This window comes from Arvicanthis niloticus, chromosome 1, assembly GCF_011762505.2.
Source record: "Arvicanthis niloticus isolate mArvNil1 chromosome 1, mArvNil1.pat.X, whole genome shotgun sequence".
Classification (NCBI taxonomy): Eukaryota; Metazoa; Chordata; class Mammalia; order Rodentia; family Muridae; genus Arvicanthis; species Arvicanthis niloticus.
The window spans coordinates 74,934,114-75,006,202 of record NC_047658.1 but is presented as its reverse complement, the minus strand read 5'-3'; the positions used below and the strand labels follow the sequence as shown (position 1 = coordinate 75,006,202).

The 72,089-nt window shown below is 38.5% G+C and overlaps 4 protein-coding genes and 1 pseudogene across 5 annotated transcripts; 1 reads left to right on the top strand and 4 right to left on the bottom strand.

Moving 5' to 3' along the window:
- Positions 1 to 318: 318 nt before the first annotated feature.
- LOC117698891 (olfactory receptor 2AG1-like) lies at positions 319 to 1,112 on the bottom strand (annotated as a pseudogene).
- A 13,506-nt stretch (positions 1,113 to 14,618) lies between these two features.
- On the bottom strand, positions 14,619 to 17,612 carry LOC117698818 (olfactory receptor 2AG1-like). Of its 2 annotated transcripts, none has more exons than XM_034490430.2 (2): positions 17,332 to 17,612; positions 14,619 to 16,151 (listed from the first exon to the last, which is right to left on the bottom strand). In XM_034490430.2, exon 2 carries the CDS (start codon positions 16,129 to 16,131, stop codon positions 15,184 to 15,186), a length of 948 nt encoding a protein of 315 aa, XP_034346321.1. In that variant the 5' UTR covers positions 16,132 to 16,151; positions 17,332 to 17,612; the 3' UTR covers positions 14,619 to 15,183. The 2 variants fall into 2 exon arrangements, with proteins under 2 accessions (XP_034346321.1, XP_076796187.1); XM_076940072.1 differs by lacking the exon at positions 17,332 to 17,612 and adding an exon at positions 17,228 to 17,326.
- Positions 17,613 to 30,331: 12,719 nt separating this feature from the next.
- Positions 30,332 to 33,253, bottom strand: LOC117698768 (olfactory receptor 2AG2-like). The gene is made up of 2 exons (XM_034490392.2): positions 32,833 to 33,253; positions 30,332 to 31,992 (listed from the first exon to the last, which is right to left on the bottom strand). The coding sequence occupies exon 2, from the start codon at positions 31,968 to 31,970 to the stop codon at positions 31,020 to 31,022; it is 951 nt and encodes a 316-aa protein (XP_034346283.1). The 5' UTR covers positions 31,971 to 31,992; positions 32,833 to 33,253; the 3' UTR covers positions 30,332 to 31,019.
- A 20,503-nt stretch (positions 33,254 to 53,756) lies between these two features.
- LOC117698784 (olfactory receptor 2AG2-like) lies at positions 53,757 to 65,019 on the bottom strand. Its single transcript, XM_076940047.1, has 2 exons — positions 64,679 to 65,019; positions 53,757 to 61,716 (listed from the first exon to the last, which is right to left on the bottom strand). Exon 2 carries the CDS (start codon positions 61,692 to 61,694, stop codon positions 60,744 to 60,746), a length of 951 nt encoding a protein of 316 aa, XP_076796162.1. The 5' UTR covers positions 61,695 to 61,716; positions 64,679 to 65,019; the 3' UTR covers positions 53,757 to 60,743.
- On the top strand, positions 55,043 to 56,032 carry LOC117698736 (olfactory receptor 2D3-like). The gene has a single exon (XM_034490348.2). The coding sequence runs from the start codon at positions 55,076 to 55,078 to the stop codon at positions 56,030 to 56,032; it is 957 nt and encodes a 318-aa protein (XP_034346239.1). The 5' UTR covers positions 55,043 to 55,075.
- Positions 65,020 to 72,089: the final 7,070 nt, after the last annotated feature.

Genomic DNA, 72,089 nt, shown 5'->3' with positions numbered 1-72,089 from the left:
CCTGGCATCCTTGATGATCCTGGTTCCTCCTGTTGACTTGTGCTGATTTGGCTGAGAGCTAGCTGTTCCTGCTAGGTCATGCCACCACTGTTGCTATCCCAACACTACTGAACTGGACTGCTGGTGTATCTGTGAAGTGTTTGCGAGTGGATTGAGCTTTACTGCTGACCTGTCAACTGAACTGCTGATTTCCTGACACTGCAGATAGGATTTGCTTCAAAGAATCATTTCTAAAAAGGTCCACTTCTCCCTTATCATAATAACCTTTCTTTTTCACCACCTCTGGTGGGTGGTGGGCTAGAAGGGAGGTTAAAACATTTAAGAAGAGTGGTAGAAACTTGGCAGGATGTACATGACTGTGAGAGGCCATAGTACATCCCAACCACAGTCAGGTGGGAAGAGCAGGTAATAAGGGCTTTCTTTCTGTCCTCATTTGAGGGCATTTTTAACACAGTGAATAGGATTAATAAGTAGGAGGCCAGGATGGCAGCAAGAGGAGGAATAAATAAGGTCACACTCATCAAATAAACCATAAATTTATATCTGGAAGTATCTGCATAGGCCAGCTTCAGCAATGGAAGGATCTCACAGAACAGGTGTCTGATCTTCTGGAATTTACAGAACAGATACTGCATAGTGTAGATGGTAAATACTAGGGCTATCACTGATGCCAGGATCCATGTAGTACCTACTATGAACCAGCAGACATTTGGCCTCATGAAGATCATATAATTTAGAGGATGACAAATGGCCACATACCTGTCATAGGCCATAAAGGCCAGAAGAAGGTCTTCTGCCAGTTCTAGAAACATCTGAAGGGCACACCCTCCAAAGGAGATGCTGTTGTCTTTGAGCAGAAAATCCATGACAGCCTTTGGAGTAATAACTGATGTCAGGAGGAGGTCCATGAGAGACAGCTGTCCAAGTAGGAGATACATGGGCACGTGGAGCCGGGCATCCATAGTGATGACCAGGAGCAGCAACACATTGCTTGTCATAGCCAACATATACAGGACTGTGATTGTAGCACAGAGCAGTTCAGGAGAGCCACTGTCATCCAGAATCCCCACCAAGATGAAGCCACTTTCCAGGGTGGATTTCCAGGACTCCATTTGGTGTGGTCTCTTTAGTTGCCTAGAAACAGTTGACTCAGTTTATTTTCCTACTGTGAACCCAGTTTTGTAAAACTGGAGGCCTCTGAGGGCATGCACTATGACTATCATAAGATGACATTTCCCCCAACTAAATAGCTATGCTTCTTGGATTCAATTTCTAGTTCCTAATTCTATCTTTATAAAAGTCTCATCTAGGCATAGAACCAGTACATAGTAACACCTAAACATCATGTTATCCCTTTCTGAAACAGGGATCAGGACATTAAAGTTGTACAAATGCAAGATAAATTAAATCATCTTTTGTGTTAAGGTTAAAGAAATATTCTGACTTTCATGTCCTTTAGTATTACATTTGGCTAATGGCATTGGTTTTAGACTTAAACTTTTATGATCAATACAAACATGTTTGTTCACCATATTTGTATTTAAAGAATATATGGAAAGATATAGAATTAAAACACATGAGTCCTTTCACAGAAACAAGATTCTGCTTTGTTTTAGAGAAATAGTGAAAATGACTACACAGCAGCTAGTTTTTGTTGTATTTTGGCCCAATAATTATCTACACTCGTAACTCAGTACAGATTGTCTTGGAGTTCATGCCTTGGTCCCATCAATTAATGTTACTTAAAAGGAGCGTATATGTCCAGTTTTTACACAGGGAACACAATACTAAAGTTGTTGCAAAGTCAATATCCATTAAAATTTTTTAAATGTTCCTAAACCAAAAAAATAGGTTTCATCATGTAAAAGCAATCAGATGACAATGAACTATTAATGGCACAGCAGAACGAGGAATGGGCATGTTTTAAAATGATGAGAAAATAAAACTGCATACCCAGACACTTCCTACAAAGTTGAACTGTCACCAGTGAATGAGGACAAATTAAAAGCAAAAAATTTACGTTGTCCTTTGTTACCTTGCCCTGTTTAGAATCTTCAGTCGTTCCACTCTGCAGGTCACCTGGATCCCACTTAATCTGAGGCATCGGGTACATTCTTCTCCATCTCCTTCTACTGTCCCCTGGATCCACCAGCGTTTCTTGTCCCTGAGTAGTCAAATATATCCATTCCTGGCCATACCAAATGGTCATCAAAAGACTATAGAAAGAAAAAATCTGCTGTAATAATTGAAACACAAAACAATACTAAGAACATAACAGTGAAAAAGAGCTAGGAATCAACAGACGCATTTCTATAATAACTTTAAATATTAATGGCCTAGACTCACTAATCAAAAGACATGGGTTACTTTAATGAATTAAGAAATAAAATCTGCCGGGCGGTGGTGGCGCACGTCTTTAATCCCAGCACTTGGGAGGCAGAGGCAGGCAGATTTCTGAGTTCAAGGCCAGCCTGGTCTACAGAGTGAGTTCCAGGACAGCCAGGGCTACACAGAGAAACCCTGTCTCAAAAAACCAAAAAAAAAATTCCACATTTTCGTTGCCTAAAAGAAACTTACCTTACCTTCAAGTATATGCACTATCTTAAAGTGAAAAATGAAAAACATATTTAATAAATAGGGCCTATAATATTATGTCTCAAGGCCTTGGAAAAGCTTGAAAAATAAGAATAAACCAAATCCTAAAATATTAGTTAAGAAGAACTAAAAAAAAATGATGGTAGAAATTAATTACAGAGAAACAAACAAAATACATTTTAAAAAAACAATGAAACAAGGTGTGGTTCTTTGAAAGGTAAATAAGATTGGCAGTTCCTTAGCCAAGCTAACTAAAAGAAAAGGAGAGATTATACAAAGTTTAAAAATTAGAAATGAAAAGGGAAACATTATGACAGATGCCAGTGAAGTTCAGTAAATAGTAAGGACATACTTTTATTGCTGGGGGCACTTCTTTTGTCTTTCTGGTTCTCTCTTGAGGTAAGCTGAGGGGGAAGATGGTTTATTTTAGGCAGCAACAATTCTGGTTCAGAATTTTTGACTGTGGGATGGCCACCCCATCCCTTCACTTGATACCGGTCTTTCTACTGGAGGTGGACTCTATGATTTTTCTCTTCCGACTGTGGGCACTTTATCTAGGGTCCCTCCCTTTGAGTCCTGAGAGTCTGTCACTTCCCAAGTCTCTGGTACTTTCTAGAGTGTTCTCCCACTTACCACCATCCCCGAGGTGGATATTTCTATCCATTCTGCAGGCACTCAGGGATTCTCTCTGGTCTCCTCCCCCCAATACCTGATCCTGTTCCCCTTTTCCACTCCCCTTCTTCTCTCCCATCCAGGTACCTCTGTCCCTTTGCCTCCAGTGATTATTTTCTTATCTTTACTAAGTGGTATTGAGGTATCCTCACTTGGGATCTTCTGCATGTTAATCTTCTTGAGTTCTGTAGATTTTAACCTAAGAATTTTGTACTCTTTTGGGCCAATATGCACTTATTAGTGAGTACATACTATGCATGTCCTTTTGAGTCTGAGTTATTTCACTCAGGATGATATTTTCTAGTTCGATCCATTTGCCTGCAAAATTCACGATCTCATTTTTAACAGCTGAATACTATTCCATTATACAAATGAACCATATTTTCTTCATTTGTGGGACATCTGGGCTGTTTCCAGCTTCTGGCTACCACAAATAAAGCCACTATGAACATAGTGGCACACGTATCCCTGTAGTATGATGGGGAATCTTTTGGGTATATGCCAAAAGCTAGATCTTCAGGTAGATCTATTTCCAATTTTCTGAGGAACCTCCAGAATCATTTCCAGAGGAGTTGTACCTGTTTTCTATCCCACCAGCAATGGAAAAGTGGTCCTCTTTTTTTCCAACATGTGCTGTCACTTGAGTTTTTGATCTTAGCCATTCTGATAGGTATAAGGTAGAATCTCAGGGTCATTTTGATTTGCATTTCCATGATGGCTAAGGACCTTGAACATTTCTTTAAGTTCTTCTCTGCCTCTTGAATCTGCCATCTGTTTTGAATGATCTGTTTAGCTCTATACCCTATTTTTTGATTGTGTAGTTTGGTTTTTGGAGGTTAGTTTATTGAGCTCTTTATATATTTTGGATATTAGCCCTCTCTCTGAGGTGGGGTTAGTGAAGATTTTTCCCAATCTGTAGCTTGCTGACTTGTCCTATTTGACTATGTCTTCTGCCCTACAGAAGCTTTTCAGCTTAGTAAGAGAATAGATCACATGGCTTATCCAATCATCCCTCCTTTTCACAAAAGTTCAATATAAGTTTAAGCATAAATTCAAATAATAAATTGAATAAAATTCAAATAATAAATTGAATAAGAAGTTTAGACAAGAGAATGTTTTTACATGAATACTCATTAAAAGTAACTATCTGGCTAAACATTCATTATCTGTCACTAGCTCAACAAGTTCATTGAGAGTTAAAGAACATAACTAAGTTATCATTGAATTTTTGTATAAACAAAGTCAATATTTTATCTTCTGTCTTTGCACCCATAATAAATCATTAGTTACCTTTTCATGATCTTTGTTTAGTTGTTTTACAAACTCTTGGAATGTGCTCTAAGTTGTAGATGCCTGCTTACTGTCTCAGAAGCAATTAACTCATGACACTTGAAGACTTGCAGATTTCTCATTGCAGTTTTGATATTAGAAAGGACTTAATAGCAGTCCTATTATGAAAGATCTTAATAATAATTAACATAATTTTAAGAAATATTATAGAATCATCATTAAAAATTAAGTAATCATCTATTTGTCTATATAACATCACTATAATACAGTGAATCTTCATTGTTCTGCACAAATCTGCACAAAGGGGTGGGATAATACCTAGTAATATATATTCATATATACATGTATGTGAAAAGCATATTAATAGCAGGAATCTTTCCTCAGATGAAATCTTTTCGGCTTTGCCTAAAGAAGCAAACCCATCAATAACTCTACAGTCCATGGTGGAAAACTCTCAGAAAGATCATCTGCTAGTTTTTAGCTTCTCCTAGATTTCTCCTGACATTTTATAAAGCTTACATAAAAAGAATTAAAATGAAGTTACAGTATAATGTGGCAACAATGAGACAACTAGATACCAGATACTAACTAGTAAAAATCCCACTCCCAGAAATGGGTTAATTATATTGGAGTTGTTGGCCAATAAGGACACACACACTCAAATTACAGGATATAGCCAATCTCTTAGTTACTCTCCAGATCTGAAGTTCAGAACATTACAATCAGACCTGGTTGCTAGAGAAACCCAATGCTTAATTCAGAGAACATGGCAAAATCAAGCTGGTACTGACCTGGAAGCTTCCTCCTCACTACCTACTTTTCATGGTGCTAGAAGGTATTGTGCAAGTTTCTGGAGAAGAAAAATAATAAGCAGTCATTCCCAACTATGAATCCTGTAGGATGCAACAATGACTGGCTTGGCAAGAAATTTTTCCAGGTCAGTACCAGCTTTACTTCCAGGCATTAAGGGATGGTGAAACATGCATGAGTCAATAAGACACAATATAAAGAGACTCAAAGTCTAAAATTATATTTGACATCTGAACAAATGCAGAAAAGGTACTTGACAAAGTCCAACATCACAAATAATAAAAGTCATAGGTTAGGCTAGAGAAGAAAAGCATACAGAAAACAATAAATGCATAGATGATAAGCCTAAATCCAATATTATACCAGATGGAAGAAAATTCAGAGAATTCCCACCAAGATCTGTTAGGAGAGAGGGATGTCTACTCTCTCTAACTCTTATTTAATATAATGCTTGAAATTTTACTTATAGCAATAAGATAAGAAAGTAAAGACATTATCATCTTGTACATAGGAGACCCAAAGACAACTCTCAACTTGTTTAAGAACTGATGAATATTTTCAGCAATTGTGACAGGATAGCACTCAAAATCTGTTTCTTTCCTATATATCAATGATGAAAAACAAATCATGGAAGCAATCTCATCCATACTAACCACAAAATTAATATTTGTAGGAAAAAAACACCTTAACAAAAGAAATTACAGATCTCTACAATAAAAAAATTGCGATATTGAAGAAACCAATAGAGGAAGACAACCAAAAAATTGAAAGCCCTTCTGTGTTCATGGATTGGAAGAATAAGTCTTGTGAAAATTTCATCTATGATATATTCAATGAAATTTTAAAGTCCAAGGCCTTTAATCAAAGAAAATCCTGAAAAATCTCAAAATTTATAATTTAGTATGAAGAACCTTAGGTAGCTAAAAATGATCTTGAGTAAAAGACATGTTCTGGGAGGTATCACTCTCCCTGATTTCAAATTATTCTACAGAGCCATAGATAAGAATTGCATGCTGCTAGTGCAAAAATAGGCACTCAAGTCAGTGGAATAAAATGGACCACTCTCAATGACATCCTTGCAACTACAGCTACTTGACTTTTGATAAATACGCCAAAAATATACTTTGGGGGAATGGACAGAATCTTGAATAAATGGTTTTGCCAAACTTTTCTCAATGGGATGGAAATGAAACTGAATTCTTGTCTCCTATCACATATGAAACTCAAGTCCATGTCAGTGAGTCCACAGAAAACTTGATATGGTTAAACTTGAGAAGAAAAAGATTTGGACATCAACTTAGCACACAGCTATGGACTTCCTGGACAGGACTTCAATCTTTGTGAGAGCAAGACCCAAATGGAACCTTAGGAAATTAAATGGCTACTAAAAATGATAGGAAACTGTAACCAAATGATGATTCAGTCCATTAAATGAGAGAAAATCTTTTCAGCAGAGGACTAGTGTCTATAGTAAAGAACTTACAAATTAAACAAGGAAAACAACAAACCAATTAAAACTATGAACTTCATTTTTTGGAGAAGGGGTTCTATAACCTGAAAACTTTTTCTTTCTGTTTAAAACTATGTCAAATCACTTTATTATTGCATTTATATGTAAACCATATATATATATATATATATATATATATATATATATGGTTTTAAAAAGTAAAAGAGTAAAAATAATCAAATAAAATGAGTATGGAACTGAACAAAAAAAGAAATACACATTGCTAGTAAACATAAATTTTCCCTTCAGTCTCAGTGAGCAACTATGAGCCCTGCTTAGTTGATACTGTGGGCCATCTTCCCCTGGTGTCTTGGCCTCTCTGTCTCCTACAGTCAATCACAGAGCCTGCATGGATCTGTGCTAGGTCTTGTGCATATATGTTTTGGTTGTTTAGCTTGGATTTGTAGGAGTGGGTCTGTCTCTAATTTTTTTGCCTGCTCTTGAGACCCTTTTACTCCTATGGGTTGTCTAGTCCAGCCTTGATATGAGGGTTGTGCCTAGTCTTATTGTGTCTTCTTATGCAATGTTGCACTGATATCCCTGGGAGGCCTACTCTGTTCTGAAGGGAAACAGAGGAGCAGTTGATTTGGGAGTGAAGGAAGGTAAGGAGCTGGGAGAAGTGGAGGGAGAGGAAGCTGTGGTTGGGGTAGGTTGTATTGAAGAATAAATAAAAATATATAAGATCTTCAACATTTTATAATGTTATTTTAATTAATGTTAATATTAATTCTAAAATTATTGAAAACACTATAAAATATTTAAAATTTTTCTTCCTCAGAGTGAGGTTCTGCCTGCTGGAAGCTCCTGTAGTACAGAGACCTCCCCCCACACACCCCGTAAAGCCACCATCACCTTGTCTGAGCAAGAAGCAAAACCTTCAACTGAAGACTTAGGGGATAAGAAGAAAAGAGAATACATGAAACTCAAAGTGACTAGACAGGATAGCAGGGATTTAAATTTCAAAGTGAAAATGACAATATTTTTTTCTTTTTCTTTTTTTAAATTTATTTAATCTTTTTTTTAGCACTCCAGATTTTAATCCCCTCTTGGTCCACCCTCTGACTATTCCACATCCTGTACCTCCTCCTCGCCCCCCCCCCCCGCCATGCCCCCTCTCCCATCTCCATGAGGATGTCCCCACCCCCTACCCCTACTCCACCAGACCTCTCGACCCCCTGGGTCCTCCATTCTCTTGAGGGTTAGGTGCATCTTTTCTAACTGAACCCAGACCTGGCAGTCCTCTGCTGTATATGTGTTGGGGGCCTCATATCAGCTGGTGTATGATGCTTTTTTGGTGATATACTGTTTGAGAGATCTCGGGGGTCCAGATTAATTGAGACTGCTGGTCCTCCTACAGGGTTGCCCTCCTCCTCAGCTTCTTCCAGTCTTTCTCTAATTCAATCACAGGGGTCAGCAGCTATGTCCATTGGTTGGGTGTAAATATTTGCATCTGACCCTTTCAGCTGCTTGTTGGGTCTTTCAGAGGGCAGTCATGATAGATTCCTTTTTGTGAGCACTCCATAGCTTCAGTAATAGTGTCAGTCCTTAGAGCCTCCCTTTGAGCTGGATCCCAATTTGGGCCTATCACTGGACCTCCTTTTCCTCAGGCTCCTCTCCATTTTTGTCTCTGTAGTTCTTTCAGACAGTAAAAATTATGGGTTTGAGTTTTTGACTGTGGATGGTAACCCTCATTTGATGCCATGTCTTCTGCTGGAGGTGGGCTCTACTAGTTCCCTCTCCCCACTGTAGGACATTTCATCTAAGGTCCTTCCCTTTGAATCCTGAGAGTTTATCACCTTCTGGGTTTCTGGTACACTCTGGAGAGTTCACCCCCCCACACACACACACACACCTCCTACCTCCTCCCAATTTGCCTTCTTTCCATTCTTTCTGTTGGCCCTCAGGGCTTCAGTCCTTTCCCCCCACACACACACCCAATACCTGATCATGTTCCCCACTTCCCCTTTCTGTCCCCTTTCCCATCCAGGCTCCTTCCTCCCTCTCCTTTCTGTGATTGCTTTCTTCTCCCTCCCAAGAGGTACTGATTCGTCCTCACTTGGACCCTTTGATTTGTTAACCTTTCTTAGTTCTATGGACTGTATCCTGGTTATTCTGTACAATTTTTTGGCTAATATCCATTTATTAGTGACTACATATGATGCATGGCCTTTGGGTTCTGAGTTACCTCACTCAGGATGATATTTTCTAGTTCCATCCATTTGACTGCAAAACTCAGGATATCCTCGTTCTTAATAGCCAAGTAATAATCCATTGTGTAAATGAACCAGATTTTCTTTATTTATTCTTCTTTTGTGGGACATCTTGGTTCTTTCTTAATTATTTTATTTATTTACATCCTAAATGTTGCCTTCTCCTGATCCCTCCTTGCACAGTTTTCCCACCCATCCTCCCTCCTCTTAGCTTCTGAGAGGATACTCTCTACCGATAACCCCTAAAATGGAAACTTCTGGTTTCTTTGGAAAGTCAGTTATGTGAAATGATTTTTTTTTTGCTGCAGCACACAGGTAAAAGGATGTTTTCCTATAGCAAACACGTGGAAGGACACATGATGTTTAGAAGGAATATAAATATGACCCCATAGACAGTGGGAGCTCAAGACTTGGTTGCCTTGCTCTGGTGGCTATTTGCTGACGACACACACACATACTGGTTTGCCTTAAGTTATGTTGTTGAGCTTCATTTGTGGTGATTTCATAGAGAGAAACTCACCAAAGAACTCTCATGAGGTTTCTGAGGCTTCTTGCTACTTCCATGAACTTGGGCCAGTTGGCAAGCTTCCCAGTTTCTTTTGGACTGAACTTCCCTTGCTGAAACAAGTGTGGCATCTGCCAAGCAGACTGAACTAAAGCTGCTGATTCATATTTGGTGTTTGCTAGTGGACTGGACTGAGAACAACAAAGATTGGAATCACTCCAAAGAACTATTTCTAAACAGATCCACTCCCCCTATATACTAACCAGCCTTCTTTTCCACTTCCTCTGGTGGGAGGGTGCTAGAGGGGAGGTTGAATGCTTGTTAATGTAGCCTGTAAAAATATATATACTACAATTTCTCCATCCTGAGGCTTCAACTCTCTACAGGATTAGGCTCATCCTCTCTTGCTGAGGCCACATAAAACAGTCCTCTGCCACATATATGTCTGAAGCCTTCAACCAGCCTGCTCTTTGGTTGGTGGCTCAGTCTCTGGGAGTTCACAGGGGTGCAGGTTAGTTGACAGTGTTGGTCTTCCTGTGAGGTTGCTATCCCCTTCAGTTCCTTTAATTCTTCCCCTAACTCTTCCATATATGTCCCCAATCTCCATCTCATGCTTGGCTGTGAGTATCTGCATCTGTCTCAGTCAGCTGCTGGGTAGAGTCTCTCAGAGAATAGCCACACTAGGCTCCTGTCTGCAAGCACAACATAGCATAAGCAATAGTTGTCAGGGATTGGTGTCCACCCATGAGATGGACTCCAAGTTTGACTAGTCACTGGTTGGCCATCCCTTCAGTCTCTGCTCCATTTTTTTTGACAACTATACCTTAAGAAATTCAAAGATTCATGCTGTCAAAGACAGGGAGTTCTGATTAATTCACTCAGATTTCTCTTTCAAGGGCAGAGAATAGTTGATACTCATACTCTAAAGGAACTGGGGATGGAGGCAGAACATGTGATTGAAGTTTGTCAGGAACAAACAGGGTTATCATTTGATGGTTTGGATAATACTTTTCACTTTTCCCTTTCCTTCAGTGCTTTTTGTTTTTAAAAATAGGGTTTTTTTGTAATGTGGTATTTAAAATTAAAATTTAATTCTGGTACTTCATCTCTTATGAATTTTAGTTCAATATTCATTATCGGTTGCTTTTGTTGTCCTGATTTTTGGTGATCAGATCTCAGCTTTCTTAGTCTTGTCTTTCTTCTTTGTAAAAGTTGCATGTGTGCATAAAGAGACCACCCCTTTGAGAACTGAGCATTTTCAGGTTTCTGATGATAAAAAGATCAACCAGGGCAAGCTTCCCAATGACCTCCTGCAGTTGGCACTGCAGTTCCAGCATGTGCTTGCTGCATTCCTAGATTGTAATTTTCAATGGGAAATGAAAGTTTTTCAGAGAACTAAATATGAAAAAAATGGGCCTTTCCTCAGGTGGAAGCTACTGAGGGTCTGGACCAAATGAAGAACAGCACATTTGTAGTCAAGATGAGAGATACAGTGAGAATAACAACTAACTACAAAGATGGCTTCACTGGAGAGAAAAAGCATTTTAAGAATATGACTGTTTATCACAAATAAAGCTGCTATGAACATAGTGGAATACAGGTCCCTGTGGCATGCTGGGGCATCTTTTGGATATATGCTCAAAAGTGGTATAGCTGGATCTTCAGATAGATATAATTATAATTTTCTGAGGAAATTCCAGGTTGATTTCCAGAGTGGTTTTTAACAGTTTGCAATCCAACCAGCAATGGAGGAGTGTTCTTTCTCCACATCCTCACCAACATGTGCTGTCACCTGAGTTTTTGATCTTAGTCATTCTGATTGGTGTAAGGTGGAATCTCAGGATCGATTTGATTTTCATTTTCCTGGTGACTAGGGACTTTGATCATTTCTTTAAGTGTTTCTCAGCCACTCAAGATTCTTCTGCTGTGAATTCTGTTTAGTTCTATACCCCATTTCCTTAGTGGTTAGCTTTTTGAGTTCTTTTATATTTTGCATATTAGCCCTGTATCAGATGTGGGGTTAGTGAAGACTTTTTCCCAATCTGTAAATTGCTGATTTGTTCTATTGGTGATGTCCTTTGCCTTACAGAAGCTTTCCAGTTTCGTGAGGTCTCATTTATCAATTCTTGATCTTAAAGCGTGAGCCATTGGAGTTCTGTTTAGGAAATTTCCTCCTGTGCCAATGAGTTCAAGGCTCTTTCCCACTTTCTCTTCTATTAGATTCAGTGTATCAGGTTTTATGTTGAGATCCTTGATCCACTTGGACTAGAGCTTTGTGCAAGGTGACAAATATGAGTCTATTCTCATTTCTCTATGTACAGATTTCCAGTTAGATCAGCACCATTTATTGAAGATGCTTTCTTTTTTTTTTCATTGTATATTTTTAGCTTCTAGCTCCTAACATGTGTACCCTCTACAAGGCCCAATAGGCAGCTAAAAGAGTCACATGCAGATATTTACCCCCAACTGATGGACAGAAGCGGGTGACCCCTAAGGTTGAATTATAAAAAAAGCTGGAAGAAGCTGAGGAGGAGGGTGACCCTAGAGGAAGACCAGCAGTCTCAACTAACCTGGACCTCCAGGATCTCTCAGACACTGAGCTACCAACCAGGCAGCATACACCAGCTGATATAAGGCCCCCAACACATATTCAGCAGAAGACTGTCCAGTCTGAACTCAGAGAAGATGCGCCTAATCCTCAATGGACTTGAGGCATCAGGGAGTGGGGAGGTCTGGTGGGGTGGGGACAGGATGGGAACATCCTCTTGGAGATTGTGGGGACTGTGTGGGATGTGGGACAGTTGGAGGGTAGAGTAGACCAGGAAAATGATAAAATCTGGACTGTAAAAAAGATTAAATAATAAATAAAAAAATAAAAACATTGGTGGAGGAAAAAGAAAAAGAATATTACTGTCTTGTCAGAAGATCCCAGGAACGTTCTTCTTTCAATCAGCAGTTAAGAATAAATTTACTCATGCAAAAGTATATACAATACACACTCTTACTTTTGATTCTGTTTGTATTTCAACCTGGGACATGGGTTTTCAAGGGACATTGTCTGTACCAGCTTCATAAAAAATGATATTTTTTAAAAAACTATTTTTTTCTTCTTAAAAGTTATTGATGTTATTACCTAAGAGCAAAATACCATTAGAAGAAATCATAACTACCTTTCAGTATATAGTATTTTCATTTTTAAATTCTTTACTATTTTTATTTTAATGAGAATTTTATGCATAAGGTATTTGATTCAATTTATCCTCCATTACCTTCCCTCCAAACCCTCTTCTACCCACTCACTACGTTGCTTTTTCCTCACAACTTCATACACTCTTTTAAATCTGCTGAGTCCATCTAGTATTTTCTGTACATGCATGGTTGTAGAACGATATAAATGGGCATAGGTGTCTCTCAGGGGCTGTATTCCTGGAAGCTTTCTGTTTAAAAACTCCCATCCTATACTTTAATGTCAAGTGATCAACTGGAATAGAAATCATCACCAAAATTATAATACTCACAATGTCTATGTCTTAAGTTGTAAAAAAAATAAATAAAAATTTAACCTATGCAAATTAGATGATATAATGTCACTCATACATTAATACAAATTTAATGTAAATTAAAATGCAATATGTTCAACATTTTCATAAAAACAGTTTTTTAGTTTAATCCAAGACTATTCAGTTGATTTTAATCATAATTTAATATAACTACTTTTGAGACTTTTCATAAGGGAATAATATTAGTCATATACACTAGAGAGTACCATTGATAACTAACATAAACACATACAAATGCACACATAAACACCCATTTATTTGACAGAGGTGAAATAGCTAGCTGCATTATCAAACACCCATGTGCTGTCATGCTCACATACTCAGAATTGCCAGGGCACTTCTCATGACAGTTAGATGTAGGATTTATCCATTTTTCCACACGCCTCCCTCCATATATTTACATCTACTGTCTTGTTTAATCCTCACATGCTTTAAAATAAGTCTTTTTGTTACTGTATATTTAGAGTTTACAGATGTTTTGTTCAAGAAGTACAAGTACAAGTTCCAAGTTATACAAGAATGTGAGCTGCATTTAATTCCAACTGTGTTCTGACAGCTGGCCAGGAGCTCTTCACCAGCACTCTGTATCACCACCATAGAGCACAAGAGTCTCGCTGTGTACCAGCAGGTGAAGAAGCCTCTACATGAACATATCAGCTTAGTAAAGTGAGTTCCAGTATCAAGAAAATGAGGCAAATTCATCTAAATGAGTGGGAGATTTTACTCACACTACTTACTTCTAGGATACTAGCTTCTATTTTGTCTAAAAACTTAATTTTACTTGAATAAATGCAGGAGTTATAATAATAATTTCATTTTTCTTAAAACAAACAGAAGAGAAACAGTTTCTACAAACAGCAATACCAACCACAAAATACTGCATATTTAAGTTAACAAGAAAACTATATTGTCTCTTCTATTTTTGCAAATTTAAATTTATTATCCGTTCGAGTTCTTTACTAATCTCTTTGTAGTTTTTTGAGAAAACTTCAGACTGATTTCTACAGCATCTGTGATAGTTTATACTCCCACCAATAGCATGTTCCTTTTCTCTTATCCATGAGAGCATTCATTGTCAATTGTACTCCTGATGACAGTCCTGTCTAGTGTTTTAGTTCAATACAAAAGCTATAAAATATGTGCACATGGAGTATCATAGGACATTTTGACACATGTACAGATTGTAAAATGTTTATGTCTAGAACAATAGTAAAGATATGGATTCTTTGTGGTTGTTGAGACATTTTAATATGTTAGGAGAGATGAACAAATACTATCTGCTTCTATTATTCACAGGCTAGAATGTAAGTGTTCCGTTCTCATTACTTAAAAAAAAAATGAGAAAGAAAGAAAAAAAGAAAAGAAAGAAAAATGAAAAGGAAATTGTATAAGAGAGAGGATAGGAAGAGAAGAGAAGAGGAGAGGAGGGGAGGGAGGGGAGGGGAGGGGAGGGGAGGGGAGGGAGGGGAGGGAGGGGAGAGGAGAGGAGAGTTGAGTTTAAGGACTTTCATTAAATCAAAGAAATTTCTATGAATGCAGATGCTTGGGAAGAGAGAACTAATGAACATGATGCAAACATCTTAAGCAAAATAGTCACTTTAATATTACATTTTTGGCCAAGAGTAGCTAGTTTAACATTCAAGCAAATCTTAAGAATCTTTTCCAATTAATATGAGAACTATCTACTTGAAACTATGTTTTCTGGTTCTTGGTCCAATAATGACTTAAAGTCTAAGGGATCATGATCAGGTGGTAAGGTGAGGCCAATTTGAAACTCTAACAGACTCACTGACATTTGAAAATAGTGTATAACTTTTAAAGCCATAGAAAACAATTTTAAAGAGGGTAGACTGAATTTTATAAAATACCTCATAATATCCCAAGAGTACTTTAAAAGTTTGTTGTATCTCATACTTATCTATCAAAAGATCACACTTTTACTCTCTTGGTTTTGCCAGTAGTATTTCATTCATAGTAGAAATATTTTTATTTTAGGCATAATAAAGTTTATAAGGCAGCTATTAGAAGTATCTAGAATGTAGACTGTACTGTGAACCTTTTCCCCAGGACTCTCCTCAAAGCCCCAGTGACCTCCTTATTCCTTAGGCTGTAGATGAGAGGATTCAAAGCGGGAGTGAAAATTGTATAAAAAACTGAGCTGATATTGTCTTGTTTGGGGCTGTGAAAGGAACTGGGCAGGACATACATGACAATAGCACCCCCATACCACATCCCAACCACAGTCAGATGGGAAGAGCAGGTGACAAGGGCTTTTTTCCTGCCCTCATTAGAGGGCATGTGGAGCACAGTGAACAGAATTAGTGAGTAGGAGGCCAGGATGACAGCAAGAGCAGGAAAGAGCAAGGTCACACCCATCAAATAAACCATGAGTTCATATGTGGAGGTGTCTGCACAGGCCAGCTTCAGCAATGGAGGAATCTCACAGAAGAGGTGTCTGATCTGCCTGGATTTACAGAAAGGATATTGCATGGTATACGTGCTATATCCTAGAGCACTGAGAGAGGCAAGAATCCATGAGGTGGCTATCATGAGACAGCAGACTTTCTGACTCATTAGGATTGTATAGTTCAGAGGATGGCAGATGGCTACATACCTGTCATAGGCCATAAAGGACAGAAGAAGGTCCTCTGCAGTACCAAGTGTCAGTGCCAGGAACATCTGAAGAGCACAGCCCCCAAATGAGATAGTGTTGTCTTCGAGAAGAAAATCTATTACAGCCTTAGGAGTGATGACTGATGTGAGGAGGAGGTCCATGAGAGACAGCTGCCAGAGCAGGAGGTACATGGGCACGTGGAGTCGGGCATCCATGGTGATGACCAGCAGCAGCAGTCCATTACTGGTCACGGCTAAAAAGTACAGGGATGTGATAGTGGCACAGAGCAGTTCTGGAAAACCATTGTCATCCAGAATCCCCACCAAGATGAAGCCACTTTTCAAGGTGTAATTGCAGAATTCCATTCTGTGTGATATTTAGTTGCCTAGAAAACATATGGTTGGTGAAGTTTTATTAATATGAACTCAGTTTGCCGATTTTCATGTCCAAGAGCACTTTATGCTACCCCATGTGACTCTTACAACATGGGATTTTCCAAAAAGCTTTACCTCTCATTCTCTGTCTGTCTGTCTGTCTGTCTGTCTGTCTCTTTGTCCCCATCTTAGTGTCTCTTTCTTACTTGCATCACCACAAAGATCCATCTATGTGCAGAATAAGTAGTATAAGCATTAGGATGTCACCTCACAAAATACTACCCATAATACTAAACCTAGATTGTTTTTCCAGAAAGTTTTAGATTTTTCTTAAGATCAAAAAAAAAAATACTAACATGTGTCATTGTAGTATAATGTTTAGAAAATGGTTTTAAATATTTTAGTTATTCGCTGAATAGAAATATTTTGAATATGAAACTCTAAAGTGATTTCAAGAAGTACTACTATGAGTTTTTTTACATTTTTACTTTTAAGGATCTATGTTTTTAATTATGTATATGGAGCTAGAGAAATGATCATCTATTTGAAACTAGGCTTCTACAAATCATACAACATGACTTATGTATTAGCATTTCAGTAGTTTCCCTTGGCCTCTCTGTGGGACACTAGTAACTTAATAGCTAATGGTTTGAAAATATTAAATAAATATCTTTTTGCATTGGATGGCTTTTAACAAGCGTTCATCATTATCCAAAATCAACAATATCTACAAAGTCTAAAGATCTATGTTAAGATTTCTACAAGAGAGGAAATACCCAGGTCTAGATTATAATACAGAATCTCCATCAATTCCAGTTGATTCTTTTTCATGTTTTAGGATTAAATAATACATTTTTAGTAATTTTTATTCTTTCAATCATTTTGTACATGTCCATGATTTATTAGACTCACCATCTACCCTCCTCAGACGCTCAAAGCCTTCTATCCTTGTAAATATTTTTAAAAAATGAAAATAGAGAAAAAGTAAAAAGGAGATCAAAAAATATGATTCTGTTGCTTCTGATAACAGCATTTGCTTATAACTCTATTCCATTTATTGGCTCAATGCATCCACTAAAAGTCTTACCTCCCGTTCTAAGAAACCTAGCTGCCTGACCACCTCAGCTTCCCTTGGGCTGCTTAAAGTCTGAAGATGCTTCACTGCAGTTGAGGAGATCAGATGTAGTTTACCTTGACAGTAGTTAATTGGTTTGTTTTGTTAAGTTGCTGCGGTGTGTCAGGGGTCTGTACAATATCAGGTGTCAGGGCAGTTGTATTCCTTCCTCTCAACTGCAAGTGTGCTCTGGAGATGGAAGTGGTTGCAGCCAGGCAGCTTATATGTTTTCAGTAGTTTCCTATGATGTAAGATGATGGTTTCCCTATTATTAGGAATGAAAGGAAGTAGTAGAAACTGCTTCTCCTTTCCCTGTGGCATAAAGGGGGCCCCAAAGTGTTTTGTCGTTTTCCAGGCAGCTCTTGTGTCTGAATAATCAGTTTTCTTTACCACTGCTTCCAAATATAGAAAGAGATAAAAGATGCATGGGATAACTAGAAATTAGAACAGCTGCCCAACCCCCATGCTGACTCACTTGAGTGTCCCTGGGGCCAGTAGTAAGCCAGGACCTTATCTAGGAACAGGCTACTTTGTCTTCTGATTTCATGACTTCTCTCCCTTTCTTTGTGCATAGCTTCAGAAGAACTTATTTCCCAACTTAAAAAGTCTAGCTTGGAAATGCTGCTCTAAGAAATAGCAAATTAGGGAATCCTCTTGGGCTTTTCTTGGCTTGCTTTTTCTGATGTCTTCTGTCACTTAATGGTATTTATACATCTCTGAAATTTAATATCCAACACCCTTAGGCTCCAAAGTGCTGAGATTATAGGAATTTGCTACCTGGTTTTCCCAGAGTTTTGTTTAAACTTAGAAGAAACATTCAAAATCCATTTTGAATTTTTAAACCATTCATTAATTTTTTTCAGTTTTGACATTTTTCATTCTCTCCCCACAACTCCAAGTCCTTTATTCTTCACTACCTACCAAATTTCACAACTCATTTTCTTGCTCTTTCCAAACCATTTCAGCAAAACAAAACAATAGCAAACCAAAAAAAAACAAAATCAAAACAAACAAAGAGCAAGACAGAAAGTACATTACCTTGAACATGGAAAAATCTGATTGCCAACTAGAAGCTTCACTCTTACTGACTAATGTCATGGTACTTGAAAGTGCTGTGCATTGGCGGGGGAAAGTGATCATCAATGACAGCATATCACCAGCTATAAAACCTGTGACATACATATCGGGTGGTAAAAATGTTATGATGGAAATCAAGTGTCTTTTTAAAAACTGGATAAGAGGTGCCTTCTATGCGATGGAAGCCATACCTGACACTGCTAAGGTGTTCAAGATCCTTAGACCGATGGGTCCTACAAGAAAATCTACTACTGTTACTTAGCTGCCCCCTTTTGTATTTTTAACTAAACAGACCTGCAAAGATTTCTCTAATGTGGCCAGATTCTGACCCAAGGAAGAGAACGAGTACCCTAACCTTTGTGCAGAGTTGCTTCCTTTATTTCTGTTCCTCTTTAGTTAGGCTTTTTTTTTTTAAAAAAAAATCTATAGGCTATTATGGTTGAAGTATAGAAATATTCGATCTGCCTTTCCTTGACTCTGTTATCCAGTACAACTTTTCTGTGTGATTATGTCTTATTGCTACAGCTATCTACCATCAGTGATGGTTGACAAAAAGACAGCTCAACTTTTCAAATATTAAGTAAGAAATTAAATGAAATCCACACAAATTTAGGTTGTAGAAGGTTAATATTTACTAAAATAGCTCATTGCTTCTGTTTGCATGTTATCCATAATATAAATATATTTAGATAACAATAGTCTATCAATGGTAGTAAGAAGAGAAGACAGAGACATGTGTCAAAGTGTTTAGGAAATAAAATATATACCCAAACCATCTGTGCACAAATGAACTCTCATCAATGAATGAACCAAACTGAAACATAAAGAATTGACCTCCAAAGACTCCTAAAAATGCTTTCAGGAGAATAAAAGTGATTCCTAGATGATATAATATACAAGGAACCATGGTGAACTCAGAATCATATGCAGTAACTAATTGGGCAGAATTAATTCTAAAAATTCAAAATTATTGATATTTCAAATATATAAAATTCACAAAAATGTTAACACCAGAGATGGGTTTCATTAATATTCTTTATTTTCAATTTTTTAAATTTTTATTTATTTACTTTACATCTTGCTCACTGCCCCTCTTTCCAGTCACCACCTCCCACAATTCTTCTCCTCATTACTTTTCCCCTTCTCCTCTGTGAGTGTGGAGGACTCCCTAGGTATCCCCCTACCTTAGCATATCAAGCCTATGTGAGACTAGGCACATTCTCTGCTATTGAGGCCAGACTAAACAGCCCAGTTCGAAGAACATATCCCACAGACAGGCAACAGCTTTTGACATAGACCCCACTCTAGTTGTTCAGGATCCACACAAAGACCAAGCTGCACATCTGCTACTTATGTGTGTTGGGGGACTTTAGGTCCAGCCAATGTATGCTTTTTGTTGATGGTTCAGACTCTGAGAGCCCCAAGATCCAGGTTAGTTGACCTGGTTTTCCCGTGGAATTCCTATCTCCTTTGGGGCCTGCAATCCTTCCCCCAATTCTTCCACAAGAGTTCTCAATTTTCATCCACTGTTCAACTGTGGGTCTCTGCATCTGTCTGAGACAGCTGCTCCATGATGGCTCTCAGAGGACAGCCATGCTAGATTCCTGTCTGCAAGCATAACAGAGTATCATTAATAGTGTCAGTAATTGATACTTGCCCATGGGATGGGTCTCAGGTTGGGCCAGTTATTGGTTGGCCATTCCCTTAGTCTCTGTTTATTCTCTGTTTCTGCATTTCTTGAAGACAGGTTAATTTTTAGGGTTTAAAGATTTGTGTGTGTGTTGTTCCACTGAAGTTTCTGCCTAGCTACAGGAGTTGGCCTCTTCAGGATTCATATCCCCAATGCTGTGAGTCACAGTTATGGCCATCCCCATTGATTTAGGGGAGCTCTCCTTTCCAGTTCTCTGGCATGTCCTCAAGATGCCCCCATCACCCCAACACTGCCAGTTGTAGATTTCCAGCCATCTCTCCTGTCTCTCCCAACACCTGATTCTGAACTGCCCCCCATTTCCCTCCCCATTGCCTCTCTTAACTAGTTCCCTCCCTCTGTAGGGTTGTGGGTCCTGGGCATGGCTGCTCAGCAAGGCAGGACTTGGGAAGTTTGACTGTGTTTACCCCACCCTGTTGCTGGGAGGGTGTTGGCTGTAGCGAAGCGGCAGGACAGCACTCTTGGAGCGAGAAGAAGCAGTCTGTGGTGCTGGACAGCCGGAACTGGTTCTGGGGGTCCCTGGGGCTTGGGCTTGATGTCAGTTATGGCTGGGAATGCAGAGAGGTCTTCTACAGGAGATTAGACAATGGATCTGTAGGCAAAGGCCTTCTCCATGGCTCCCCACTGTGAATCCAATTAAAAAGAAAGTAATCCATGGTTTTAAGGCATGTACTGTCATGATGAAAAGTAGATGTGTAAAACCATACCTCATTTCTCAGGGTAGGCCTAAGGTTAAACACCTTTTGCATGGAGGAATGTCTGGGAAGGAAAGCTTATTGGCTAAGCCCTCCGGGCCTCTAAGTATCTCATTAGAATGGCAATCTCTGTCTTGATCCTATGTGACTACAAGTCACACCCTTTTCTTCATCTATATGTGGATGGGGCTTGGGATGTTGCCCTTACGTGACTGATGGCCACAAATCTATGAGGGGCTGTAGCTAGTGACAGGGGCCTGTGGCCCAGGAGCAGGCAAAGCTCCTATCATCCTGTCAGCATCTTCAGGGCTTCTAGCCTTAGCTCAAATGAGACCAGGCAAACTTTCATGGCCCCACATCCCTCCATCTGCCTCCTATGACTATTTTATTCCCCCTTCTAGGTGACATTCCAGCATCCTAACTTTGAACTTCCTTCTTGTTTACCTTCTTTCGGTCTCTGTAGTGTAGGATGTGTGTCTTGTATTTTTTGGCTAATATCCACTTATAAGTGAGTACATACCATGCATGTCCTTTTGGGTTTGTGTTACCGCACTCTGGATGATACTCCCAAGTTCCATCAATTTGCCTGCAAAATTTATGATGTCTTTGTTTTCAGATAGCTGGATAGTATTCCATTGTGTAGTGTAGGCTTGTATTTTTTTAAAACCCACTTTTAATAAGGGTTCTCAAATGCTTTGACTCCCCTTCCATAGGTAGGGGAGAAAAAGTGGTAAATAAGTCAAGGGGATGTGGACCTGTTGAGAAGTAGTTCTTTTGGTCGATTCCAATCTCTGTTTGTCAGGGTACCAGCAGTCCAATTCCATGTCAGAATAACAAATACGAACCAGCAGCAGTGGTACAATCCAGCAGAAACTGTAAGGCTTCTGCCAAATTGGCAGGAGACATCGGGAGTGACAAGGACCAGCTGGGTCTCCAGGAGAAGTTCTCTGCTGTGCCTCTCTCAAAGAAGCAAAGATCAGCAAAGACAAAAACATGAAACTAATGAAGCACTGCAACCTTAGCTATGCAAGCATGCCTTCTCTGTCCATTGAGTCCAATTTATACCCTTTCCAAACAACACATGTCCTCTCATGGGTCATGCTTTAGGAAAACACCACTTGAGTCTGTCATAGCAAAACACCACAAGAACTTGCATCACATGATCCTACCTGAAACTTCCACTTCAGTGTAGATGTATCTCATTTTCTTCATCCATTCTTCAGTGCAGAAACAGCTTGAGTTATTTCCAGTTTCTGGCTATTGCCAATAAACCTGCTATGAACATAGTTGAGCAAGTGTTCCTATGGGATGATAGAGAATCTTTTGGGTATATGCTCAGGAGTGGGTTTTGAGGTAGTTCCCAGTTTCTGGGAATAGGAAACTATTCCCAGTTTTCTGAGAATCTGCCAAATTGATTTCCAAAGTGGTTGTACAAGTTTGCACTCACACCAGCAATGGAGGAGTATTCCACTTGCTCCACATCCTTGCCAGCATGTGCTATCACTTGAGTTTTTTTTTTTTTTTTATTTTAGTCATTCTGTTTGGTGTAAGATGGAATCTTCAAGTTGTTTAGATTTGCATTTCCCTGATGACTAATAATTTGAACATTTCTTTAAGTGTTTCTTGGACATTCAAAATTTGTCTGTTGAGAATTCTCTGTTTAGCTCTGTACCTATTTTTTAAATTGCGTTTTTGTTTGGGTTGTTGGTGTTAAACTTCTTGAATTCTTTATATATTTTGAATATTATTCTTCTGTCAGATGTAGGGTTGGTGAAGATTGTTTCCTAATCTGTAGGCTTCTGATTTGTCCTATTGACACTGTTCTTCACCTTACAGAAGCTTTTCAGTTTCATGACATTGTACTTATCAGTTGTTGATCTAAGAGCCAGAGCCACTGGTGCTCTGTTCAGGAAGGTGTCTTGTACATACAACTTCAAAGTTATTCCCCACGTTCCATTCTATTAGGATTAGTTTATCCAGTTTTATGTTGAAGTCTTTGGTCCTCTTGGACTTGAGTTTTATGTAGGGTGATAGGTGTCGATCTATCTGCATATTCTATATGCAGATATCCAATTAAACCACCACCATTTGTTGACGATGCTGTCTTTTTTTCTGCTGTATGATTTTGCCTTCCTTGTCAAATATATGTGTCTGGGTATATTTCAGGGTCTTCAATTCTATTCCACAATGAGTAGCCTATTTGTTTCTGTACCACCCATGCTGTTTTTATTACTAATTCTCTGTAGTATAGCTTATGGTCAGAGATGGTGATACTTCCAGAAGTTCTTTTATTGTTCAAGATTGTTTTTGTTATCTTGGTTTTTGTTACTGTTTTGTTTTATTTTTGATTTTCCATATGAAGTTGGTGGTGGTGGTGGTAGTGTGTGTGTGTGTGTGTTTCTCTGTGTGTGCTTCCCTTGTTTTCTGGTATACAGTTATTTATTTCTTGTGTTTTCTTGGATGTAGTTGTCTTCATTGGGCTGGAGTTTTCATTCTAGTTTTTTTCTGTAGAGTTGGATTTGTGGATAAATATTGTTTGTATTTGAATTTGTCCTGAAATACTTTGTTTTCTCCACCTATGTTGACTGATATTTTTGTTTGTGATTCTTGTATGTGTTATTCCTGTTTTCTTCCCTAGGTTTTCCAACTCCAGGATTCCCTCAGTTTGTCTTTTCTTCATTGCTTCTATTTCTGTTTTCAGGTCTTGAACAGTTTTATTTATTCCTTCACCTCTTTAATTGAATGCTCCTATATTTTTACAGGATTTCTTTGTATTTTCTTAAAAGACCTCTACCTGTTTTATTGTGTTTTCCTGTATTTCTTTGAGGGATCTAGTATTTTACATCTCTCCCTTTTATAAGATTGGATTTAAGGTCATTTTCTTGTGATTTGGTTTTGTTAGGATACCCAGGGCTTGCTGTAGATGGGCAGCTGTGCTCTAAAGGTGTCATATTGCACTGGTTCTTTTTTATTTTTATTTTATTTTTTTATTTTTCCCAATGTGCTTTTATACCATTTTAATTACATGCAAATATTAAGGTTAGTTCTAGGTTGAGGAACTAGCAATATAGTAGATGGAAATAGTCAAGGAAAAAGAAGAACAATGAACACAAATAGTCAAAGAACAAGCAAGGCAATAAACAAAGTCCTGTGATCACTCCCATGATCACTGTTTCTAAGGGCTTATACAGATGACCAAAATATATGAGCCTACTTCCCTGTCCTAGTCCAATGTCATTTTTATGCCTGAAACTACTTCTTTGTTCTAGCCTAAGATTTATATTCCTGCCTGAAATTACTGTTTTGTTCTAGCCTAAGATTTAGATTCCTACCTGAAGACCATTTCCTTGTCCTTGGCCAATGTCAGATTCTTGCCAAGCAGCTCCCAAAGCTTTCCGAATCTCCCTCTTTTTTATTTCATAAATAAGACTGAACCTGTTTTAAGTCATTCTGATAAGAATGCCTTCTTTATCTATCATGGAATATGCATTATCAAAAGAAATGAACTTCTGTTTTATGTTGGTAAGGCTCTGTGCAGAATCTTACCCATCCTTGACTTGTCAACCTGTTAAATTGATAACTCTGTCTGAGGGTCTGTTTTTAGTTTCAAGCCATGTTCTTTGGCTGCCAACACGTTGATGTTGTTAACAACAAGCTTTAACATGATACGCAGGAATAAAAGTATTCCCAGAACAAAAAGGGCTAACATGATCAAGCTATATATGCCATTCTTGAAGCTTGACCAAAATAGAAATATTGACCTCAGGCCATGGGTAATTTTATCAGCAGTATCTGCAGCATCAATGTTCAGCTGAACAGCATTCTTGAAATTCATAAGCTCACTATGCAAAGTTAAAATATCTAGAGAGGTGTTAGAATTATGCCAAATACCCTGCAAGTGTCTTTAAACTTTTTCCCAATTATAATGACTATTATTGTAAATTTTAGAAATAATGCAAATCCATTGGTATTTGGCATGACACTTGAGATGGCTCCTTATTCTTAAACTCTGAACCTCCTTCCAATAATTTGAATAGGAGCGTCAATCCTTTGTTCCAAACACCTATCTAAATCCTCTGGTATACTCAGCACGTTAGTAACTTTTTTTTTTTTTTTTTTTTGCTAAATGATTGACAAAAGGAGCTGTCTTAACTTCTTGTGTCAAAGCAATTGCAGAAGCAGTGGTGTTAGCAATTAATGTAATTAAAGCTGTTATACCAGCAATAATCAAGCCCACTACCCTCTTGTTTCTGCTTAAACTTCTTCCAGTACTTGCAAGCCTTTTTCAGAATACCAATGTGTTGTGGATAGCCCCAGCCTTGTATTTTGATACTAATTCTCCTCTCCTGTGAAGGGCTACAGAGGAGATGTGAGTCATTACACAGGTGAATTCTAGTGAACCTTCTGCCCATCTTAATTTGTAAGATAAAGGCTGGAGCCAGTGATTGAGCAGAGGAAGGGGAGGCATAGAAATAAAGGTTGGTGGAAGAGAGCAGAGGGGAGGACTGGAGGAAGACAATGGAGTAGGAAGACAATGAAGAGGACGACTGGGAAGCAGAAAGTAGAAGGAAAGACACAGGGTCTGGAAAATCCTCAAGTTATAAGGGTCTCATAGCTGGGGAACAGAGTGGTGTAGTGGTGAATCTGCCCAATCTAGGCTTACAGAATATATTCATAATTACTGAGTTGTGTTTTTATTGACTGTTCGTATTTGGGTTGGAGATTTAAATATCTCCCACTACACCAAGGTCCTGTAATACTCAAAGCAATAAAACAAAAGCTGGTTGATAGACCACCAGGTTTCAACACACTAACACAATTAGAAAGTGTACAATCAATACAACTTACATTAAATACTGTAGAAGAAATAAAAGTAATTTTAACATGACAATTAAAAGAGCCTTAAAACATGCACTAACACTTGTTTGAAATCCAGATCCTGTCCCAACTTTATCTCTTGCTAACATAATATTATAGAGAATTGCAGCTAACTTACAAACACATCTCTGATAATATCCAGAACAAGCCTTCCAAATGAAGACTGTTATTTCCAATGTTAGATTGGTTTCTAGACCAGTCTATGATTGAGTCCACATAACTGGTCTCATTTAAGAAAAAATATAAGAGTCATTATAACTTCTCTTTTTGATTCTCTGTCCCACAAGGTCTAAAACCTTGAGGCAAGGCAGCTTGTCCCATCTGGGAAATAGGAAAGCAAAGGTGGGTCAGGAACATATGTCCAATATAGCTTCCCAGTCACCGTTTTTAGGGCACCCAGCAAGCTCACAAGTCAGCATCATTCTTTGTCCCAGCATCAGCATGTCTCACCAATCACTCTGGCGGCCACCATGCTCCTTCAGCATCCTGCAGAAAAACCACAAACATCCCTCTTCCCCGTATTAATTACCTGATCAGGATCATGCCAGATGCCAGTTAAGTTGGTCCTTTCTTTTCACCTAGGCATAAGTATGCCTAGTTGTAGGGTGCCATAGACACTCAGCAGAAAGTACCCTGGCATCCAAATATCTTAAAAGTTTAAAATAAAAAGAACAGGATTTAAATAAATTTGTGGTGTACAGGGATATACGTCCCACTTTATTTTATGAAGATATTGTTTTAAAGTTCCATGGGCCCCTTCCACAATACCTTGTCCTTGAGGATTATAAGGAATCTGAGTAATATGGGTAATATTAAATTGTTGACAAAAAGTCTCAAATGCTTTACTGTGATAGCCAGCTCCATTATCTGTTTTTTTTATATATAAATTAGACATTTTATTTATCTACATTTCAGATGTTATCACCTTTCCCCATACCCCCCCCAGAAAGCCCTTATCCTATCCCCCCACATCCTACTTCTATGAGGGTGTGCCCCCACCCATCTACCTTCTCCTGCCTTCATGCCCTCGAATTCCCCCACACTGGGGCATCTTGCCTTCAAGGGACCAAGAACCTCCTCTCTCAGTGATGCCTGACAGGCCATCCTCCACTACATGTACAGCTGGATCCATGGGTCCCTCCATGTGTTCCCAGGCTGATTGCCCTGGTTCTTGTTCTTGTGTTCTTTTGAGGTTGGTTTTTTTTTTTTTTCCCATCTGGATGGCTTTGGTCCCCAGAAGTTCCTGTTGTTGTATGTGTTGCAAGGGGGGTTAACCTTGATCATCCTGGTATGGTAGGCCTCTGATGGATATCTTTGGCAGTATGGTTCCAGATTAGCAGATATGTATGATTCAAGATCCACAGGTCTGATGATGGTGGATGGAGAGGTGGGCAGAGAATGGGAGTCTGCCAGGGATAGCAGACTGCTCAGGGCATCTGGGGTTACCCCAGAGGATTCATTGATTAGGGAAGGTGGGTAGGAGAAAGGAAGCTAACAAGTATGGTTCATGATTTGAAGGTGTGATGAAGGTGGGCAGAGAGGTAGCAGGAGAATGGAAGTCTGCTGGGGTTAGCAGACTGCCTGTGGCAGCTGGAGATACCCCAGAGGATTCAGCAAGCAATGAAAATAGGTGGGGGAAGGGAAGCTAACTTGAATGGGTCATGATTCACAGGTCTGATAAAGGTTCTGAAGGTCAGGGGAGTGGTGCCAGGAGAATCTCATTAGCATTCTTGATGGAATTTCAGAAGCAAAGTTTTTTCCCCCATTATCCCATCCCCCCTCTTCCTGCTTCTATAAGGATGTGCCCCCACCAAATCCCCCACTCTCACCTCCCCACCCTCGAATTCCCCCACACTCAGCGTCCAGCCTTCATGGGACCAAGGATCTTCTCTTTTACTCATTAAAATAACCATTTTCTTTTTCAATTTTAAATAAGACACAATTTAACACAATGAAATCAATATTTTATATAACTTGCAAGTTTTGACAAACCAATAAAGCCACATTATAAACAGAAAACTTAATGTGCCTACAAAGCTTGGCCGTATTCCCACGTGTCCATTTTTAATCATCTTGTATCTTTACATAGCTGCCATAGCGCATGGCTGATCTCTTTCATCATTATTATATCATTGAAGAACTCAGGAGAAAACTTTTTAATCATAGAGACAAATTAAACTGTAAACATAAAATGCCTAAATGTATAGGGCACAATAAAAGCACTACTAAGAATAAAGAGGTTGCTAGTAATGGACAACATAGAACTTTAATTTTAGAACGGTGATATTGATGGTATCTGAAATTTATACTTGTGAGTTAGTAGTTAACCATTTTTTTTTTTCAAAGTATTTAGCTGTTTCAGATAAAGGTGCCATTACCCATTTCTTCCTCAATAATTTCAAATGCCACCATACATATCTGAAATGCTCCATATGCACTGCACTTGCTGCACTTCCTTCATTACAATTTAATTGTTGTTTTAACTACAATTGCTATCTTAAATTTTTCTTGGTCACTGATAGTTTCCAGAATGCCATATTTATTTTTTTATTCAATTTGAAGGCATTTAGATTATTTTTATAGGTTATTTTGCAACCAGGAATCAGGCATAATGTTGTTTTCTGGTGTGTGTGTGTGTGTGTGTGTGTGTGTGTGTCTTTCTTTGTCTCTCTCTCTCTCTCAAGTGAATGTGTATCACTCATACACATGCAGTTTTGTACTGTAAATGATGAAGAGAAGAAAGATAGCAGAACTGAGAAGACAGCCTTTTATAGTGCTCTACATGCATGTATACCTGCAGACCAGAAAGGGGCACTAGATGGTTATGAGCTACCATGTGGTTGGTGTGAATTGAACTTAGGATTCCTGGAAGGGCCCAGTTCTTAACCTCTAGACATCTCTCCAGCCTCAAGAGGAGGTTGTCTGTAAAAGCTAGTTGTGTCTCTTGCTCAGTATGTAATTAAGCCAAAGAAAAAAAGAAAGAAGGGAGAATAAGAAATAAAATGAGAGGGTTGTTAAAAGTAAAACTAAGTGAGTAATAAAAAACATGAATCCTCATTATTTTTACACATCATTCTGGATAAGATAATCTAGATCCAGAAAGAAAAAAAATGTCTCCTGTGTTCATTCACTTATGGATACTAACTCTGAGTCTTTAGATATCTGTGTTTCCTTTAAGATGCCCACATGGCTCAGAAAACTAAGAAAGGGCCATGTGGGGTGGGCAATATTCAAAGGAGAGAGTGTGATAAAGGGGGGGGGGGAGGAAATAAGAAAACAGCAGAGGTTAAATGTGGTAGAGAAAGGAGGGTAGAGGGGAAAAGTGAAGAGGGATAACTCACACTGAGGACATGAAATAGTATCACGAAAAACCTACTACTGCAGAAGTAAATGAATTTACCCCATAATAAAACAACTAAGAATTCTCTCAAATGCCTTATGATCTATCTAGCCAGAGATTTTTGGGGCCAATACCTGGCCAGATATTAAACACTTTCTATTAGATATTAGAGGCTAACAAATTAAAAAGCCCAATGCTAGAAATGGATTATCTGTATTATATTTCTTGGCCAGCAATGTCCCATAGACCCTCAAATATTTCTTGTTATTGTCATTGCTCTTAGTTACCCCAGTGAACAATCAATTACTAAAGGCAGGGACTCCTAACAGCAGGAGCAGAGGATGTCTCTGACTCTGTTACCTGCATTCAGATCCCTTTCCCCTAACTGGGCTACCTTGCCCAGCTACAATGGAAGAAGATACACCTAGTCGTACTGAAACATGATATGCCAAGATGAATTGATAGCTATGGAAGGCCTCGCTTTTTCTGATCCATTTCTGAGGAGAAGGGGAGTACAAGAGGATGGCAGGAAGGTGAGGTGAGAGGTAGTTATTGCAAGTAGAAGAAGGAGGGGAAGATGTGATCCATATTTAAAGTAAATACAAACAAACAAACAAAATAATTTTTGAAAAAAGACACCACATGCTTGGGTTGTTGGGCTTAGAGATTTCAAACTGGCATCGACCTGGAAGCTGTTTTATTGCCTAGCATTGCCAGTGAAAGAATGGTGAAAGGGATATAAAGGAATTATCAGTCTAAACCGATCTTAGACCTTGTGAGCTAATGATAATGACCCACCTGGTGAGATGTGCCCACTTGTGCAATAGTGATGTGAAAGTCACAGAAGTAACAAAGAACTTTTGGATTAGATTGAGGTCTCACGCCACAAATTTTAACGCACATCTGGCACAGTTACTGGAACCAAGAATCAGTGGCTAGAGAGCTCATAGGATGTGTGAGGGAACCTACTACTATTATTCTGCTGAAGAAAGAATATTGAATCATTAAAATAACCTATCCTTCGATACATAGACGTATCCTTCTATACATATCACTCTAGACACATAGAAGCATCTTTTTTTTTCTGTTGCAATGAATGGCAATTAACACAGAGACCTACAATTTTCCAAGATAGAGAGAATAGGAGAGTATTGGTTGGTCAGTGTTAAGTACTAGATCTTTATCACATCTCTTCTACCAAAGCCTCAACCCATTGTGGAATTATAGGTAGAAAAATTGTAGAAGGCAGAGGCAGTGGATGATTATAAAGAAACACTGCTTTACAGAAACAACAGAACAGTTTCATATATGAACTGACAGTGGTTATGACAGTATCCATAAGACCCGGGCAAGACCAAACTAGTTAAAATTCCAAGAAATTGAAGTCATCATGTTTAATAGCAACAAAATAGTTATTTTACAAGACGTCTAATATAAAGTCATATACTACCACTTACAACTTCAGTGCAATTTTGGCTTTATGACTGTTAAAATTCATGATGCAATTGTCATATTCCAGAAAGTAATCATGCTATTTCCTCACTGAAAGTCTTTATGTGTATTGTCTAATTAGTTCTCACAACAATGGTATAAAATAGGTGCTTTATTATATAGAATTGATAACTTAAAGACTTGGTTGAGAAAGGCTATGTACATGTTCTAAGTTATACAAGAAAAGTACACTGAGTTCCAAGAGCTGTACTCTGACAGCAGACCTGAATCTTCTCATCATTGCTCTATAAGGCCATTGTACAATAAAGAAGAAAACATCTCACTGTAAAGAAATCTTTTATGTAAATATAGCTGGCTGAGATAATTAATTGCCTGAACTGAAATGAAATGACTCATATAAGTACATGTAGTTTTCTCTGGGTAATTATCCTACAAAATATCTCATGGAGAAAATAGCCAAAAAGTATTTAATAAGGGATGTTTCATTCCCACGCTTTTAAATCAACATATACATATTTACTGGCTTGCTTTACCCAGGAGTTTTACATCCATAGTGAAATCTGACTTTAAGGAAGAAGTAAGTTAGTGTAGAAGGTAGCTATTAGAAAGAACCACCTACAAAGTGGATTGTGATGGCTGCAACCGTTTTCCAAAAATTCTCCTTAAAGCCCCTGTAACCTCCTTATTTCTTAAGCTGTATATGAGGGGATTCAGAGCTGGAGTGACAACAGTATAGAAAATAGAGAGGATATTGTCTTGTTTGGGACTGTGGAATTGACTGGGAAGGACATACATGAGTGAAGAACCCCCATACCACATCCCAACCACAATCAGATGAGAAGAACAGGTGACAAGGGCTTTCTTCCTGCCCTCATTTGAGGGCATGTGGAGTACAGTAAACAGAATTCGTATATAAGAGGCCAGAATAACCACAAGAGGGAGAATCAGCACAGAAACACCTCCCAAATAAACCATTAACTCGTATGTGGAGGTGTCTGCACAGGCCAGCTTCAGCAATGGAGGGATCTCACAGAACAGGTGTCTGATCTGCCGGGATTTACAGAAGGGATACTGCATAGTGTAGATGGTGAATACTAGGGCTATCACTGATGCCAGGATCCATGTAGTACCTACTATAAACCAGCAGACACTTGGCCTCATGAAGATCATGTAATTTAGAGGATGACAAATGGCCACATACCTGTCATAGGCCATAAAGGCCAGAAGAAGGTCCTCTGCACTACCTAGTGCTAGTTCTAGAAACATCTGAAGGGCACACCCTCCAAAGGAGATGCTGTTGTCTTTGAGCAGAAAATCCATGACAGCCTTTGGAGTAATAACTGATGTCAGGAGGAGGTCCATGAGAGACAGCTGTCCAAGTAGGAGATACATGGGCACGTGGAGCCGGGCATCCATAGTGATGACCAGGAGCAGCAACCCATTGCTTGTCATAGCCAACATGTACAGGACTGTGATTGTAGCACAGAGCAGTTCAGGAGAGCCACTGTCATCCAGAATCCCCACCAGAATAAAATCATTGCCCAAGGTTGAGTTCCTAAACTCCATTTTGAGTGATATTGTTAGTTGCCTAGACACAGAAGAGTCAATTGAATTTTATTATTGTAGAACTAGCTTTTATGTTAGCACTTTGATATGTGAATAAAATGCTATCTTTTATGTATAAATAACTTTGTTTCCTAATATCCAAATTTGGCTTTTAATTATATCTTGATAAATGTTCTGAATATGGGTATTGCAATTACTGCTGGAAAAAAATGGTACTCAACTCTAGACTACAAGATTCTTAGAATGTAGAACATATAGATGTCCCAGTACAGCCCTATACAGATGTGCTGTAACATAAATGCACAGGATGTAATGGTACAGCAGGACCACAGGAAGTAGGACATCAGCACATGAATACTAGTGAGGAGCACACACGGGTCTACACCACTGCACAGAAATGTCATAGTAAAGCACTATATTTATTTTTATTACTTAAGTGCAAATAACCTTTGCCAAAACTGATGTACTGCTACTACAGTGTAAAGTGATTTGTATTTACAGCAAAGTAGATGCATGTATTTGTGAGATCTGGACACATGCCTTTATCAGTCCTAAAATAGAGTAATTAAGAAGGCAATGGAACTCAAAGCAGTAGCAACTCTGATAATTCCATTTAATTATTAAGGATCTGCTTTGGACTCCATTTATTGTCATAAAATGCTCAGAGGCTACACATTTCATTATGTGAGAGACAAATTCATTACCTCAGGTGATGAGAAGCCTAGCTGTCTGACCACCTCTGTTCCACTTCAGCTGCATAAAGATTGAGGTTATTTAATACAAAAGAGGGAAGAAGTGACTTTTCATACTACCTAATTGGTTTGTTCTGCTAAGTTGGTTTAAATAGGGAAGGAATTCTTACAATGTCAGGTGTCTGGGCTGTTTTATTCCTTCTTTTCATCTACAGATGTTTTCTGGAGATAAATGTCCGTGCAGCCAGGCAGCTAACAGTCTTCGGGTAGTGTACTATGGATCAAGAGGTCTTCCAATTCTCATATCTGAGAATGAGTAGAAACTTTCTGTTTAACAGCTTCCTGGAAAGAATCCTCTAGCTCCTTGTCAGTTATCCAACTAGTCTTGGGTTCAGATGCTCAGATTTCTTTATTGCTTTTTCCATCTGGGAACAAAGATAAAGGGTGTATGAAAGAAGTAGAAATTAGAAGAGTTATCCAAAGGGCTCCACTTAAATATATCTAAGCATAGTGGTAAACAGAGGCTTTGTTGAGGAGCACACTATGTCTCTTGAGCTCTTGGCCTTCTTTTTTGTTTTTCTTTTGCTGTCTTTAGAGGAACTTATCTCCCAGCTGAAATGGCCTCCCCTGGAAATATAAATATAAGAAAAGATACATTAATGAATCCTCTTGGGCTGTTTTCGAGCTTGTTTTTCTGAGCTCTTTGTCTCTGAATCACAGCTCTGAGACCACAGCTTTCTCTCACCATTTAATGCAGGATCCATCAAGAGAACAAACAAGAAATGGAAGATAGTCTATAATAATAATATGGGGGTATTGTAAAAGCGATCAAAATAAATGATATACATGTAGGAAAATGTCATAATGAAGCCATCCTTTTATATGATAGCTACTTGCCATTACAATTTTTTCAGCAAGATATTCTAGTATTTATAGTAAATAATCCATAATATTGTCTCCTTTTGGTATACGTCATGGCTAGTCTAAATAGTGTGTACTGTTTTAGGCAACTTTTAAAAATTAATTATTTCATTTATTTACATTTTAGTTGTTGCCCCTTTCTGGTCCATCCCCATAGTTCCTCAAACCATTACCCTTGCCCCTTACCTCTAAGAGGATGCTCCTCCTCCGCCACCAGGTAACCCTCTCCCCCCCTTTCCTGGGGCACATCTTCTCCCATTGAGGCCAGACCAGGCAGAGTTCTGCTATATATGTTCCAGGGGTCTCAGACTAGCCCGGGTTTGAGAACTGGTTGGTGAACTAGTCTCTAGGAGCTCCCAGGGGTCTTGGTTAGTTGAAACTGTTGGTCTTCCTAAAGGGTTACCCTCCTCTTCACCTCCTTCAATCTTTCCTTTAATTCTTCCATTAGGGTCTAAACTTCATTCCAGTGATTGGGTGTAAGTATTTTCATTTGATTCAGCCAGCTGCTGGTAGGGCCTTTGAGAGGACATCCATGCTAGGCTCCTGTCTGTAAGCACATCATAGCATCAGTAATAGTGTCAGGCCTTGGTGCCCTTCCATGAGATTGATCCAAAGTTGAGCAAGTTATTGGTTCAACTTTTCTTAAGTCTTTTCTCCATTTTTGGCCCTGCAGTTCTTTTAGGCAGACACAACTTTGGGTCAGAAACTTTGACTGTGGATTAGTAAACCAACCTCTCCTCTTGGGGCCCTGTCTATCTACTGGAGGTGGACTCCTCGGGCTTCCTCTCCACACTGTTGGGCATTTTGGCTAAGGCAATCCCTATTGAGTCTTGAGAATCTCTTACCTCATGAGACTTTCTAGAAGGTCCCCCTGCCTCACACTTCTAGAAGCTATATATTTCCAAACATTCTCTGGTCCTCTGGGTTTCTCTCCTGTCCTGGCCATACATGATCTTGTTCCCCTTTTTACCTCCCCCTCTCTTTTCCCACCAAGATCCTACTCTCCCTCTGCCTACCATGATTATTTTGTTTCTTCTTCTAAGTGGAACTGAAACATTCTCACTTGGGCCTTCCTGTTTGTTAAACTTCTTTCAGTCTGTGGGTTCTACCCTGTATATTCTGTACTTTTTGGCTAATATCCACTTATCAGTGAGCACATATGCATATCCTTTTGGGTCTTGCTTTTTCTAGAACTTTTTCTAGTTCCATCCATTTGCCTGTAAATTTCATAATGTCCTTGTCTTTAATAGCTGAATAGTATTCCATTTTGTAAATGAACCACATTTTTCTGTATCCATTCTTCAGTTGAGGGACATCCAGGTTGTTTTCAGCTTCTGGGTATTACAAACATTATGCTAAAACCATAATGGAGCACATGTTCTTGTGGTATGATAGAGTATCTTTTGGGTATATGCCCAGGAGTGATATAAGCTGGGTCTTCAGGTATAGCTAATTCCAATTTTCTGAGGAACCACCAGATTGATTTCCAAAGTGCTTGCACCAGTTTGCAATCCCATCAGCATTGAAATAACAATTTAATAGGTAAAACAATTTTCAATGTAACAAATAATTAAAATCACACAATTTACAAATGTACAAAATTACAGATATGTGCTTAAACATGTTCTCAAGGAAGAAATGAGACACTCCAGAAGGTAAGAATTTGTTGCAGAAAGGAAAAACTTGCAAACACTACATGAACCTCTAGAACTGGGATAAAACTGACTGACACACACTTAAACATCATAATGGAGAAATGGTGATTCCATGCTAAGACAGAACATCAGACAAGAAGCTAACGCTGCATCCACAATTCTAATAATCATGGCATACAAATTCAAAAACCAGAAAAAAAGTTCATTTTATAATAACAAATTGATTAGTTATTTAAGGGTATTTTTGCCATTGAACTTGTGGAGTAGTTTTTATTATTTATGTTATCTTTGTAGTCAGCAAACAGAAACCACTTAACTTTCTTTAATTTTATAATAAAAAGCAATGAACCCTCAAGCAGCATTTCTAAGCATTTACTTGTGTAATGAGTGCCTACAAGGAGAGTAAGGAAGAAGGATGAGGAGAGAACTGGTTAACAGGTAGGAAATAACCAGATTTATCCCAATGCTAGCTGTGGTAAGTGCTGCTGAGCAGCTGAGTTCTGTGGCCACCAACTACATAGACATGTGCCAGTGTGAATGTATGCATGGCAAGCCAGAAAGGAGAAACAGAATTGAATCAGCTTTGAAAGGTACAAATATGTTAAGAGTTGGCAGAAGGAAGACCTGATATTAGCATTCCCTTGATTAGCTCCTGAAGCTGATACCAGCACACACAAGAAGCACAGGAGGTGTTGGAAATGGAACTCTCACAGAAACTGCAAGATACCTTTTTTTTTTTTTTTTTTTTTTTTTTTTTTTTTTTTGATAGAGGCTCAACAATTGTTCATTGTTCTTGGTGAGTTCTCATCACCATGTATTAGGTCTTTGGGCTCCTAGACAAGAAAATGTGGGCTAGAACAAGACCTCAGACTGAATAGCATATGTAATGAGTAAGATATGCTGACATGCCAAGCCAGGGGATTTGCATTGAAAGATTCGAGAAGATCAGTTTTCTGCCTTCTGGTTCCCATCTGTGCCTAGGAGGGAATTCTGTGTTCCAGCCCTCCCCATCCCAATCACACCCAGAGACAGCCTGACTCATAAGAGTTCTGACACACCCAGGATCACAGGTGAGGCCCCAATCCCTTCCACAATACCTGGCCTAACTGGGATCTGCCTAGCCAGAGACACATCTTCCTTGCAGTTTGGAACTACACCAGGGAATAGATCCTATACTCCAGCCCTTCTTCCCCACCTGGTCCACATACATAGAGTGTAAGACCTCAGGGAGTTCTGGCATACCCTGCTCAAAGATCAGCTATCTAGACCCCATTACATACCCAGAGACAGCTTGACCCCAGGAGGTCCAACATGACCAGGCTCATAGTAGAAACAGGGTCTAGTCAGAGACAGCAAGGTCAGTCAATACCAAAGATAACCAGATGGTGAGAGGCCAGGCAAAATCATAAGCAAGATATACCAATGCTACTTGGCATCATCAGAACCCAGCTGCCAACTACAACAAACCCTGGATACCCCAACACACCTGAAAAGCAAGGTTCTGATCTAAAATCCCACTTCATAAAGATGGTAGAGGAGTACATGGCAGGAAATAATCAAACTCAGGGCTAAATCCACAAAGTAAAAACAAAGAGAACTATATAAAAAATCAACAAAACCAAGAACTGGATCTTTGAGAAAATCAACAACTTCAGCAAAGTGGCTGGATATAAAATTAACTCAAACAAATCAGTAGCCTTCTTCTCAAAAGATAAACAGGCTGAGAAAGAAATTAGGCAAGTGACACCCTTCACAATAGTCACAAATAATATAAAATACCTTGGTGTGAATCTAACCAAGCAAGTGAAAGATCTGTATGACAAGAACTTCAAGTCTCTGAAGAAAGAAATAGAAGACCTCAGAAGATGGAAAGATCTCCCATGCTCCTGGATTGGCAAATAATAATGGCCATCTTGACAAAAGCAATCTATAGATTCAATGCAATCCCCATCAAAATTCCAAATCAATTCTTCATAGAGATAGAAAGAGCAATTTGCATATTCATCTGGAATAACAAAATACCCAGGATATTGAGAACTATTCTCAACAATAAAAGAACTTCCGGGGGAATCACCATTCCTTACCTCAAACTGTACTATAGAGCAGTAGTGATAAAAACTGCATGGTATTGGTACAGAGACAGGTAGGAAGATCAATGGAATAGAATTGAAGACCCAGAAATGAACCCACACATTTATGGTCACTTGATCTTTGACAAAGGATCTAAGACCGTCCAGTGGAAAAAGGACAGCATTTTCAACAAATGGTGTTGGTTCAACTGGAGGTCAGCATGTAGAAAAATGCAAATTAATCTCCTTGTACAAAGCTCAAGTCCAAGAAGATAAAGGACCATCGCATAAAACCAGATACACAGAAACTAATAGAAGAGAAGGTAAGAAAGAACCTTGAATACTTGGGTACAGGGGAAAAATTCCTGAACAGAACACCAATGGCTTATGCTTTGAGATCAAGAATTGACAAGTGGGACCTCATAAAATTGCAAAGTTTCTGTAAGGCAAAGGACACTGTCAATAGGACAAAACAGCAACCAACAGATTGGAAAAAGGTCTTTACCAATCCCACATACAATAGAGGGCTAATATCCAATATATACAAAGAACTTAAGAAATTAGACTCCAGACAACCAAATTACCCTAATAAAAATGAGGTACAGAGCTAAACAAAGATTCAACTGAGGAATCTTGAATGGCCGAGAAGCATCTAATGAAATGTTCAATATCTTTTGTCATCAGGGAAATGCAACTCAAAACAACCCTGAGATTCCACCTCCCACCAGTCAGAATGGCTAAGATCAAAAACTCAGGTGATAGCAGATTTTGGTGAGGATGTGGAGAAAGAGGAACACTCCTCCAATGTTGGTAGGAATGCAAGCTGGTATAACCAATCTGGAAATAAGTCTGGTGGTTCCTCAGAAAATTGGACATAGCATTACCTGAGGACCTAGCTATACCCTTCCTGGGTATATACCCAAAAGATGCTCCAATATATAACAAGGACAAATGCCTCACTATGTTCATAGCAGCCTTACTTATAATAGGCAGAATCTGAAAACAACCCAGATATTCCTCAATGGAGGAATAAATACAGATAATGTGGTATATTTACACAATGGAATATTACTCAGTTATTAAAAACAACGGCTTCATGAAATTCGCAGGAAAATGGATAGAACTAGAAAATAATGTCCCAAGTCAGGTAACCCAGACACAAAAGATCACACATGGTTTGTACTCACTGATAAGTGCATATTCTTCTAAAAAGCTCACAATGCTCGCAATACAACCCACCGACCATATGGAGCTTAGAAAGAAGGAAGACCAGGATGTAGATGCTTCAGTCCTGCATTGAGGGAGCAACAGGATGGTTACAGGACGTATAGGGAGGGGATACATGAGAGGGAGAAAGTAAAGGGAGGAAATAAGGGTGGGAGTATCAGGTACTGTAGTAGATGGGGGAGAGGTACAGAAGGTCAAGAAATTGAATAAAAATATATAGCACTGGGAGATGAGGAACTAGGGGTAGCCACTGGAGGGTCCCAGATGCCAGGGAAGCTAGAAGCTTCCAGGACCCAACATGGATGATTTTTAACCAAAATGCACAGCAAAGGGGAGATAGAACCTGTAGAGACCACTTCCTGTAGATAGGCATGGACCCAGTCAAGGGATGGCGACACTCCCCCATCTCAAAGTTTTTAATCCAGAAATATTCCTGTCCAAAGAAAAGACAAGGACAAAAAATGGAGCAGAAACTAAAGAAAAGGCCATCTGGGGCCACCTGGGGATCCATCATGTCTGCAGACACCAAACATAGATGTTGTCTCTGATGCCAAGAGACACTTGCTGACAGGAACCTGGTGTGGATATTTTTTGGGAGGTTCTTCCAGCAACTGACCAATGCAGATGGGATGCTTGGAGCCAACCAGAAGATTGAGCTTGGAAACCTCACTGGGGGAGCTGGCCGAAGGACTGGAGGAGCAGAGGGGAATTGCAATCCCATAGGAATAACAACATTGGCTGGCCAGACCACCCAGTGCTCCCAAAGACTAGACCACCAAGCAAGGAGTGTACAGGGAGGGATCCATGGCTCCAGATACATATGTAGCAGAGGAGATGGCCTTGTCTAACATCAACAGGAGGGGAGGCCCTTGGTCCTGTGGAGGTTAGATGCTCCAGTTTATGGAGATGCTGGAGCAGTGGGGTTGGGAGAGGGTGGGTTGGTGGGTGAGCACCCTCATAGAGGCAAAGGGGAGGGGGAGAGGGCAGATGTGGGATTTGGGGGGAGGCTTGTGGATGGGTAACCAGGAAGTGGGATATCGTTTGAGATGTAAAGAGGTCCCAGGAATCTATGAGGGTAACTTTAGCTATGATGCATAGCAATGGGGATATGGAGCCTGAAGTGGCCACCTCTTGTAGGCAGGCAGGACTCCCAGTGGAGGGATAAGGACAGCAATCTACCCACAAAAACTTTGACCCAAAATGTGTCCTGCTTACAAAATATGCAGGGACAAAGATGGAGCAGAAATGGAGAGAATGGCTAACCAATGACTGACTCAAATTGAGACCCTTCCCATGGGCAAGGACAAATCCTCGATACTATTAATAATACTGTTATGCTTGCAGACAGGAGCCTATCATAACTGAATATTTCTTTAAGTTTCAATTATTTGAGTTTTCTCTATTGAGAATTCTCTTTTTAAATTTATATTCAATTTTTATTGGGCTATTTTTTTCTTTTTTTCCCTTTTTTATTGGATATTTTATTTACATTTCAGATGCCATCCCCTTTCCCCATCCCTCCCCCCAGAAAACCTTTATCCCATGCCCCCTTTTTCTTTTTGCTTTTCTACACTTTTTTAAAAATGTTAATCAAAGGCTGTATAGGTTTGGTAATGCTCAATCAGAAGTGTAACCTAATACCCAGCCTAGATATATCAACTATCTTTGACTGGGGAAGACATGTGAACAACTGCCTCCATATCCCCCCTCTCTTTCTCTCTCTTTCTCTCTCTCATCACCTAGCTTCTCCTCTCCTTCTTCTCTTCCTCTCCTTACTCCTTCTCTTCCTCTCGGTACCCCTCTCACCTTAGCTCCTCCTACATATCACCCTTCCTGTTAAATAAAACTTCTCAGCCATTCGAGTTTCCTCTGTTGAGAATTTTTTGTTTAGCTCTGTACCCCATTTTTCAATAGGGTTATATGGTTGTCTGGAGTATAATTTCTTGAGTTCTTTGTATATCTTGGATATTAGCCCTCTATCGGATGTAGGATTGGTTAAGATCTTTTCCCAATCTGTTGGTTGCCGATTTGTCTTATTGACAATATCCTTTGCCTTACAGAAGCTTTGAAATTTTATGAGGTCCCATTTGTCAATTCTTGATCTTAGAACATAAGTCATTGGTCTTCTGTTCAGGAACTTCCCCCCCACCCCCTGTGCCTAGGTATTCGAGTGTCTTTCCCACCTTCTCTTCTATTAGTTTCAGTGCATCTGCTTTTAAGTGAGGATCTTTTATCCACTTGGATTTAAGCTTTGTACAAAAAGATATGAATGGATTTATTTGCATCCTTCTACATGTTGATCTCCAGTTGAACCAGAACCATTTGCTGAAAATGCTGTCCTTTTTCCACTGGATGGTTTCCGCTCCTTTGTCAAAGATCAGGTGACCATAGGTATGTGGGCTCATTTCTGGATCTTCAATTCTATTCTATTGATCTTTCTGCCTGTCTCTGTACCAATACCATGCAGTTTTTATTACTATTGCCCTGTAGTACTGTTTGAGGTCAAGTACTTCTGTGATTCCCCCAGAAGTTCTTTTATTGTTGAGAATAGTTCTCGATATCCTGGGTTTTTTGTTGTTCCAAATAAATTTGCAAATTGCTCTATCTCTATGAAGAATTGACTTAGAATTTTGATGGGGATTGCATTGAATCTGTAGATTGCTTTTGGCAGGATGGCCGTTTTTAACTAAGTTAACCCTGCCAATCCTGGAGCATGGGAGATCTTTCCATCTTCTGAGATCTTCTTCAATTTCTTTCTTCAAAGACTTGAAGTTCTTGTCATACAGATCTTTCACTTGCTTGGTTAGATTCACTCCAAGATATTTTATTTTATTTGTGACTATTGTAAAGGGTGTCATTTCCCTAATTTCTTTCTCAGCCTGTTTATCTTTTGAGTATAGGAAGGCTACTGATTTGTTTGAGTTGATTTTATATCCAGCCACTTTACTGAAGTTATCAGGTTTAGGACTTCTCTGGCAGAAGTTTTAGGGTCACTTAAGTATACTATCATATCTTCTGCAAATAGTGAAATTTTGACTTCTTCTTTTCCTATTTGTATCCCTTTGACTGCCTTTTGTTGTCTAATTGCTCTAGCTAGGACTTCCAGTACTATATTGAATAGTAGGGTGAGAGTGGGCAGCCTTGTCTAGTCCCCGATCTTAGTGGGATTGCTCCAAGTTTCTCTACATTTAGTTTGATGTTGGCTACTGGCTTGCTGTATATTGCTTTTACTATGTTTAGGTATGGACCTTGAATTCCTAATCTTTCCAAGACTTTTAACATGAAGGGATGTTGAATTTTGTTAAATGCTTTCTCAGCATCTAGTGAGATGATCATGTGGTTTTTTTCTTTGAGTTTATTTATGTAGTGGATTACATTGATGGATTTCCAAATATTAAACCATCCCTGCATTCCTGGGATAAAGCCTACTTGATCATGATGGATGATTGCTTTGATGTGTTGTTGGATTCGGTTTGCAAGAATTTTATTGAGTATTTTTGCATCAATATTCATAAGAGAGATTGGTCTGTAGTTCTCTTTCTTTGTTGGGTCTTTCTGAGGCTTACGTATAAGCATAATTGTAGCTTCATAGAACAAATTGGGTATTGTTCCTGCTGTTTCTATTCTGTGGAATAGTTTGAAGAGAATTGGTATTAGGTCTTCCTGGAAGGTCTGATAGAATTCTGCACTGAAACCATCTGGCCCCGGACATTTTTTGGTGGGGAGATTTTTAATGACTGCTTCTATTTCTTTGGGGGTTATGCGACTGTTTAGATGGTTCATCTGCTCCTTGTTTAATTTTGGTACCTGGTATCTGTCTAGAAAATTGTCTATTTCATCCAGATTTCCCAATTTTGTTGAGTATAGGCCTTTGTAGTAGGATCTGATGATTTTTTTTTAATTTCCTCAGTTTCTGTTGTTATGTCTCCCTTTGCAGTTCTGATTTTATTAATTTGAGTACTGTCTCTGTGCCCTTTGGTTAGTCTGGCTAAGGGTTTGTCTATCTTGTTGATTTTCTCAAAGAACCAGCTCCTGGGTTTGTTGATATTTTGTATAGTTCTTTTTGTTTCAACTTGGTTGATTTCAGCCCTGAGTTTGATTATTTCCTGCCGTCTACTCCTCTTGGGTATATTAGCTTCTTTTTGTTCTAACGCTTTCAGGTGTGCTGTCAAGTTATCAATGTATGCTCTTTCCATTTTCTTTTTGTGGGCACTTAGAGCTATGATTTTTCCTCTTAGTACTGCTTTCATGGAGTCCCACAAATTTTGATATGATGTGTCCTCATTTTCATTTAAATCCAAAAAGTCTTTAATTTCTTTCTTTATTTCTTCCTTGACCAAGTTATCATTGAGTAGAGCATTGTTCAGTTTCCACATGTATGTGGGCTTTCCGTTGTTTTTGTCCATGTCAAAGACGAGTCTTAGTCCATGGTGGTCTGATAGGGTACAAGGGATTATTTCAATCTTTTTGTATCTGTTGAGGCCTGTTTTGTGACCAATTATATGGTCTATTTTGGAGAAGGTACCATGAGGTGCTGAGAAATAGGTATATTCTTTTGTTTTAGGATGAAATGTTCTATAGATGTCAGTTAAGTCCAAATTGGTTCATAACTTCTGTTAGCTTCATTGTGTCTCGGTTTAGTTTCTGTTTCCACGATCTGTCCATAGCTGAGAGTGAGGTGTTGAAATCTCCCACTATTATTGTGTAGGGTGCAATGTATGCTTTAAGCTTTAGTAAAGTTTCTTTTATGTATGTGGGTGCCCTTCATTTGGAGCATAGATGTTCAGAATTGCAAGTTCCTCTTGGTACATTTTTCCTTTGATGAATATGAAGTGTCCTTCTTTATCTTTTTTGATTACTTTTGGTTCCAAAACAATTTTATTTGATATTAGAATGGGTACTCCAGCTTGTTTCTTGGGACCATTTGCTTGGAAGATTGTTTTCCAACCTTTTACTCTGAGGTAGTGTCTGTCTTTGTCACAAAGGTGCATTTCCTGTATGCAGCAAAATGTTAGGTCCTGTTTATATATCCAATCTGCTAGTCTATGTCTTTTTATTGGAGAATTGAGTATATTGATATTAAGAGATATTAAGGAAAACTGAATGTTGTTTCCTGTTATTTTTGTTATTGGCAGTGGGGTTATATTTGTATAGCTACCTTCTTTTAGGGTTGTTGGAAGATTACTTTCTTGCTTTTTCTAGGTTGTAGTTTGCCTTCTTGTGTTGGAGTTTTCCACCAATTATCCTTTGAAGTGCTGGATTTGTGGTGAGATATTGTGTAAATTTAGATTTGTCATGGAATATTTTGGTTTCTCCATCAATATTGATTGAAAGTTTTGCTGGGTATAGTAGTCTGGGCTGGCATTTGTGTTTTCTTAGGGCCTGTATGATATCAGTCCAGGATCTTCTGGCTTTTATAGTCTCTGGTGAGAAATCTGGTGTAATTCTTATAGGTCTGCCTTTATATGTTACTTTGCCTTTTTCCCTTACTGCTTTTAGTATCTTCTTTTTGTTTTGTATATTTGATGTTTTGATTATTATGTGACGGGAGGTGTTTCTTTTTTGGTCTAGTCTATTTGGGGTTCTGTAAGCTTCTTGTATATTTAAGGGCATCTCTTTCTTTAGGTTAGGGAAGTTTTCCTCTATAATTTTGTTGAAGATATTTACTGGCCCTTTAAGTTGGGAGTCTTCACCTTCATCTATACCTATTATCCTTAGGTTTGGTCTTCTCATTGTGTCCTGGATTTCCTGGATGTTTTGTGTTAGTAGCTTTTTACATTTCACATTTTCTTTGACCGTTGTGTCTGTTTTCCATGGCATCTTCTGTGCATGAAATTTTTTCTTCTATCTCTTGTATTCTGTTGGTGATGCTTGTGTCTATGACTCCTGATCTTTTTCCTGGGTTTTCTATCTACAGGGTAGTCTCCCTTTGAGATTTCTTTATTGTTTCTACTTCAATTTTTAGATCCTGGACGGTTTTGTGTAATTCCTTCACCTGTTTGGTTGTGTTTTCTTGCATTTCTTTAAGGGCTTCTACCTGTTTACCTGCATTCTCCTCAAATTCTTTGAGAGTGTTGTTTATATCCTTTTTAAAGTCCTCCATCATCATCATGAGAAGTGATTTTAATCCTGAGTCCTGCTTTTCTGGTGTGATGTGGTGTTCAGGACTTGCTATGGTGGGAGAACTGGGTTCTGGTGATGCCAAGTAACTTTGGTTTCTGTTGTTCACATTCTTACGCTTGCCTTTCGCCATTTGATTAGTTGTAGTGCTACTCACACTCACTGGTTCTGACTGGGGTCTGCCTTTCCAGTTATCTTGGTTGTGTCAGCACTCTTCGGGGTCCGAATGACTGTATGATCCTGAGCTCCAGCTGCGCTGGGTACAGTGGCTCCTCTAGGATATTTCAGCATATGGTGTCTCCATGGTAGTAGACCAGCTAGGTGTTTGCTGCTCTGAATGTAGTTGCTTCTCTAGGATGCTTCAGGATATGGTGTCCACTGCTCTGCAGCTCTGTGGGCTGTTTCCTGAAGAGACCATGTCTAGTAGTAAGTGGAGGGATGGTGTTACCAATTTACCTATAATACTTTTGACCTACAATTGTTCCCATCTAAAAGAAATGCAGGGACAAAAATGCAGGAGAGACTGAAGAAATGGCCAAAATGTTACTGGCCCAATTGTGGGCTCTAGGATGACTGCAGCTCTGCAGTCCATGACCTCCCTAGGGTGCCTCTGGACTCAGTTTCCAGAGGGGAGCAGATCAGCTGGGAGACTGCTCCAGCAACTGGTATCTGGGCCAGGAGTGGAAGGGGGGGTCCCTTACTTTTATCCAATGGTTGACTGTGAGTATCTGCGTATGTCTCAGACAGCTACTAGTAGAGACTCTCAGAGGACACTCATGCTAGGCTTCTGTCTACAAGGACAACATAGCATCAGTAACAGTGTTAGAGCTTGGTGTCCATGCATGAGATCGTCCCAATTGGGCCAGTAACATTTTGGCCATTTCTTCAGTCTCTCCTGCATTTTTGTCCCTGCATTTCTTTTAGATGGGAACAATTGTAGGTCAAAAGTATTATAGGTAAATTGGTAACACCATCCCTCCACTTACTACTAGACATGGTCTCTTCAGGTTCCATATCTCCACTGTTGGGCATTTTGTCTAAGGTCACCCACACTGAGTCCTGGGAGCCTTCCACATCTCAGGTCTTTGAGATTTTTCTAGAGGTCCTCCCCACCCCAGCAGCTACATATTTCTGTTCACTCTCCTAGCCACCTGGGGTATTCCCCTGTCTCTCCCCAGGCCTGCATAAGCTCTGTCATACTTCCTGGTCTCCTTTTCCCCTCAAACTGTTCAATTTGTATTTTTCCATGTTCAGCATGCTCATTTTCTCTATGGATCTGCATAAGAGTGGCCACTAAACCACACAATACCGACAACACTAGTCTATTTTAAAATCTCCTCTGCAAATGCCATTAATCTAAAACTTTTAAATTTAATCTCAGGAAGACTTTTGAACAAGACCAAAAAGCAGCCACATTCTTTGCCAAAATATCTCAAGAATGGTGTCTAGGCCACTTAACATTTTTTCACCCTGGAAACCTCTTGAACTGGCCCATCATTATTTCCATTGTCCTCAGGTTCGCTGTTCTCCATGCTCTTCTTAATATGGACTTTTAAGCCCCACATAAAGCATGCAACTAATTTACTAATCCAAAGTCCATGTTCTACCAACAAACACATGGTCAGATCTATCAGAGCAACACCCTACTTCTGTTACCAATGTCTGTCTTTTTCAGTTTTCTCTTGCTGTGAAGGAATGCCCTGACCAAGGAAACTTATAAGGGAAAGCATTTAGTTGGGGTTTGTTTACAGTTTCAGAGGTTAGCCTGTTACCATCATAGTAGAGCACAGTGGCATGCAGGCAGACACAGTGCTGGATAAGTAGTTGAAAATTCTCCATCTGGATCCACAGAGAGCAGGAAGAGAGATATACTGGGCCTATTTTGGGCTTCTGAAACCTCAACCCCGACCCCAGTGATACACTTCCTCCAGTGAGGTCATGCCTATCTACATGGTCACACCTCCTGATCCTTTCAATCAGTGCTGTTTCCTAAACATTCAAATATATGAGCATGTGGGATTCACTCTTATTCAAACCACCACATCTGGAGATGATACTAGGGGAATTTGATTTTCAGGATCAGGAGGGGTAAAGGTGTATAGTCAGCCTACCTGCTTTCTTGACACTAGCACCTTCTTTTTCTAACTTTCTAATAAACTGTATTTTTTTAAAGACCTCAATCTTTGAGTCTGTAGGTTTTGCTCCTCTTCATCCATAGGACAGAGGCAAGGGGCCTCAGCAACTTGCAGCCTTAACTACTACAGCTGCCCTTCTGCAGTATTACAGCTAGGACAACCTATTTCAACACAACTAGGTTGCTGCACAGGTTGTTGTGTTGTGTTCCTCTGCTAGGCTGATGGTTGAGAAAACAGATCTCCAGTACTACCCTGAAAGTAGAATATTGTCTGCATAAACATTCACTAATAAACTGTAGACCAATAATAAAAGTAATTAAGGAAAAATTAGTTATTCCTCAAATATAAATTCATTTTAGAGAGCAAAGAGGCACTGATAGCAGTAAGTACACCTTGGGTATAAGTGGAAAAGAGCCAAAGAAAATCCATGGCAAGTCTGTGATTAATATTGGTTTGAGAAACAAAATGTGGGAGAGGAAAACATCAATGGAGGAGAGAAATTGAGGGGGGCATATTGGGAGGAAATGAAGTAGTTGTGACTAAAAACTGAGGAAAATTGAAGGTAGGAGGAGGTACAGCCAATGGACTTTTGGCATTCCACTGCTCAGAGGGCTGAGGTAGAAATCATGGGGCCTGCTCAGCCTTCATTCTTACAGTATATCAAATGCTTTTATTTATTTTGTATTGAGAAAGTGCCTTGCTATTAGCCAGGCTGGCCTTGGGCTCTCAACTCTCCTGGCTCATCTTCCCAACTGCTATGGTTATAAGCATATGCCATCACACCTAAGGTATCAAAAACTTAAACTGAAAGTTGGAATTAATTTAAGCTTTAAAATAATTTATGTATCATCTAATTCAGAGTGTCAGTCCTGAACCTCTACATACCGAAACAATAAAAAAAGAACTCAGCTCGCTCTATTTATACATATTTGTGCATACACACATATACATGCAATAAATATAACCAAAGAAAATGAGACTATCAACTTGAGAATGGGTAGCATGGGAGGGTTTTGAGGAAGGGTAAAATGTGAGGGACCAAAGGAAGGAAAAGAATGGGGCAGTGATATAATTATTTCAATTAAAATTCTAAAAATGGGTTTTCTGTTAAGACTTGTATATTGATCAGCATAAGGGATAAACAATGTGCAAATTCCTTAGCAAACAGAAAAGCTTATCTTTCTTTGATTGTCAACATAACAATGCAGCAATAGAGCAAGTTCTCATTATATGAAAACTGAACTGTAATTCATCCTGAACTATAGCTCGGCTTCTATGTATCCATTTAAACTGTTATCTTTCTAATAGAATTTATCAGGAGAGATTTGGAAATTTTAGTATGTATTTGTAAGTTAATAACACAGGTGTCTCTCATCGTAAAGCCAGGGCTCAAGGGAATGTGCTGTTTACATCAGGTCCATGCATGAGTCTGACAAGAATTTTGAATGGGAGTCAGGAGAAGTGAATGTGTAGACTTCTTCAGACAGCTACAGATGCTGTGTGGCTCAAGTATGTGTTTGATTAAAGCCCACACTGAACTGGTTTAAATGGGATAATTTCAAATGATAATATCAGGATTTAAAAGGATTGTTCTATTATATGAATGCATTGGATTGAGCAACAGAGGAGGTCGAAAGATGACAGAGGTAAAATAAACAAGAATCTAGAACATTAGAAGCTAAGGATACACTAGGAATATATACAGGCAAGCACCCTGTCACAGCAATTTAAATTGTCTGAGAAGTGTCAAGTTATCAGGGGAAGAAAGCAAAACATTTATTTTCAGTGAGGAGATGATCTTAGTAGTTGTATATGTGTTATAGAGACAAGCAGTGCATGAGCACAATAGTTTCTCTTTGATTGTCTTTACCTGAAGCTGATTGATAAAATGCATATTTGTTCATGTGTAATAAGAAATTTCTACTCACTGCTATTCTAAAGAACTAAAAGTTATCATGAGTCATATTTTCAATTGATGTTTATATAAAATAATGTATTCTCCTTAGAAGATGGAGAAGTGATACTAATATCTTTATTTTTAATATTGGAAATAGAGTAAATATTTTATTCAAGAAGATGTATTAATTCAGATAGCTCAGAGTCAAATCAAGTTGTATCTCTCCAAAACTTAAATCATTGCTATCATCTTTTTCTCTGTTGGTACTTGTGTATTTTTTAACAGGTATAGAAAAGTCTCAATCTCCTTTAAACTAACTCTTTTTCTTTTTTGATACTATTTTTATTAATTGGTTATTTTATTTATTTACATTTCAAATGGTGTCTCTCTTCCTGATCTTTCCTCCATAAAACCTCATCCCATCCCCCCTCTTTGCCTCTAAGAGGGTGCTTTCCCACCCACTCCCCACTTCCTCCCTCTAGCATCCCCCTCTGCTAGGGCAACAAGCTCCACAGAACCAAGGTTCTCTCCTCCCACTGATGTCAGATAAGGCAGTCTTCTTCTACATATGTACCTGGAGCCATGGACCCATCCATGTATACTCTTTGGTTTGGCTCTGGGGAGGGTCTGGTTAGTTGGTATTATTGTTCTTCCTGTGGGGTTGCAATCCCCTTCAACTCCTTCAGTCTTTCCCCTACCTCTTCCATTGGGGTCTCCAGGCTTAGCCCAGTGGTTGGTTGTGAGAATCTGTATCTGTCTTAGTTCAATGCTTGTAAAGCCTCTCTGAGGAAAGCTACACTAGGCTCCTGTCTGAGAGAACTTCTTGGCATCAGCAATAGTATCAGGATTTGGTAGTGGTCTCTTCAGGTTCTATCTCCTCTCTGTTGGGTATTTCAGCTAATGTCATCCCCATTGTGTCCTTTGAACCTCTTGCTTCCTTGGATTCTGGAACTTTCTAGTGCTTACTGGCCATTCCCCACCATCCAGTGCTACACATTTCTATTCATTCTCTTGACCCTCTGGACTTCTCTCCGTCTCATGACATACCTGATCCTGCCCCACTTTTTTCCCCTTCTCCTTTCTCCCTCCCAGTTCCCTCCCTCTCTTTAACTCCTATGATTATTTTGTTCCCCCCTACTAAGTAGGATTGAAGCATCCACACTTTGGTCTTCCTTTTTATTAAGCTTCATATGGTCTGTTAGTTGTATCATGGATATTCTGAGCTTTTGGGCTACTATCCACTTATCAGTGAGTACATACCACATGTGTCCTTTTAGGTCTGGATTACCTCACCCATGATGATATTTTCTAGTTTCATCCATTTGCCTATAAAATTCATGAACTCATCATTTTAATAGCTGAGCACTACTCCATTGTGTAAATGTACCACATTTTCTGTATCCACTCCTCTATTGAGGGACATTTGAATTGTTTCCAGTTTCTGGTTATTATTTATAAGGCTGCTGTGAACATAGTGGAGCATGTGTCTTTGTTATATGTTGGAGCATCTTTTGGGCATAAGCCCAGTAGTGATATAGATGGATGTTTAGTTAGAACTATTTCTAATTTTTTGAGGAACCACCAGACTGATTTCCATAGTAGTTGTACCAGCTTGTAATCCCACCAGTAATGGAGGAGTGTTCCTCTTTCTTTACATTCTTGCCAGCATCTTCTGTTGCCTAAGTTTTTCATCTTAGCCATTTATATTGGTGTGACGTGGACATGGGGGGGGGAATGAGCAGAAAGAAAGGGGAGAAATAAAAAAAGGATGTGTTATCAGTAGAAGAACATGTCTAAGTGAAGTTAAATATAGTGCCACAGCTTTAAATATGACAGGTAAAACAAAAAACAAATGCAAAAACCAGTATATTCAACCATTGAAACATCACTTGCAACTCATTGGAGACATGGACATCATATTCTTCAGAATTTCTAGTGTGAATGGTAAGCTAAATGCTTGCTTTTCCTTCATTCTGTTATTTGTCAGTTGAGATGACAAGCATAGAAGAGGAAATAAAAGTTGCAGGTGGCTTGGTTTCTTAGTTTAGTTCCCTCTCATCTCACAGGGATCCTAACTTTCCCCACTCTGATTCTTACTCTATTGTCCTTTAAAATACATTAGGTATGTAAGTCATGTTGTACTAAAACTGTTATCATGAATCATAAATGTAAGTCTTTCCTTGACTAGACAACTCTGATCTATCAGGTCCCTTTTAGTGACTTCGTGCACACAAGGTAGAGCTGTTTTCAGTGATCTGAACCCTTAGTCTAGCTTCTTTCCTTTTACCTTCAAGGTTTTGAAGGACAAAGAATATTCATATCACACACACACACACACACACACACGGAACAGTTTCCTGGAATGTGTTTTCTCTAATTCAGGTAATAACATTTGGCATGTCCTGTATTTGATTTATAACAGGCTTAGGCTTTCAATTGTTTTCCTTTGAGTAAGAAGTGTGGTGAGATTCAGATTTACATAGTCATCTTTGGGTTTACTTTTGTCACAACTGTGTATGTTAATAGATATTTTCATCAATAAGTTTTTAAGTATTATCTGTTCCCTTTTAATGTATCTTACTATCTATCTATCTATCTATCTATCTATCTATCTATCTATCTATCTATCTATCTATATGTCTATCTATCTATCTATCTATCTCTATGTCTATCTATCTGTCTATCTATCTATCTATCTATCATCTATCTAATTTCCCTGGGACTCTTTACATTTCTGATGTTGTTATATTTCTCATTTCCTATTTTTCTTTTCACCTTTCTTTTTTTATATCTTCTTATTAATGAATATTCTCTTTCTTGTGTCTAATGTAAACACTGTTAAACATCTTTTACATCCCAACTTTAATAATTCAGTTTTAAGATCTGACAAAAAACAGTGTTTCTTCTTTTAATGATTCTTTTGGATGTCTGACTAAATGCTAAATCCTGTTGTTTAATAGCATGAAGATATATGTTGTTTATAATATTTAAATATGATGTCTAATATTTGCAGTATCATCATGTTTCCCATATTATTTCCAGTTATCTTGTTCCCTTTGTCTCTTAGTTGTTCATATTTTATGTTATATTCTGTAATTAATTTTTGTTGAATACAAAGCATTTTGCATGCAATATTGTAAAGCTAGTTCAGGGTTCCTGATGTTATCTTCCTGGGCAAAGAATTTATTTGATTCTGTCACAGAGTTGAGTAAAGAGTAGATTGCCTTATGTAAAACAGATTAAGTTGAGTTAGACTGGACAGTTTATATGTTTCCTTATTCCAAGGGCATTGGAGATCATAAATGATACTTCAAATATTAATTAGACTAGTGACACTTAAATTTGGCAAGTTGTATGTTATTGTTTATATCTTGTTCCTCTGACTATTGTAAGACTGTTGAAGGCCTCCTTATCCTTTCACTTCCTGGATGCCCACAGTCCACAAATACCTTATGGGGGGAAATGGTACCACTGGCTTTACCACATTGTGATACTTCTCTTTCCAAGATCTTGTTACTAAGGCCTTTCTGGTCTCATAATTGTTGTCACTAGAGAGTGTGTGGGCCACAGTTCACTGCATAAGTGTTAGAACTACACTGTGTTCTGTGTGTTTGTGTGTTTGTACTAGTGTCCTTCTATGGCTCATCCTTTACTAAATGACCGTAGTTATATTATTTGATAAAATATCATTTAGTAGTCATGAATTCTTCACTTAATGTGTGTCTATGTATCACTTCTTGTTATGTTTCTTACTTTGTATCTTTAATCAAAAGCAAAATTTTGTCATATTATATGGTTTTCATTCAAATTTGGCATATATTTAAAATGAAATAGAAAAACAATAATGAATAATAATTAAAATAAACATAAATAAAAGTAATAAAAAATTTAAAAGAAAATGTTTGTCAATTATTTTAATAGCCACTTATATTTGCCCACAATTTTTTGATTTTATGTGTAAATATATGTCTCTTCCTCGGGGACTCTAATCCCCTATATTAGAATTTATTCTAGTGCTACTGAATGCTACTGCAAAGACACTTCATTTTTGCTTTTGATACAAACAAGGAAGCATATAGTTTTTGGTTCCAAGAAGGATGCTTGGTTGAAGACATATGCCAGGATGTGCAAAAGAATGTTGAAGTTATTCCTACCATAGCCTTTTGGTAATTCCCATTTCTATCCTATATTTTGCTATTAATTTTGTAAGTGAACATAAAACATAATAAGTTTCATTATTTTTGTGCTTGTATGATTATATTTTTTTCTTTTTTATCCCCTCCTCAGCATCCTCTGATCCTCCCAGACCCCCTCTTACTGGTCCTCTTCTCTCCCCCAAATAGGTCCCTTAGGCTTTCATGTCTCATGTATTACATCACACTCTTGTTTACCCCCTCTTTCCTAGGTATTTTCTTATGCTAGTCTCATTGCTGTCTTCAATTTTTATCTTTCACAAACATGTTTTTCATTCCAGAAAGTTTTAGAACCAACATAATAACCTGTGGAAAAAGCTAGTTTATATAGACAATCTACTATAGTTGTTTTTAAAGTATTCTATTCTGAAACAATATATATTTAGTTGCCAAACGGCAAGTTTTTAAAATATACTTCTCAGGAGCTAGAGAGATGGCTCAGTGGTTAAGGCCATTGACTACTCTTCCAGAGGTCCTGAGTTCAATTCCCAGCAACCACATGGTGGCTCACAACCATCTATAATGGTATCCAATGCCCACTTCTGGCATGTCTGAAGACAGAGACAGTATATTCATATAAATAATATATATGTGTATCAGGGCTAGAGAGATGGATCAGTGGTTAATATAACTTGATGCTCTTGTAAAGCACTGAAGTTGTTTCCAACATTCAAGTCAGGTGCATCACAAGCACTAAGTTCAGCTCCACAGGGATTTAATAACCTCTTCTGGCCTCCATGGAAACTTGCAACACACATGCCCGCACACATACATACATACACACACACACATACAACATGCATGCACATACACACACATGAAAGTGCACACAAATTCTCCTTCACACATTTGCAAACATATTAAAGGAGTAAATAAATCTGGATAAAATAAGCTTTATTAAAACTATAACACAATTTCAGAGAAGTAGAAGTTATAAGTCCAAAGTTGAATGAAATTTTAAATTATGAATACAGTCATGTACCTAACCACTATTTTAAGACCAACATTATTATCATTTCAGAAATCCATCTCTTGTGTCATTGTACTTTTTAAGAGGGTAACTCTTTGTTTTGTTTTTGATGTTGTTGTTTTGTTTTTGTTTCTTGAGACAAGGCCTCACTTTATAGTCAAGGCTAACCTCAAACTCCTCATGAAACCAAATATAATTAGAAACTCAGTATCATAACAAAAGTAAAAGTTTATCTGATATTTTCTATCATAAGGCTGTGAGATCCCATTCAGAAGATGAAATTCCCAGCTCAGTCCTGGGCTTGTTCCCCCCAAAGTCAGGCCTAGTACACATGAGTCTCATTACATTGGTTTTATGTAGGTGCACTTGAGAGTGTAACATAATTTTTCATGTTGTTTTTCCTCTTTTCACATAAAACAATTGTTTACAGACAAGAGTTTACACAGTACATAGCCATAAAACTTTCTCTTTATTTCATTGAATCATCATTTCAGCAGTTGTTTTGTAGTCTAAAATAGCTATAGATGAAAAGCAAGAAGTAATGTGTACATTTTCTCTGTTTTGGCCGCTAATCCTTATTTGAACATCCTGTTATAACACAGACCTACATCTTACTGATTTATTTTTTGATTAGCCACTAGGTGTTTTGAAATCTAAAAGCCCAAAATGTTTCTTAATAAAAAAAGAATTTACTTTACTTTCAGACAGCCAATATAGGAAAATGAAACTGAACCAAAAGATAGTTTTGAAAATGAAAGTGTAAATTTTAAGAGTAACCAAAGATACTTTTCTTATGTAGCTAGATGGTAATTTGCTCATCTACACTTATTCAGATACCAGGATTAGACACAAAACTCTATATAGCACATGATGTTCATGCATCAAGTAGAATAAACAAGGAAATAATGTGCTTAAAATCTATGTGGAAACTAGATGTGGTGAAGAAAATATGAGATCCCAGCACTTAGAAGGCCAAACAGGAGCCTGTTGAGTCCATGCTCAGCCTGAGTTTTAGAGTGAGTTCCTTTTTCAAAAAGGATGGAACAAAAAAAATGTGTTTTCCTTAATAGAGATAAACCAGTGTGCGTTTTTACAGGAACTGGTGCCTAGTGGGAAGGAGATGGAAGCTAAGAATTAAGAGGATGCATTTGCTAAGTACACACTTGTTTATAAGAACTGAAACATTGTTTTTCCTTCTGACAACAGGTAAACAGGAATAAATATCAATGGGAGGAGGAAATCAAACTTATGTTGTAGAATTTATTCTGCTGGGACTCTCAGAGAATCCTAAAGTTCAAATCTTGTTATTCTGTATTTTCCTGATCATCTATTTCCTTTCTGTATTTGGAAACCTGCTCATCATAATCCTCATCCAAATTGACTCTGGACTTCATACACCCATGTACTTTTTCCTTAAAAACTTATCCTTTGCTGACCTCTGCTTCTCTACAAGCATTGTACCCCAGATGCTGGCCCACTTCCTTTCAAAAAAGAAAACCATTTCCTTTATTGGATGTTCACTACAGATAGTTGTCTTTCTCCTAGCAGGATGCACAGAGTGTGCTCTGCTGGCAGTTATGTCCTATGACCGGTATGTGGCTGTCTGCAAACCCCTGCACTACTCCACCATCATGACCCAGAGGGTTTGTTTCCAGTTGGCTGTAGTTTCCTGGATAATTGGGACATTTGCATGTTCAGTGGACAGTGCATTTACACTGTGTATCCCTTATCGGGGACAGAATGTAATTAATCACTACTTCTGTGAACCACCTGCCCTCCTAAAGCTGGCTTCAGCTGACACCTACAATGCTGAAATGGCTTTGTTTTTAGTGGGAGTGATTATTCTATTAGCTCCTGTCTCACTCATCCTTGTCTCCTATGGGAATATCATCTCCACTGTGATCCGGATGCAGTCAAGGGAGGGAAGGCTCAAGGTCTTTTCAACCTGTGGGTCCCACCTCACTGTTGTGGTCCTCTACTATGGGTCTGGAATATTTGCCTACATGAGACCCAATTCCAAGACAATGAGTGAAAAGGATAAGGTTGTCTCTGTGTTTTATTCAGTTATGACTTCCATGTTGAATCCAATCATTTACAGCCTTAGAAACAAAGATGTGAAAGGGGCTCTCGGAAAGCTGGTTGGAAAATTGTGCACAGTCAAGGGTGGTGGTGCAGAAATTTAAAGGGTACTTGGAACCTTTCAACTGACAATGTAGTTCTAGCACCTTTATTTATTCTTTTCCCGGCTTTCTTCTTCTCTCATAATTCACAAAATGAGTAAATAATCACTTTTCTTTCCTCTGCCTCCTTCGAATGACTTGTGAATCTACTAAGAAGTTATTAAAATACAGGGATAATAATGTTAGAAATTTAATAAAAAATATGTTAAGATATGGTAGAAGAAAACTACTATGAATATCAAAATTACAAGCCATGGCTTATTTGAATAGCAGGGACATTTTATGAAGTTTACTGTCCTGAGAAAATGTTGATTACATGGATGTACAATTTCAGCCATCATCAATGGGCTAGAAAGAAACCTAAAGAACTAAACTAAACTAAACTAAACTTTAGAACTAAACTAAAGAAGCATGAGGTGTAAGCAAAGTCACAGAATGTTCAGCAATAACACATTGACAATGTGACAAGGAAATGCATAGTTTACAAGAAACGAAGCTTAAGGAAATTTTGAGCAGTGTTGTCATAAGATTTACTAATTGTCCCATATTCTGCAAGGGTCCTGTGTATGATATTGACTAGTCTTCCCTGTAGGCATACTTAACCTAGAGAAATGTTCCAGTTGAAACATTTCCTTAGAAGCTTCATTTTAAAAGACAATAATTGAATGGAACATTAATCTTGACAATTTGTATTGTTGTAACACTACAATTTTTCAAATAATTTGTATTTCAGACATTCTGTCAGAGCTGTCTGATCTGTGAGAATATCTAAGCATCATTTTCATTCCATCTGTTACTTTTGAATTTAAAGAGACTCTTCTTGATTATTTTATATAGATATCAACTGCTTATATCTGTAATTTTCTTAATGCATACATACTGAATATATTCTATTATAGTGTCTGATAAATCTGCAATTTTGTTATTAGTATTATAATTATTATACTTTGTAAGTTTGAGTGCTTATAATTTGTTTTAGAAAAAGATCTCTTAAACAGAGATCACAAAGTAAGCAGCTAGAACAGAAAAGTATCAGAAATTATAATTACAATTAAACAAAGAACAATGTTAAAAACAATGGTTAAGAATGGTGACTGAAAAAGTTAAGTACTGATTAATTTTTCGGGATGATGCCAATGAGAGTCATATGACAATAGCATCATGGAGAATCTTATTAAAGAAAGAATTGATTACATGGAACAAGAAGGTAAATTATGTCTGAGACAAATGGAAGACTGCATATGTGGGATAAATAAGGCATGAAAATTCCAAACAACACACTGTGAAAAGATGGAGGACTCTGCATGGAAAGGGAGAAGGGCTTAGAATGAAATCTAGTACTAGGTATATGGCAACAAACCAGTGCTTGTCATATCCCATATCTCCTACTCCATGGAAGGGCTTCTGCACATGTTACCCAGGTAGCTGAGAAACTTCTTAGCACCTCTTCCCCAACTTTGTGCAGAATGCTGCAAAGCAACATTTTACCCTCTGGCAGTTATAATATCTGCTCTTTCTGGTACGACTTGGAGCTATGAAGTAGTCTAGAGCCAGGAGCACATCATAGAAGAAGATAGTGTAGGACTTGATACTGACTCCAGGTGGAACTAGATTGGAAGTCTATGTGGTCCTAATATGATCCAACATTTTAGTGTTGGTGACCATGAGACTGTCCACTCTATGTGTTCTTTAACCACAGGCAACATGACGCTGAGAAAATAAATGTTCACTGTTGAAAGAAATGAGAGTTATGGTTATTGCATAGAAGCCTGGGTTAGTTCCTCTGCAATAGAAACTAGTGCCAGCTAGACCCAAATAAATTTATATGGACCAGCACTAATAGATGAGGGCTCTGACCTTGACCTTATTTCTAGAAGCTTATAGGAAAGGAGTATCCATTTAGATACTCCCTCCAATTCATTCTGAACAACATATCAAGTGTAAATTTGGAACAGTTTTGGGCTTAGGGGACTTTCTAGTGTGAAACAATGGTAAACATCAACCACAGACTCAGCAAACCGGTAGCTAGTGTACCACCTGTTGTCAACACTGCTTACTCTGAGAAACTGAGCAGCCTATTTAACAATAGAGATCAGTAAACTATAAAAACTGTAACAAATATCCAATATCAAATATCAAAACTGTAATAAATATCCAATCTTTAATGAACAGATAATGTTCTACACTAGCAAAAACTAGAAACTTTCAATCCTTGGAAAACAGAAAAAAAAATAAGATGTTAAAAGTAGAACTTATAGCAGCTAGCATGGGCGAACTTCTGGACAAACAATTCAAAGCAACCGTTTAAGAAAACTCAGTGAACTTCAGTCAACAAAAACAAACAATTTTGTACCCTATCCAAGAAATGTAACAGAAATATTTAAGTAACTTTTAAAAGGCAATCAATCAGAAAACCGGAGGCTAAAATGTATAACTAAATGCAATTAGAAACATAAAAGAACACATCAAAAGCAGAATTCATCAAGAGAAACAGTGAAATAAAAGAGATGTTATTTGGAAATAATGAGAAAAATTTACAGGAACATTGAAATAGTATCAAAAATCACATATTCTTGCTATAGCTTTTAAGGGGGCCTTGGAAATTCCACGTCTATAAGAAAATTTGTTCAAAGAGATAATAACAGCAAATTTCCCAAACCTAAAGGACACAAAAGTCTAGGTAGTAGGATGTCAAAGAACACATTATAATCAACCAAACTAAGTCTACTTCAGCACAATCATAAATTCTCAGAAAGTTAAGGACAAGGACAAAATTACCAAACAGAAAGAAAAGATACACAAGAATGTCTACTCTTGCCTGACCTAGAATTCTCAGCAGAGACATCACAAATGAGGAGGGATGAGAGATAAATTCAGACTTGAAAGAAAATCTTCTAATCAAATTAATATATAACCAACAAAACTACACGTTAGAAATTAAAGATATACAAAGATATTACAAGACAAAAAAATCTAGGACAATTTATACTATTTGATGAGTTCATCCTGGAGGAGTCTTTAATAGATAAAAAGAACAGCAGAGATTGGAAAACTCAGTAGCATAAGAAATATTACAAAATAATTCTGAATATTTCATGTAAACATGGACTATATTCCATTTATATTTTAAGTATGAAAATTGAAAATCAAACAATTAAAATGTATGTCCCATGATATCTCAAGATAAAGATAGAAAAATATAAGAGCCTAATCAAAAATTAAAAATGTAGAAATCAATACAGTACAGATGTTGAGGACTTTTCTGGTAGTTTTGCTTTTCTTTTTTTCTTTTTCACCCTTTACCTTTATGATCATACCAAATCACTAACATTTCAAAATTGTTTGCCATAATCAAAATATATTCATAAGCCTCAGTGTAACAACAAAACATCCATACATACTAGATTCATAAATAGCAAGGAAGGAATTCAGCCCATTACTAGGGAAACTGATTAATGACAAAAGAAGACTATGAGAAACTAAAAAGAAAGGGGAAGGTGGAAATAATGTACATACAGTATTTGTGTTGCAAGAGTTATTGTATTATGCCTCTTTCTCTATATAAATTCTCAAGGTCTAATTTCAACTGTCTGAGATAGGCGAGCCTTCCTATCTCCTACTTCTGATATAATTTTTTAAGATCGAATGTCTCAATATCTTATACATCTATGTACACTTAAATCTTCCCTACTATGGAGATTAATATCTCTGTGTCTACCAGCTGGCTCTCTGCCTCTCATCTTAAACTCTTTGCATCAGTTTCCAACCATGGAAGGAAATCCCAACATGGCTCGGGCAAAATCTGTATATTCCCTTCTATCCTTAAAAACAGTTAAATCAGATTTATAAACCTCTATCCTTTATCTGGTGGCTGGAGGCAGGCAGCTTTATCCTCTACTTCTCAGTGCCTCCCTCCTAGCACTCAGGGAATCAGTCAGCCCATTTGCACAGCAGGAATTCCCAGCATCTCTGAGTTGAGGCTCTCCCTGGCAGAGGCTGTGTTCCTTTGTTTCAGTTTTGCTAGCTGGAGCCATGTGACTCAGCTCTGCTCACTGGGAAATCAGTTCTCCCGTGCTCCCCCACCCCCAACACCCTACTCCTAGACTGTATCATTGTGTGTGTGTATTCCAGCCTAGAATCTCCAAATAATTTTAAAAGTGGGTTCTCACCTACCATATTGGTCATTTGTTGTGGTGCAATTTGGACCAGTTAATTTTAAAATGCCTTGGCTAATTCAAAGGCTGGGCATTCCTAAACCATCCCCTGCAACTCCAGGCCCAATTGGGGAAGGGGCCAGTAGGCACTTACCCACAAACTCACATGGCTGGTTGGCTTTATCTCCTGCCACTACTTCGACCCCTTCTTCTTTCCCTAGTCCTCTCCATTCTCTTTATGTCTTACCTGTGCAACTCTAAGTGTCCCACTCTGTGTCCAGCCATTAGACCCTGGCATTTTATAGATAGCTCAGAGAACAATTGAAGACAAGGACCTTCAGCGTCTGGACACACAGATTCAAAGCATTAGCACCAATCTCCAAAATATTTGTATATGAACTTCTCAAAAATTAAGTTAAAAATTTATATCAACACAATAGAAAATAATGTGAAAGCATAATAGTGTATATATCATCTAAGTTAGAGAAAAACATTAAGGAATAATTGATACAGCAATGTGTTTGAAGAAGGAATAGTGAGAGGCAAGCTATGAATTATTCCTAAAGGGAGGAGCGTGCTGGCAGAATATGTCTCTCCAGTACCCTTCTAAAAGCACCAATAACCTCCTTATTTCTCAGGCTGTAAATGAGGGGGTTCAGAGCTGGTGTAACAATTGTATAGAACACAGAGATGATATTGTCTTGCTTAGGACTGTGGAAGGAACTGGGCAGCACATACATGAACGTGGCACCCCCATAGAACATCCCAACCACAGTCAAGTGGGAGGAGCAGGTGACAAGGGCTTTCTTCCTGCCCTCATTTGAAGGCATGTGCAGCACAGTGAACAGAATTAGTGCGTAGGAGGTAACAATGACGGAGAGGGGGAGCAATAGGAATATCACTCCTGTCACATAAACCATGAGCTCATATTGAGATGTGTCTGCACAAGCCAACTTCAACAATGGAGGAACCTCACAGAGCAGGTGTCTGATTTCCTGGGACATGCAGAAAGGGAAGTGCATTGTGTACACTGTGTGACCTAGTGCACTAAGGGATGCCAAGATCCACGATGTGGCCATCATTATCCAGCAGGCCTTTGGACTCATGAAGATCATGTAGTTTAGAGGATGACAAATGGCCACATACCTGTCATAGGCCATGAAGGCCAGAAGGAGGTCCTCTGCACCACCCAATGTCATTGCTGAAAACAATTGAAGGGCACATCCCTCAAAGGATATAGTGTTGTCTCTGAGCAGAAAATCCACAACAGCCTTGGGAGTTACAACTGATGTGAAGAGGAGATCAATGAGAGACAGCTGCCTCAGTAGGAGGTACATGGGTACATGGAGCCGGACATCCACTGTGATGACCAGGAGTAGCAGTCCATTGCTGGTCAGTGCCAGCATGTATAGGAATGTAACTGTGGCACAAAGCAGTTCAGGATAACTACTGCCATCCAGAATCCCTTCCAAGATGAATCCACTTCTCAAGGTGGAGTTCCAGTGTTCCATTCTGAGTGGTCTTTTCTGCTTCCTAGAAACAGATGCATTCTCAGTTGAAGCCCTTCTAAGGGAATTCAACCCACTCTGAAATTACCCTAGAGTACTGTGAGATGGCCAACAAGAATCTCATGCAGGTTATTTTCTTTTCTTAGCTAAGTATATTCTCTGATTTCTTAATATTTTCATGAATTTTAGGACATTCCCAATTAAATGGGTAGCAGCATATTGAGAACTCCAAAACTCTGAGAATTTTTTTCTTAAGGTATTAAATAATTTGTGCAAAGACAAATAACTTTATAAATAGATACACATGTGTCTGTCTTCATACTAACAAATATACTGGGCATTGATTTAAATTCTGTTTCTGACTGCAGTCTGCTTGTGACTACAAGTCAGATTTTAAAGATTAATTTGTACATATTTTTATTTTCTACCATTGACTTCAGTTCTGGCTATTTTTGATAATCTAATTAATAGCTTTCTTGCCAGATAAATCTTTAGTCCTTGAACCACATGATCTCTTATGTGTTTCTAATGTTCTCATTCTCACCTTTACTGGCTATTCTGTAGAAGTGAAAAGCAGTGAAGTGGTGATTGGCTAGAGTGGTACAGAAGGCATTTGCCTATCTGAAGGCAGTGGCACAAAGTTTGTTGAGGAGTGGACAAAAAATTGGATGGACTTCACAGAGGCATAGCAGATACCTATATTTATAGCACATGATAAATGCTGTGAGTTACAAGAATAAGCCTAGTTGGGCCAAAAGCCAAACCATTGTGTAGCATTTAGAGAAATACTATGACTGTAAGTAATAGTTCACAGTCTTCACAGATCTTGCCAGAAAGAAGTACTCTTGCCAAATACTGAATTCACATGATAGTTCCACTTGAAGAAGTTGAAAAGGAAATAAAGTGTGTGTGTATGTATGTATGTGTGTGTGTGAAAGAGAGAGACAGAGAGAGACAGAGAGACAGAGATAGAGACATAGAGAGACAGAGAGACAGAGTGTCAGGGAGGAAGAGACAGACAGAGAGAGAGAGAGGCTACATAGTTTACATTTTAGGAATTCATATGTTTCAGTTAGGTAAAAGTAAAAGGAGGCATACTGGAAAAAAAATGAAAAATTCACCACTAGATGTATCTCTACCAGGTGTACTTATTCCTTCTATGTTGTGTATTTCCATTCTGGTTATCTCAGATCATGACTTCTAAGTGAGAAGATCATAATAGGAAGGGATATATGATCCATTTTTTTTACTCACTCAGTCAAATTTTTCTAAGAACCAAAGATGTATCAGGAACTGCACTTGATTCTAAAGTAACTCTTAAAGTATGAAAACATATCACACTAAAATCTGTATCATAAATCTTTATTATTGATAGTTGAATTAAACTATTAAATATGTAGAACATAAGATAGAGGCTTCAGAATGGACTTCCCGGGGAAGTATCACATGAGGTGTTGGCTGCCTATGAATATAATCTCGCTAACTCAAAAAACCCAGTAGTGCAAAAGGAGATGAAAGAAAGTACCAGGAAGGTCAGTGCACGGGAAAGCAGTGCAGCATATCCTCCTATACTCTTCACATCCTAAACCGTGTACAGATGCCAGCCCGGGAAATGCCTTCTCAGTAATGATGTTTGACAGTTCCTTGGTACCTAATCTTTCATTTGCTCTATGTCATATCATATGATAACTGACACTGTAGAGTCAAGCAGACAGAAGCAGGTCTTAACACAGAAACCCTATTGGAAGCTCTTTGCTTATCTAAATCAAGAAAAAAAAATACATCTTGGTGCAGTGTTTCTGGCAGATGTGAGACTTAAAAATATGGCTTTGTATAGATTTTATAGAAGGTTTATGGATACAGAAACCAAGGGAGGAAAAAAATTACCTGGGACATTATTTCACATTACTGCTCAAGGTCTAAAGGTAAAACAGAGTTGTATTAAGATGATGTAAGTGAGGACAAAATCTTACTCACTCCCCTTTCAATCAAGATCTATGCTTTTCTTTTATCCTGATCATTGTGTCTTCATTTTATGCCCTAAAGGGAAAGATCAAGGGTATGCATACAGGGCTAGTGAGAAAGAATTCACTTCTGGAAAATAGCTTTGCAGTTTGATGGCCTCACACCAAGAGCTGTCAGCCGAAGCAAAAACCACTAGAGGGCATTTCTGTACTTCATGGTGTAGAATTTTAGGTTCTTCCTCCCAGGCCTATGCTTCTAGAAATAAGACTCAGACTAAAAATATATTTATAAATATGTGGGCCATATAGATAAGTTCTTCTCTAACTGGAATCATAGCTTAAGATAACCTGTTTGTTTTAATCTACACTCTGCCACATGACTGGCTCTATCCTAGAATTCTTTCTCTTCCTGGACATCATATATCCTAGTTCCTGCCTAAGCTAAAAACATTTTTAATTGACAGGTGATGCATCAATACAATACACAAGATATTCTCTCTAAATTATGAAAATAGCCAGGGAAAATTAAAGAAATGGAGATAAAATTTTAGAAACATATTTTCATAACTTTGTCCCCTGTTTCCTCAGTATAATTAATTTTTAAAATTGTTTTCAATTGGCTTTTTGAATTATTTTCAATGTCAAGCAGATATGTAGCAGAAGGAACTTAAACTGACATCAGATAGCCATCTTAGTGGCAATATTCATCTGGGGGGGGGGAGGGGTGATTCACATGCCAGGAGCTTAAGAAAACCCATGTATATGGAAACTAAGTACTAAGTTTTATCATTCATCCAGCATCATGAATTCTAGTATCACAGGTTTACCCAGAAGGCAAGAATAATTGTAAAAGTCTGCAAACATTCAAAGTGGTTCTTATATGTTATGTCTGAAATAAATATGGAAAGACTGGAGTCTGAAGACTGAGGAATGAGAGACTTTATTAAGGGCAGGGAGTTTATGATGTTACATTATAAAGCTTAAAACTCTGCATATTGCCTAAATCAGAGACAGAGCCCTTACCTCCAACATAGAAAAGAGAAGGGTTTCTTCTGGTGAGGCACTCTTCAGATCTTGTATGGCTGACACTAAGATCACTGTCAAATGGCTCTGCGGTCACTGCTGTTGCCAGTTCTTGCTGTGAAGGAGATGAGATCCAGGGCAAGATCTTAGAAAAGAATAGGTTGAATCCTTCAGTGTGTTTTCCTTCTGAGATCTGCAGGCAGACATTGATTTAAAAAGAGAAATGTCCATCAAGTGTAGCTAGCTGTGAAATACAAATCAACAGTAAGCAGAGATTCCGTCTCACCCCAACTCAAAATAGCAATTATCAAGACAGCAAACAACAGATTTGAATTCTTTTAAATCATATCCTCAGATTCTCATATCTTCTCACCTGTAGGGGTCTGTGGTATAAGAAAAGCACTGGAATTTGAAAAAAAAAAAAAGAGGTGTGGGTAGGACTGCTTAAAGAATGCCAACAAATGCCTAGTTTCATCATCCCTGGGGCAACAATGAACCTCAAGCTTCATCCTAAGGGAGGTTTGACAGTGTCATCCTCCCAGACGACATGACCTCCCCAGTAAATGCTGCTCACAGAAACCGGATTTTAATGAATCCTCCAGGCATGTCATTTGTCATTCCACTTTTGTACAAGTCATCTGTTAAATTGGCTATGGGTCTGTTTTTCTGCCCAACATTGTCTTGCTCAGCAGTTCCCAACTAGAGAGACAGGACCAGGACCTGACCCAAACTGCAAAGGTCCTCTGTGTAACATTTTTCAAGTTACAAAGAACTCTGTGGCTCCTGTGAATGCTCTAATCTCTACTTTTTCTTGCACTTTTTTTGTGCCTCTTGTGAGGCTTAGTAAGATTCAAAAGGTAGTCAAATACATTAGCTAATATCAGGTTGTCTTCTATTTATCTTTAAGCAAGATTGACACTGAGATATTGGACCTTACTACTCTGGCTCAGTCCTGTTTCTCCTCTCTACCCACTCCTGCATGTGCTCAGGTGGTCATGTGCTTGTAAGTTGTTGCTGCAGGGCTCAGATACTAAGAATTCTAGAACAGTACATAGAAACCACCTACAGCTATGAGAGTAAGATGGATCAAGAGGACATACCATATTTTGGGGCATGCCCTCCAAGGTCAGCCAGGGGCTCCAGGAACAATGAGTTTCCTCTGATAAATTGCCTTCCCTCTTCATCAGAGAGGACTGAGACTCTCCAGAGATTAGATGGTAACCAATGTGATACTCTAAAAGGGAAGTTACTAGAGAACACGGGCTAAATGTGATGTGATACAAAAGTTATAATTGTATGGGATCTACAACATTGCTAAACAGGTATGTGAAAGATATGTAATTTGCCAAAAGGAAAAATGAGGGTGGTAAGAAAAGACACACACATATGGGTTAGGGTTTGGGGTTAGAGTTAGGAGTAGTTTCCTGAATTGAGACCTTTTCAAAGCATTCCAGTGGACTTTACCAAGATGACTAAAGAAACAAATCAAAACAATAAAACTAAAATACTTAATGACAATAATAGACCACCTGTCCAAGTAGATAATACTACTATTCCTCTCCTAGCTGATAGTGAGATTAAAATTATGTAAGTAAGTCATAACTGTCTCCCTCCAGCATTGTTTAGAATTAAAATAGCTCTAAGGAGGGATATGGCCTCCTTAGTGGATTCACAGATGTTTCCATCAAGCAAACTGAGAACCAGCTTCTCAAAATTTTCAGTTCATCCTTTCTATCCTGGTAACTGAATACCAATAAAAGACTGGTCTTCATGTAGACCCCTAACAACTAGAACAGGGGCTGTCTCTAACTCTGTTGCCTGCATTTGGACCAGTTTTGCCTAACTGGGCTGCCTTATCTAAGCTCAATAGGAGATGTACCTAGTGGTACTGAACTTGATATGTCAAGGGTGGTTGACATCCATGGGAGGCCTCTCCTTCTCTAAGGAGAAAAGGGAGGGGGAATGGAGAGAAAGGAGAGAGAGGGTGGGAGAAGAGGAGGAAGAAGAAGCTGTGATTGGGTGTAAATAAATAAACTAATGTAAACAGTAAAGGTATTAGAGAGAAGACTGCAGGAGCTGAAAGGGTTTGCTGCCCCATGAGGAGAGCAACAATACCAAACAACCAGAGCTCCCAAGGTCTAAACCACCAGCCTAGGAGAACATAGGGAGGGACCCATGGCTCCAGCTGTATATGTAGGGGAGGATGGCCTTGTTGGGCATACGTGGGAGAGGAAGTCCTTGGTCCCATGAAGGCTGGATGCCCCAATGTGGGGAAAATTGAAGATGAGGAGGTGGAAATGGGTGGGCATGTTGGGGTACATCCTCATAGAAGAGGGAGGAGGGGGGATGGGATAGGTGTTCCTGGGTGGTGGGAAATGGGGAAAGGGGATAACATCTAAAATGTAAATAAACTATTAGAGAGAGGGGAGGGAGGGAGGGAGGGAGGGAGGGAGGGAGGGAGGGAGAGAGAGAGAGAGAGAGAGAGAGAGAGAGAGAGAGAGAGAAAGTGATCATATAGAAACTAGCCAGAGAAGGTTTCCCTCTGGTGTTAACAACTGAAACTACAGTTCAGAAGGCTAAAAGAAGTGGGATTCATTCCACTCAAATGAAGAAAAAAAGCTACTGTAAAAAGTACAATTATAGTTAACTCAGTCATTCTGGATCTCTGACGGAGTTGAAAACCTATAGTCTCATAGCCAATCCTGACTATTTACTTTGAGAGAAAAGATCTGAGTGGATTGTTTTCAGCTGACATTCATTCTAAAGCCAAGGAAAAAGCCAGGTTCAGAACTAAGTGTTTTAGTTAGGATAAATGACAGAGGTTCTGGTTAGTCAACAAAATGATGGACTGGGTATTAGGACTATCTTGTACCTCACTGGTACAAATTGGCATAATTATGCTCTAATTGTATTTTGAGATAAAAGTTTTATTTTAACAGGAAGGGTGATATGTAGGAGGAGCTAAGGTGGGAGGAGTAAGGAGAGGAAGAGAAGGAGTAAGGAGAGGAGGAGAAGAAGGAGAGGAGAAGCTAGGTGATGAGAGAGAGAAAGAGGGGGGAGACAGGGAGGCAGATGTTCACGTGTCTCCACCAATCAAAGATAGTTGATATATCTAGGTTGGGTATTGGGTTACACCTCTGATTGAGCATTACCAAAACTTATAAAGCCTTTGATTAACATTTTTAAAAATTGTATAGAAGCAAAAAGGAAAAGGGGGCATGGGATAGGGGTTTTCTAAGGGTGGGGAATGGGGAAAGGGGATGGCATCTGAAGTGTAAATAAAATATCCAATTTTTAAAAAGTGCCTGGGAAAATGGACACTCTTGCAATAATGATCCTTTAAAAATCAATATTAAGAAAAAAATTGTCTTTAGTATGCTTATTATTAAAAATAAATAGTGGAAAACTTTTGACTAATGCAACTAAAATGTACTTTCGATTAACTGTTCAGTTAAATCCATGTATAATCTTATACCGTGGAAACATAACAGGACAAATATATGTGTCCTAATTTTCCCCCATTGGTCATCTATTAAGTCTTTGAAATTAAATGAAAAAAAAGCATCTGACAATATCTTGTAAATGAATTATTCTTAATATAACTGTAAACAATTAAATTGGCAGTTGTATTTTTTACCTTACACTAGTCTCCAATAACTACACAGAGAAACCAAAATTTATTTAAAATTGCTCCTCAATAACTAAGCAGCTACATGATCTGCCTTTCCTTTCTATGCTCATCTGGTCACTTCCCAGCCCTATCTCATGATACTTGCACATTATTGTTGATCTGACTCTTTAGGCTTCGGATGTGTTCCCATAATCTCTCTCTGAACTTCTTCTCTCTCTGAACTTCTTGCTTGTGGTGCCAAATCCTCAATCCTCCTCACTGATCTAAAATTTCCATCTTTTTCTTTCTCCTTCTCTTCTTCCTCTAGTTCTCAGACATCCCACCCTATTCTGCCTAGCCATTGAGTCATCAGCATTTATTGATAAGGCAGAATAAATGTAAGAATTGTTTACTCAAGCTTGAGACAGAAGACTCTGGGTATAAGCATTACATGACAAGAGGTAGATTCCCTCTCATAAAATGAAATCATGACAATTGTACCCATAGCTTATGTGTCTCAAATAACAGATGGAAAATAGCAATTATACCAAAGTCAGTATCTCCCAAACTGGCATATGGTGACACTATGAACAGGAGAGGATTTACTCAGTCCTACCACCCAAGAGGAACCTACACTGGCTCAATTCTTTCTATATTCTGGCCTTTAATTCTCCTCCTCTTGGCAAAGCTAATTCCAGTATTAGAAGGCCATAGCTAGGTCCATTGATGTCAACATTGACTCTATAGGAGTCTCCAAGGGAATCCCCATAAAAGTTTAAAGGTAGAAACTAAATATTTTCAAAATTCTAATTGACTATATTCTGGTGGTCAGCAGTATCCAAGAATTTAAAATTAAGATATTCTCTTAAAGAAAATATCTAGTCAGCGGTACACCACCAGCCAAATGATTTTGGAAAATAGAATGACACTTGACATGAATCTAGCAGAAAAGGGAGGAGTTTTAATTATGCTTGCAGAAGATCTTGCTCATCTATTCTCCATGTGCTGATTGGTACTTTTATTATCATTGTGGTTGTTTTGTTTGTTTGTTTAAGTGACATAAGGTAAAGTCATCTAAGATGTAGGACCCTGGGGTGGTTCGAATGGCAATGGCTCTGATAGAATCATATATTTTGAATATTTGATTCCTAGTTGGTAAAACAGTTTTATGAAGATTTAAGATGTATGGCATTGTTGGAGGAGATGTGTCAATGGTGTCAGACTTTGTATGACTCTTTGCCTGTCTGTCTGTCTGTCTGTCTCTCCTTCCATGGTTGTATCTTTAGATGTAAGCTCTCAACTATAAGTCCTGCCTGTTGCCTTGCTTTCTATCTGTGGTCTTTTGAATGAAAACCCCACAGACTCACAGTGAGTGGCATTATTTGAGAGGATCTGGACATGTGGCCTTGTTGGAGTAGGCATGGCTTTATTGGAGAAATTGTGTCACTGGAGGCAGGCCTAGAAGTTCCAGGAGCTCAAGCCAGGGCCCACTGTCACTCTTTCTTCCTGCTGCCTGACAATCCAGGTGTAGAATTCTCCAGCACTATGTCTGCCTTTGTGCTACGATGCTACCAGCCATGAAGATAATAGACTAAATCTCAGAACTGTAAGTCAGCTTCAGTTAAATGTTTTTATTTATAAGAGTTGTTGTGACCAGTGGTCTCTATAATTTGGCTAAGTTTTAGAACCTATGCTTTGTGCTTCCCATAATTTCGGTTAACTCAGTCATTCTGGATTTCTGATGGGGTTGAAAACCTATAGTCTCATAGCCAATCCTGACTATTTACTTTGAGAGAGAAGATCTGAGTGGATGGTTTTCAGCTGACATTCATTCTAAAGCCAAAGAAAAGGCCAGGTTCAGAACTAAGTGTTTTAGTTAGGATAGATGACAGAGGTTCTGGTTAGTCAACAAAATGATCGACTGGGTATTAGGACTATCTTGTACCTCACTGGTACAAATTGGCATAATTATGCTCTAATTGTATTTTGAGAGAAAAGTTTTATTTTAACAGGAAGAGTGATACATAGAAGGAGCTAAGGGGGAAGGAGTACCGAGAGGAAGAGAAGGAGTAAAAAGAGGAGAAGATGAAGGAGAAGAGAAGCTAGGTGATGAGAGAGAAAAAGAGAGAGAAAGAGTAGGGGGTATGGAGGCAGATGTTCACGTTGTCTCCACCAGCCAAAGATAGTTGATATATCTAGGTTGGGTATTGGGTTACACTTCTGTTTGAGCAATACCAAACTTATAAAGCCTTTGATTAACATTTTAAAAAAATTGTATAAAAGCAAAAATGAAAAGGGGGCATGGGATAGGGGTTTTCTAGGGAGGGGAAATGGGGAAAGGGGATGGCATCTGAAATGTAAATAAAATATCCAATAAAAACAAGATTTGTTATGACCATGGTGTTTTTTCACAGTAAATAGAAACCCTAATTAAGGTACTACTTTAATGATTATGGACTCTAGCCCTCTGAAATCATAAGTCTCAAATAAATTGTTTTCTTTTATTAGTTGCCTTGGTCATTTTTTCATGCATTAGAAGTGAAATTAAAATAGGTTTACATGTAGGGCTCATGCAGTGACCATCAGATTGAAACAGTATACTATGTAACTCTCTGAATAGCAATATTTGAAATTTTCACTGTCTATATTTCTGGCTCCAGATAAGTTACCAGTTTCAGCTTCAGCTATCCTTTCTTCACACATTTTTCAACACAGGCTTAATTATTCCTGCTTCTTATCTTTTGAAATTCAAGGTGAAAGATCTTCACATACCAAGTATGAAGTGTTCACAGCACCAGAACCAGAACTTCTCTGTGGAAGTCAGCTTCAGTTGCTCTGGTTCTGCAAATCATAGCTCTGTCTTGTTTCTGCTATGCAGCATCGCCAGTAACATCTTATTCCTCATGCTTCCATTCTTGGGAAGCAAGTTCTTCATTCACAATTTGGCTTGCTTCTTCTTCTCCCTGTAATGCCTTCTCAGTGGCAGCTATGCATTGTCAACCTCCTCCATGACGATCAGGTCACCAGGCACAAACACAAGAAGATAATTTTAATGAGTGAGCCTGAACACTCTTGTTTATATCCTTCATTCTGTATGACAACAATGTTGTCATAAAATGAAAAAAATGTTTTGACAAAATGTTGTCATTTTACTGAAATTTTAGTCATTTAAAAACAAGAACATTTCTAGGTCCTAGAATGAAATTTGCTAAATCACTTATTAGATCATTTTTAAAGCTCAGCATGATTCCTCATGTATTATGTATCCTCTAGAAATCATTGTTCTTGCTGAAATTATTTTATTGGGAGTATTTGGAGGTAAATACACTCATTTGTCCTTTCCTCTTGCCATTATTCATAGTTCATCGGTATACAAATAGTATAGCTGTATAGTTTTGTTTCATCAACATTTTAAAAGACATTTCTTCCTTGTTCCATTACTGTCAGAAAAGTGTATTTGTATACTTGGTAACCTGTCTTTGATCTCTGGTATTATTTAAAATATTTTAATTAATGTAAGCCCTCCTCAACTCTAGTACTGTGGGTTATTTTTTTACTTCCTGCCTAATCCTTAGAAAATTAAGTTCTCTTCAACCATCATCTATGGCATAAGGACACGAGTTCATACAGAAACTATTCTGGGGTTCCAAAGGTCAATGAAGAGAAATCTATAGACAGTATATGCAGCAGCCTTAGGAAAGAGAATAGTCTGGCCTACAAGAGGTATAAATATAAGAGGCATCCTACCCTAAAAATCTGGGAAACCCACTTTAAGGTCAAGGTCACAATACTAGACATACT

Coding starts and splice junctions, on each gene's coding strand:
- LOC117698818 (XM_034490430.2), bottom strand. CDS start 16,131: ATGGAATTCTGCAATTACACCTTGAAAAGTGGCTTCATCTTGGTGGGG.
- LOC117698768 (XM_034490392.2), bottom strand. CDS start 31,970: ATGGAGTTTAGGAACTCAACCTTGGGCAATGATTTTATTCTGGTGGGG.
- LOC117698736 (XM_034490348.2), top strand. CDS start 55,076: ATGGGAGGAGGAAATCAAACTTATGTTGTAGAATTTATTCTGCTGGGA.
- LOC117698784 (XM_076940047.1), bottom strand. CDS start 61,694: ATGGAACACTGGAACTCCACCTTGAGAAGTGGATTCATCTTGGAAGGG.